At 37.4% G+C, this 68,251-nt stretch overlaps 11 protein-coding genes and 1 pseudogene across 12 annotated transcripts; 8 read left to right on the forward strand and 4 right to left on the reverse strand.

Moving 5' to 3' along the window:
• Positions 1-2,312: 2,312 nt before the first annotated feature.
• LOC117619683 (secreted RxLR effector protein 161-like) lies at positions 2,313-2,840 on the forward strand. The gene has a single exon (XM_034349692.1). It carries the CDS (start codon positions 2,313-2,315, stop codon positions 2,838-2,840), a length of 528 nt encoding a protein of 175 aa, XP_034205583.1.
• A 714-nt stretch (positions 2,841-3,554) lies between these two features.
• On the forward strand, positions 3,555-6,706 carry LOC117619694 (probable leucine-rich repeat receptor-like protein kinase At1g35710). Its single transcript, XM_034349702.1, has 3 exons — positions 3,555-5,365; positions 5,408-6,153; positions 6,288-6,706. Exons 1-3 carry the CDS (start codon positions 3,555-3,557, stop codon positions 6,704-6,706), a joined length of 2,976 nt encoding a protein of 991 aa, XP_034205593.1.
• A 713-nt stretch (positions 6,707-7,419) lies between these two features.
• Positions 7,420-9,134, forward strand: LOC117614195. The gene has a single exon (XM_034342920.1). The coding sequence runs from the start codon at positions 7,755-7,757 to the stop codon at positions 8,901-8,903; it is 1,149 nt and encodes a 382-aa protein (XP_034198811.1). The 5' UTR covers positions 7,420-7,754; the 3' UTR covers positions 8,904-9,134.
• A 3,366-nt stretch (positions 9,135-12,500) lies between these two features.
• LOC117613966 lies at positions 12,501-14,047 on the forward strand. Its single transcript, XM_034342604.1, has one exon. It carries the CDS (start codon positions 12,698-12,700, stop codon positions 13,796-13,798), a length of 1,101 nt encoding a protein of 366 aa, XP_034198495.1. The 5' UTR covers positions 12,501-12,697; the 3' UTR covers positions 13,799-14,047.
• A 1,727-nt stretch (positions 14,048-15,774) lies between these two features.
• LOC117615560 (TPR repeat-containing thioredoxin TTL1-like) lies at positions 15,775-19,606 on the reverse strand. 2 transcript variants are annotated; one of them, XM_034344662.1, is made up of 7 exons: positions 18,202-19,606; positions 17,880-18,075; positions 17,603-17,775; positions 17,048-17,381; positions 16,732-16,936; positions 16,519-16,594; positions 15,775-16,422 (listed from the first exon to the last, which is right to left on the reverse strand). In XM_034344662.1, the coding sequence occupies exons 1-7, from the start codon at positions 19,218-19,220 to the stop codon at positions 16,377-16,379; spliced, it is 2,049 nt and encodes a 682-aa protein (XP_034200553.1). In that variant the 5' UTR covers positions 19,221-19,606; the 3' UTR covers positions 15,775-16,376. The 2 variants fall into 2 exon arrangements, with proteins under 2 accessions (XP_034200553.1, XP_034200552.1); XM_034344661.1 differs by having other exon boundaries at positions 16,519-16,619; positions 18,202-19,593.
• A 9,748-nt stretch (positions 19,607-29,354) lies between these two features.
• Positions 29,355-31,531, forward strand: LOC117614612. Its single transcript, XM_034343481.1, has one exon. The coding sequence runs from the start codon at positions 30,141-30,143 to the stop codon at positions 31,380-31,382; it is 1,242 nt and encodes a 413-aa protein (XP_034199372.1). The 5' UTR covers positions 29,355-30,140; the 3' UTR covers positions 31,383-31,531.
• An 8,128-nt stretch (positions 31,532-39,659) lies between these two features.
• Positions 39,660-43,097, forward strand: LOC117616509. The gene is made up of 3 exons (XM_034345845.1): positions 39,660-40,084; positions 41,254-42,005; positions 42,123-43,097. The coding sequence occupies exons 1-3, from the start codon at positions 39,785-39,787 to the stop codon at positions 42,652-42,654; spliced, it is 1,584 nt and encodes a 527-aa protein (XP_034201736.1). The 5' UTR covers positions 39,660-39,784; the 3' UTR covers positions 42,655-43,097.
• A 76-nt stretch (positions 43,098-43,173) lies between these two features.
• Positions 43,174-44,635, reverse strand: LOC117619703 (annotated as a pseudogene).
• A 602-nt stretch (positions 44,636-45,237) lies between these two features.
• LOC117637689 (uncharacterized methyltransferase At1g78140, chloroplastic-like) lies at positions 45,238-48,452 on the reverse strand. The gene is made up of 8 exons (XM_034372663.1): positions 48,072-48,452; positions 47,688-47,800; positions 47,406-47,546; positions 46,723-46,807; positions 46,347-46,540; positions 46,101-46,212; positions 45,734-45,841; positions 45,238-45,587 (listed from the first exon to the last, which is right to left on the reverse strand). Exons 1-8 carry the CDS (start codon positions 48,240-48,242, stop codon positions 45,447-45,449), a joined length of 1,065 nt encoding a protein of 354 aa, XP_034228554.1. The 5' UTR covers positions 48,243-48,452; the 3' UTR covers positions 45,238-45,446.
• Positions 48,453-55,555: 7,103 nt separating this feature from the next.
• LOC117614665 lies at positions 55,556-58,200 on the forward strand. Its single transcript, XM_034343550.1, has 5 exons — positions 55,556-56,037; positions 56,143-56,216; positions 56,981-57,110; positions 57,232-57,552; positions 57,655-58,200. Exons 1-5 carry the CDS (start codon positions 55,909-55,911, stop codon positions 57,925-57,927), a joined length of 927 nt encoding a protein of 308 aa, XP_034199441.1. The 5' UTR covers positions 55,556-55,908; the 3' UTR covers positions 57,928-58,200.
• A 1,782-nt stretch (positions 58,201-59,982) lies between these two features.
• On the forward strand, positions 59,983-65,267 carry LOC117614062 (pumilio homolog 9-like). The gene is made up of 5 exons (XM_034342742.1): positions 59,983-61,906; positions 62,006-62,168; positions 63,929-64,092; positions 64,479-64,734; positions 64,838-65,267. The coding sequence occupies exons 1-5, from the start codon at positions 60,375-60,377 to the stop codon at positions 64,940-64,942; spliced, it is 2,220 nt and encodes a 739-aa protein (XP_034198633.1). The 5' UTR covers positions 59,983-60,374; the 3' UTR covers positions 64,943-65,267.
• Positions 65,268-65,618: 351 nt separating this feature from the next.
• On the reverse strand, positions 65,619-67,985 carry LOC117614264 (annexin D1-like). Its single transcript, XM_034343014.1, has 5 exons — positions 67,849-67,985; positions 67,227-67,372; positions 66,743-66,961; positions 66,226-66,438; positions 65,619-66,144 (listed from the first exon to the last, which is right to left on the reverse strand). Exons 1-5 carry the CDS (start codon positions 67,922-67,924, stop codon positions 65,848-65,850), a joined length of 951 nt encoding a protein of 316 aa, XP_034198905.1. The 5' UTR covers positions 67,925-67,985; the 3' UTR covers positions 65,619-65,847.
• Between the last annotated feature and the right edge of the window lie 266 nt (positions 67,986-68,251).

A 68,251-nucleotide genomic window follows, 5' to 3' on the forward strand; every position in this document is an offset into this window, starting at 1 on the left:
CATGAGTCCTTACTTGTAAATGTTGATAAAAGTGTGAAGAGTAAAGTCAAAATGGGGACTGGTGATCTAGTGCAGTCAATAGGCAAAGGGACTTTGGCTATAGAAATGAAGGGTGTGACTAGATATATCAAAGAAGTCATGATTGTACCTGGTTTAGATGAAAATTTGCTAAGTGTAGGTCAAATGATAGAACATGGGCATTGGCTTGTATTTGGTGATAATGCAGTTGATATTTATGGAGATAGGCAGCTGGAAGATTGCATTGCAAGAGTGCCAATGAAGGGAAACAGATGTTTTCCTTTAAATCTAGACTATGTCAATCCTCCTATGGCAAATAGAGCAACAGTTGGAGAAACATCCTGGCTGTGGCACAGAAGATTTGGGCACCTAAACTATATTAGTTTGAAGCTGTTACAAGAGAAAGATATGGTTCAGGGATTGCCTAATCTACAAGAATATGAGAAGGTCTGCTCTGGTTGTGCTGTAAGCAAGAATCACAGAAGTTCATTTGATAAGGAAAGAGCTTGGAGAGCCTCTCATCCACTAGAACTGATTCACTCAGATATATGTGGTCCAATGCAGACCATCACTCTTGGAGGGAACATATATTTCCTCACCTTCATTGATGACCACACCAGAATGTGTTGGGTGTTCTTCTTGCAGCATAAGTCTCAAGCATTCAACATATTCAAAAGGTTCAAAAGCATGGTTGAGCTACAAAGTGGTTATCAAATTAAGAAGCTAAGAAGTGATAGAGGTGGAGAATACACATCTTTGGATTTCTCAAAGTTCTGTGAAGAGGTGGGATTAGAAAGGCAACTGATAGTAGCCTACTCTCCACAACAGAATGGAGTTGCAGAGAGAAAGAATCGTACTGTGATGGAAATGGCAAGAGCCATGATGCATGAGAAGAAAATCCCTTTGAAGTTTTGGGCAGAAGCTGTCAATACAGCTGTATATCTACAAAACAGAAGCCCTACAAGTGCAGTGGACAATTCCACTCCATTTGAGAAGTTTAGTGGAAGAAAACCAGGTGTCAAGCATTTGAGAATATTTGGTTCTCTATGCTATATTCACATCCCCACACAGAAAAGGCACAAGCTGGAAGACACAGGTGAGAAGGGAGTATTTGTAGGATATGGTGTATGTGAAAAGGGGTATAGAGTACTCAACTTGAGAACTCAAAAGATTGAGCTGTCTAGGAGTGTTATTTTTGATGAAGAAGCAATGTGGAATTGGGAAACAAATGAGGCATTGCAAATTCCTATGTCTTGGGGTGATGGAGCAAGTTCAACAGTATCAGATTTGGATTCAGAACCAAATCTGTTACAGCAACAGATTGTGCAGTCTCCTATGGAAACACAAACAAGTAGTGATTTGCATGCTACTCAAGACTCTGCTCCATTGAAACTTATGATAACACCCCAAAGAAATGGAAGAGTTTGAGTGAAGTGTATGCTCAATGCAAGATGAGCATCATTGAACCTGAAAATTTTGAAGAAGCAGTCAAAGATGAAGCTTGGGGGAAGGCTATGACTGAGGAGATACTTATGATAGAGAAAAACTCCACTTGGGAATTGGTTGATAGGCCAAGTAGTAAACCAATTGTGGGAGTGAAGTGGATATTCAAAATTAAGCTTAATCTTGATGGCTCCATTCAAAAACATAAAGCAAGACTTGTTGCCAAGGGATACACACAAAAACCAGGGATTGATTTCAATGAAACCTTTGCTCCTGTGGCAAGGTTAGACACCATTAGAACTCTCATAGCTCTTGCTGCTCAGAAAGGCTGGAAACTATGGCAATTGGATGTCAAGTCAGCCTTCTTAAATGGTGTCCTTGAAGAAGAAGTTTATGTTGATCAACCGGATGGTTTTGTGGTTAAAGGTGATGAGGATAAGGTGTATAGGTTAAGAAAAGCTCTCTATGGGTTGAAGCAGGCTCCAAGGGCCTGGTATAGTGAAATCGACACCTACTTGAATCAGTGTGGTTTTCACAAAAGTCCAAGTGAAGCAACTCTCTATGTGAGAACAAAGGAAGGTGTGGGAACACTAATAGTGTCAATCTATGTAGATGACATAGCGTATACAGGAAGTAGTGATGAAATGGTGAAAGAATTCAAAGCTGAAATGATGTGTAAGTATGAGATGTCTGACTTCGGTTTACTCCACCATTTTCTTGGTATGGGAGTAACACAAACTGAAGGGATCATCAAAAGAAGTATGCTCTCACTCTCTTGGATAAGTTTGGACTCAAAGACTGCAAGTCAGTAAGCACTCCATTAGTGGCTACTGATAAATTGAAAAGAGAGGATGGAAGTGAAGCTGCAGAGTGAAGCTGCAGATGAAAGTTTGTTCAGAAAAATTGTAGGCGGCCTGTTGTATCTCACTGCAACCAGGCCAGATATAATGTTCTCTGCCTGCCTGCTTGCAAGATTCATGCACAACCCTTCTAAGATGCACTATGGGGCAGCTAAAAGGGTTCTAAGGTACATACAAGGCACGATTGATTATGGAATTGAGTATGTGACTGGAAAATCTGCACTCTTAGTATGTTACTGTGACAGTGACTGGAGTGGATCTGAGGAAGATATGAAAAGCACTTCTGGATATGCGTTTTCATTTGGAAGTGGTGCTTTTTCGTGGGCATCAGTCAAACAACACAGTGTGGCTCTTTCTACTGCAGAGGCAGAGTATGTGAGTGCAGCAGAAGCTACATCACAAGCGATTTGGCTCAGGTTTGTTCTTGAAGATTTTGGGGAAGAACAGACCACTGCAACAACTGTGTTTTGTGACAACACTTCAGCCATAGCAATGGCTAAAAACCCAGTTTTTCATTAACGGAGCAAGCACATTAAAAGGAAGTTTCATTTTATTAGAGAAGCAATACAAGAAGAAGTGATTGAACTGCTCTACTGCAAGGGAGAAGAGCAGATTACTGATATCTTCACCAAAGCACTTCCCAAAGACAGGTTCGACTATTTGAGGAGAATGCTTGGAGTGAAATCAGCTAGCTCTTTAGAAGGGAGTGTTAAAATGTAAACTGCCTAGCTAATTTCAGATTAGTTAGTAAGTTCGAAGTCAATTTATATTTAATCTGTTCTAATCTTTGTGTTAGCTGAGTACCTTGAGCTTATATGCCAGGTGCAATGCTTGAGTCTGTTTTCTATTCCCAGCTGTTAGGACAACTATGTATTGCCATGTGTCATATTCACATTGGCTTACTATTACAATCCGTTAGATTTGGAATCGACTGATGTAAGAGATCATGCTATTGTCATGAGGGAATATAAGCTCTGCTGCAATGTTCATGCAGAGTAAGCATTTTGTTATATCAATCTCAGTTTCTCTGCTCTCTCTCTCTCTCTCTCAGTACATTTCTTGCTCCCTTTGCAATCCAAATATTCAACAAGCCCATGCAAGAGGTGGACTGGTATTTCATGCAACGCTGCAGGCAGCATCATCAAGATAAACCTTACCACATCCGGTATACAAGGTATGTTGCATGAATTCTCATTCTTGTCCTTCCCGAATCTCGAATATCTCGACCTCAGCATGAATAAACTCTTTGATGTCATCCCACCTCAAATCAGTTACCTCTCTAAACTCGTTTATCTTGATCTACCTTGTAATGAGTTGTTTGGAAGAATTCTGCCAGAAATCGGTGGCCTAAGAAATCTTACCATCCTCTATCTCTTTGCAAATAAACTTTCTGGCAAAATTCCTAAAGAGAGAGGGAACTTAAAATCTCTTGTAGATCTAAAGTTGTCCGTCGATAGTTTAACAAGTTCCATCCCTCCAAGTTTTGGAAGCTTAAAAAAGCTAACAACCTTGTGCTTGTCCAAAAATGCACTTTCTGGTTCTATTCCTCAAGAGATGGGGAACCTGAAATCTCTCGTGGAGCTTTATTTGTATGAGAATCAGCTCAATGGTTCGATCCTGACATCACTAGGTAACTTGACAACCCTTACCCATCTATTGCTTTACACAAATAAATTTTCTGGCACTATTCCTGATGATATAGGGAAAATGGAATTTCTTGTGCATCTCTTCTTATCCAACAACAACTTCACTGGTTGTATCCCTAAAAACTTTGGAAACTTAGAAAAGCTACAGACGTTGTACTTGTACAAAAATCAACTCTCCAGTTCAATTCCAGAAGAATTAGGGAATCTGAAATCTCTTGTAGGTTTAGATTTGTCTTACAACAATTTAACAGGTGGCATCCCTCCAAAATTTGGAAACTTAAAAAGGTTACAGTTGTTGTACTTGCATAACAATCAACTCTCTGGTTCGATTTCAAAAGAGATAGGTAACTTAAAATCTATTGTGGATCTAGGGTTGAGCGAGAATCAACTCAATGGTTCAATTCCTGCTTCATTTGGTACCCTGACCAATTTGGAAATCTTACATCTACGGGATAACAAACTTTCCGACCCTATCCCCAAAGAGATAGAGAATCTTAAGAAGTTGACTAAACTGCACTTGGATACTAACCAATTTTCTGGTCATTTGCCCCAACATATTTGCCAAGGTGGACAACTCACAAACTTTTCAGTACACAACAACAATTTGACTGGTCCAATCCCCAGAAGCTTGAAAACCTGCACATCCTTATTCAGAGTCCATCTTGAAGGGAACCAATTGACAGGCAATGTATCTGAAGTTTTTGGCGTTTATCCGAATCTTGATTTTATAGATGTAAGCCACAATAACTTGTATGGTGAAATCTCACTCAACTGGGGACAATGCCCACAGTTAAAAACCCTACTAATGGCAGGAAACAAGCTTACCGGTAGCATACCACCTGAGATAGGCAATGCAAACAAAATTCATGTGCTCGACCTTTCTTCAAATCGTTTAGTTGGGGCGGTTCTGAAGGAATTCGGGAGACTGACTTCTTTGGTGAAGCTGATGTTGAATGGAAATCAACTTTCGGGTCGTATACCTTTCGAATTTGGATCATTGACTGATCTTGAATATCTTGACATGTCAAAAAACAGTTTCAATGAGTCTATTCCGAGCGTTCTAGGTGGTTTGGTTGAATTAAACTACTTGAATTTGAGCAACAACAAGTTCAGTCAAGCTATTCCATTTCAGTTAGGGAAGTTAGTTCAACTGTCCCAACTAGATATAAGTCATAACTCTCTTGAAGGACAGATGCCATCAAAAATTAGCAATATGGGGAGTTTGGAGACGCTTAATCTTTCCCACAACAATCTTTCTGGTTTCATTCCCACAAGTTTTGAAGGCATGCATGGCTTGTCCTTTGTGGACATCTTCTACAATGACTTAGAAGGCCCCCTTCCCAACAACACCGCATTTCGAGATGCAGCACCGGAAGATATACAAGGGAACAAAGGATTGTATGGCAATAATGGAGTTTTGCAGCCCTGAAATGAACGTAGCTCAAAAAAGGACCAGAAAAGGATATTGGTAATCACATTCTCTCTTCTAGCTGCGCTTTTACTTCTGTCTTCTTTCTTTACAGTTGTCTTTGTATTAGATAAAAGAAAGAAGCTTCAGCATTCAGATCCAGAACGAAATAACATGCATGAAGCAATTTCCTTTTTGATATTAAACTTTGACGGAAGAGCGATGTATGAGGAAATCAAAAAGGCAACACAAGATTTCGATTCGATGTATTGCATTGGAAAGGGAGGACATGGAAGCGTCTACAGAGCGAATTTGTCATTTGCCAACGTAGTAGTGGCCGTGAAGAAACTCCATCTGCAGCAGGACGGCGAGAAGAATGTTGAGAAGGAATTCCTAAATGAAGTAAGAACACTGACTGAGATACAACACCAAAATATTGTCAAGCTCTACGGTTACTGCGCACATAAACGACATTCGTTGTTGGTGTATGAGTATCTTGAAAGAGGTAGCTTGGCCGCAATGTTGAGCAAAAATGAAGAAGCTAAAGAGTTGGGGTGGAGTAAAAGAGTGAATATTGTTAAAGGTGTAGCTCATGCCTTGTCTTACATGCACCACGATTGCTTGCCTCCAATTGTACATGGGGACATATCAAGCAACAACATTTTGCTGGATTTTGAATTTGAGGCCTCTGTTGCAGATTTCGGCGCTGCCAAGTTTTTGAGCACAAACTCAACTCATTGGACTTCCCTTGCAGGCACATATGGATATGTAGCACCAGGTAATATTGATGGTCTCTCTTTTTTCTTTTTCTTTAAAAAAAAATGGTATTAACAAAAATATTTATCATTCATTTTTTGTTTCAAAGACAAATTAGTTTGAACACCACAATTTTTGTGAATGTTTTCTGAGCAGAGCTGGCGTATACAATGGAAGTGAATGAAAAATGCGATGTTTATAGCTTTAGGGTGGTCACATTGGAAATAGTTGTGGGTAGGCATCCAGGAGATCTTATTTCATCTCTATCAACGGGCTCCTCCTCCTCATCCTCCTCGTTGTCGTCATCATCATCTGCATTACTAGCCAATCAAATGCTGGTTGTGGATGTTTTGGACCAATGCATTTCGCCGCCGACACATCAAATGGCAGGGGAAGCGGTCGCTCTTGTGAAGATAGCATTTGCATGCTTGAATGCAAGTCCACAATCTCGTCCAACGATGAAGCAAGTTTCTCAACTCCTCTCATCAACTCAGACACAGAGGCTGCATTTGCCAAAGCCATTACCTATGATTACATGCGGTGAATTGCTTGCTTTCAATCCTTTGACTACCTGATCAGGATGTGGTTAATTCCTACTGCCAGCTTTCTGCTTTGAAACAATAAGTGTCCTAATTGTTGTTTTCTTATTGTTTTCTAATTTTATTTACTTCGGTCCTTTGTAGTGCTTTAAGTTTTTAGAACTTGTTTCATATATTTTTATATGTGTGGTGTTTTGTAATATGCTGCTAAGAGTACTTCTAAAATAGACATGAATTATAGTTTGAACACCAATTGGAGAGAAGTGTTGCCGTCAAGGCTCTAATTAAATTGATGCAAACTAATTCAAATTTCAACGATAACAAATCAACGAGACTATACAACGATAATATTGCACACGAAACTTAATATACTGCGGTTAAAAGAACCTCAAAATTAAAATAATAAAGCAAACCATAACATTTCGATACAACATGCTTATTGGAAATCAAATCAAATGACATATATTGATTAACGTGAACATACTTCTTCATATACGAGTATTTGGTTTGAAAATTTTCCAATGAATGTTTTACATAGATTGTGATTTATATGGTGTTAAGATCCCTCAATGATCTTCTCTGTAATCTTTGTTAATGTCTGTTTCTTGACTCAAAAAACACAAACCATGAAATCTTCAACTTAATTTTCGAGGGTAAAATGGTATACGTACAAATGCTGGGAAGCACCCTTATTTGATAAAATAATTTTTTTTGGTAATAAGACAAAATTTAAAAACAGAGAAAGAATATCAGAAAAGAAAGAAGAAAAAAGCAGCAGGGTTGAAAAACCCTAACGAGCGGGATTTGGGCGTCAAATTTCTTAACTTTGAAATGTTACATCCAAAAGCAAGCAGAGCATAGTGCTTGGCATGGTGCGTAATCTGGAGAATGAGCCTGAGGGCTACAGAGCATAGTGCTTGGCATCACCAGTTCTTTCCCGGAACTTGTTAATTCTGCATTCTGAGCCCCAGAATTCATAATCCCAGGCAAGTTCATATTTCAAAACCAATTTCTCTGTTTTCAATTTTGATGTTGAAATCACTGCAAAAAATTCACCAAAATCCTGAAAAATTTGATAACCCAAATGAACAAAAGGCTAATCTCACTCTCATTCTCTCTGAGAAGCTCGGTCCGGCTTCACAGGCCTCCTCTCTACCACTCAATCTCTATCTTGTTTTACTCTTCCTCCAAACCCAAAAGGTCAAAGTTTAACTTCGTCTCCAAAGACGGAAGGTCAAAATCAACGCCCAAAGTAGCAGTAGCTGAATATTTAATCAACCAGCACCAGTTTTCCCCAGAAACTGCTTTGAAAGCCTCATCATCCATCGCTTTTCTTAAAAATACCGCAGAGACGGATTCGGTGCTTTCATTCCTAAAAGAACGCGGGTTCTCCAAAACCCAGCTAGAGGAAGTGGTTAAAAGGATCCCGAGGATCCTTCGTGCCAATCTTGACACGACCATCAAACCCAAGATCAAGATTTTCCAAGACTCTGGCTTTTCAGACTCCGACATTGCGGATGTTATATCCTCTTACCCCTGGATTTTATGGAATAGTGCTGATAATCGGCTTGGTCCTGCTATTTTGGCATTGAAGAACATTCTGGGCTCCAATGCTGGTGTGCTTAAGGTTTTAAAGTTATGTGGTTGGTATCTCAAATATGACTTGAAGAAGACAATGATTCCCAATATTGAGATTTTGAAGAGTTTGGGTATAAGTTCGTCGCAGATTGTCAAATACATTTGTCAGTTTCCCAGATTTTATCTGCATACGCAGGAGAGCATTATGGATTTTGTTAGAAGGGTTGATGAAATGGGTTTCGATAGGAAGTCCAAGATGTTCCTATCAGCAATTCGGACCATTAGTTCGATGAGTTTGGAGACCTGGGAAATGAAGGTGAAGCTTTTCCAGAGTTTGGGGTTTTCAGAAAAGGGTGTCTTGGTGGCGTTTAGGAGGGCTCCCCAGGTGTTTTGTATATCTGAGAAGAAGATTAAGGAGGCAACAGAGATGCTGCTCAGCTCTGGCAAGGCTGATATCGCATTTATAGCTAGTCACCCAGAGTTGCTTATTTGTAGCGTTGAGCACAGGCTGAAACCACGACTACAAGTTATGGAGAACCTAGAAAAGAAAAATCTACTTAGGAAAATACCTAGTTTGACCACAATCTGCAGGTACACTGATCAGAAGTTTGCTGAAAGATTTGTTATTCCTTATGCAAATGAACTTGAGGTCTAACATGACCAGTGAAGAGCCAAGCTAATGCGATTTGAATATTTTTAGCTGGCACTGGCATTTGATGATGCTTGTAACTTGAAGGAAGAGTTTTTTTTTTTTTTTGGCGGGGGGGAGAGAGAAGAGCATGGAAAGGAAATAGAAAGGTCATGATTGTTTTTGAGGTATGTTCTTTTGAGCACTCGTGTTTCCTTCTAATAGTCTTTGAAAGTTGTAACACTCAGATTATTGTTATTGTGGATCTGGTTATACCTTCTCCATTTATTAATTTCTTTAAACTTTGAATGCCTTAAAAAAGAGTGATAGTTAGCTTATTTGCTACTCAAAGTTATACTTTGTAGTCTTTTAGGTTTCAAGTTACCAATATCATGAGCTGAGGGTATTAGTAACTGCTGTGTATTCGACTCTTACAAACATTTGTTCTTACTTTGATTGCTCTTCCTTGGCTTGTATTTTTGTAATTGTGGCTTATGTAAATTTGCTTTTCAGAGATGAGATTGAACTTTTTTTATTGCAGTCTGCAAATTTTTTTGTTTTTTTTTTAACGGAGTCTGCAAATTTTGTTAGACATTATGATCTCTAATCAGAATACAGGTAGTTTCATCGAGTTGATCTATCTGAAAGTGAACAGAAAATTTCACTATAGAGTTGCTTTTTACAATACCTGTGATATTGACACAGCAAATTCTCCCAAATCATATGTCATATCTACTAAATGTAGACAGCAGGCTTTGAAAGCTAGGCCTTCATTATACGTGTTGATGCATTGGGGATGGGAAGATTGGAGAAGATTTCTCATTCTCAATGAATGGCCAGCTGGGTCTGGCAACAGCAAGGGAAAGGATTAGAGGATTGTGGTTAGGGTAAATAATGCTTGTGTTCATCTGTTTGTTTGTTTTTTTAAATCTGCTCTACAGCTTATGGTAGTTGATGGAATTATAGAAAACCTATTATTTGGGTTTAACTGTATGTCTTCTATCTAAAACTGTTTTAGGTTTCTATACCTATTGACTAGAAAAGGCCGTTCTTCTAAAAGAGGAGAAAAACTTGCATGTCATGGGGATATCACTATTTTGCTATTCCCACGGCGAAAAATGATTGAATGGGATAGCAAAACATTGCTATTCCCGTGAAATGCAAATTCTTCTCTCGTTCCCATTTCCCAAATTTTTAGATCCCAATACAAGCCCTACAACTTACAAGGGCATGGGAATTCAACGTTTAGCTAGATTTAGACTAAACACCTACTAGCTCCTACTGGTTTTCTTTTGACCAATTTAGCCCACAGTATCCATCCCTTACTATTTCAAAGTCAATTTCCTCTTTCTAGGGTCATAGACCTCCATAATAATTCAAACTATTCAAATAACTTAAAACAAAAGCAAAAACATAGTTATTTTAAAACGTTTTGCTGTAAATTAAACTTCACGTGTGGTAGTTATCTAACACATCTTCATTTCTAACCTTCTTGCTCTCCCACCTTAATTATTTTCTCTTTTGCACTTCTCTTTGTTTGGATTTGGTTAAACTTTTTACCCATAGGGTTGATGCTACTCATTATAGGAGGAATCTTTGTTTTATGTTTATGAGTTTGTGACATCATCCGCCTATCACCTCCCACCTCCCACAATTGAAAAACACTTCCATTTGAAACTCAACTTACTACATCCATGTTCACTTCACCCTACATGTCTCAATGATGCACAAGATAAACAATAGGTCAACAACATAGATGTGGTGTGCTTTTTTTGCTTTCTCCAATATTTTTCTCCAACTTTAGACTTGGCTACCTTGCTTGGTCCGCATGCTTTCTCAACTTTTTTATTTTAAGGATCAAATGAACAGGAAATTGCCAATTACTCTTATGCCAAACTCATAAGGTGATTAATTTAAGGCAAATCTATTCCTGGTGCTTCACGCTTGGAGAATTTCGGCTTTAATCTTGTACGAAAGTGGTGTTATATCCTTATTTTAAAGCTTTTCCTAGTACTCCTGCCTTGCTCCTCTGAATATAATACGAACAAGTGATGTGGGATCGGCTGAGCCAAATACTATGTTCAGACTAGAGCATTCAATTCAAGATCAATTACCATTGAACATAGAGGGCCACGATGTTTATATTCTTGAAACGAGCTACCAACGTAAATAACCAATTAGCTCTCTCTCAATGTACAAGTATTAGAAGTCTCAAGTTTGAATTTCCCTATCCGTAAATTAAAACAAAAAAAGAAAGACTACCAACACAAATAGAGATGATGACCACATTCAAATATGAATCAAAAGGGGGGAAGAGAGTAGAATGTATGAGATGAGTGTGAGGCTTTTTTTGGGCTAGACATGCATCATGCATGGGATGGAAGGTCCCAAATAAAAGTAAAGTCTAATCCGAAGGCAACTAGTAGTGGTTAAAGGGGCCATCATCTTTTTCCATGCTCTCAAGTGCATTGCTCCCTTCATCATCACAACCTCACTTTGCTTAATCTCTCTTCCTCTTTTTTTATGATGAATTCTGCGGATCCCATCCTTTCTTTTCAACACTTTCAGTCTGCTTTCCATAAGCCTCTTGGTTTTCTAGTTTAAGAAAATTAGGGTTAGAAAATGTATTATTGCCTATATTCTTACAGCTCACCGGCCGCCACTACTATATAGAATTTTTTGTGTTTGGCTATGGAGAGAGAGAGAGAGAGAGAGAGTCGATAGAAAACAAAGAAAATAAAATGAAGTTTAAGAAGCAAATTATCTAGAGGATTTAATTCCCTTCTTATTTTAGAAGTGGAATTTAATTTGGGTTAATCTTTTCTTTCCTTTTCTATCACCCACCCACCTACTACATTTGTTGGAGTTTCTGTTGCCTCTACCATAATGTGTCAAGTAAACCAGTGATTTGCATATGGTAGACCAATCACTAAGCAATTATTTATACATCCCATCAAAATGAAAGGGTCGAAAATCACCAAGAATGACTTGAGAAGAAGAGCTCTCAAATTCTTGTGGGTTCCATTGAAGAGAAGTGGTTTGGTAGTTGTTCACTTGCTTGTGTGGGCACTAGCCATAGGGGTCATGAGTCATAACTGTCATGGGCTCACAAGTTGGTGGCATGATTGGATCATGAAACAAGGCTCGTGGGCTTTAACTTTCTCATGCACCTTTTTTCAATTAAAAAAAATATATTTGGGAACTATTGGAGAAAAGTAAAGGTTAAGAAAGAAGGCTATCCTGTGAGCCTGTGAGTCTGTGACCCCATTTCAAAGGGTTGCAGAAAGGGGTGTCACAAAAAGGATCAAATAGGGCCAGATTTTATTGTAATTAGGTGTATACTTCTTTTCCCTTATCGTTCGTCTTACATGACAATAAATGTCAGAAAAATTATCAACTAGGGCAAGATTTTATTTTAATGAGGCATATACTTTTCTCTCACTCTCTTAGGAGTGTCAGGAAAACAACTAAATAGTGCAATAACCTAAATTGAGAGATAAATTACATGACGAAAGAGACAGACACAAAAGGAAGTATGTCCCGGTTGCATGTAAGATAAACATATGTTAACCAATGTAGAAGGAGAAAAATGAGAGACAGAGACATGGAACAGATGTTAAAGGGAAAAAACACATAAGATAAAGGCAAAAGCAAAGGAAAGCTGTCAAGCCCTCCCTCCTTTCTTTTAAAAGCCACACCTCAAAAACCAAAAAACCAAACAGTTTCAGCAAGAAAGCAAGCAAGCACAAGATCTAAGAAAAAGAAACACAAAAACAGAGAAGAAAAAAAATTGAAGAAGCAACAAATTCTTTCTGCAGAACATGAAGTCAAGGGAAGCCAAAGGAGCTCTTTCTGCAGATCTATTAGTGTGTTTTCCTTCAAGAACCAGTCTAAAACTGATGCCCAAGCCAATTTGCAGCCCAGCGAGGCCCTCAGAGCCTAACAAGCGCCACCAGTACAACCAGAACCACCATCACCAACCTCACCACCACCAGCAGCTCGTCAAAAAATCAAGCATTGGCAAAAGCAGTCTTGGCCAAGCAAGCCCTCTGTTATGGGCCAAGACCAAGCCCATGGGCTCTGAGATCTCCGAGCCCACGTCCCCAAAAGTCACCTGCGCTGGCCAGATCAAAGTCAGGCACAAGTCCGGCTCGTGCAAAAGCTGGCAGTCAGTGATGGAGGAGATTGAGAGAATTCACAACAACAAGAAACAGAGGAAACAGAGACGACCCGGTTGGGCAGAGGCTCTCGGGTTCAAGAAAGAAGTCATGCAATTCTTGACTTGCTTGAGAAACATTCGGTTTGATTTGCGGTGCTTTGGTTCTTTTCCTCAACCGGATATTTCTAGCGACGAGGATGAAGAAGAAGAAGAGGAAGAAAACAGGGACTGTCGAGAAAACCATGTGGGTGGTGAGGGAATTAGCGACGGTGGTGATCAGAGTAGCTCGAGGGCTATGTTTTCAAAATGGTTTATGGTTTTACAGGAAAATCAGAGTAATGGGTTTTGCACAGAAGATAAAAAGGAGAGAAATGATAGGCAGAGTTTGGATGATGAGGTTGGATCAACTTCTGAAATTCCAGTAGCCTCTGTTCCGCCACCAAATGCTCTGTTGCTAATGAGGTGCAGGTCTGCTCCTGCAAAGACTTGGCTAGAAGAGAAAGAAGAAGAGGATGATGAGGATGAAGAAGAGGAAGAAAAAGAAGCAGAAAACAAAAATGGATTGGAAAAAGAAGAGAAAAAGGCCAAAGTTACTTTGAAGAGCTTAATGGAGGAAGATAAACAGAGAAAGAAGACAGAGAGCTTGGTGGTGATGGCATGTGATTCTGATTTCTACAAGATTTCTTCTGATGTTGCCAAGGAGACATGGGTTGTTGGTGGAATGAAAGATGCAATTTCCAGAAGTCGAAGTTGGAAGAGATGATGAAGAAGAAGATGATCTCTTTTTTTTCTTTTTTTTTTTGGTGTCAAAAGAAAAATATGGTTTTTTTTTTTCCTTATTAATTCTCTGCCTTGATTTGGTTTTGTGAGCTTTTTGTCCACTAAGTTATTCTGTGGGAACTGGTAAATCCAAAGCTCCTTTAGCTTACTTTTGCTTCATTCTTGTTGCTATAGATTTTAGTACTTGTACAGCTTTTCTGTTTCTTTCTCCTGGAAAAAGATTTTGCCAGCATTTACAGTTTTGTGATGTATATGTCCACCATCACCATGGTCGTCTTTTGTTTCAGAAATCATGAATGGTGCTTTTGTGACACAAGTGTTGATAATTTCTAATTAGATTGTTAAGCGGCAGAGATGTATATTTTCTGTGGTGGGTGTTCAAACCAACGAGAATGTTCCAACTAGAAAAAGAACTGAGATATCGTCAGAATTGTAGGACCTACTACAAGTATGCGCTATCATATCACATCATCACCCACTCTATGTAAGACTTCTCTAAGCCAGAAAAAAATATCTCATGTTTTATACACATTTCTCTCTCTTTCTTTCTCACGAAACAATTTACCTCAAAACAAGCTTCTTTCTCGTGAGTATGAATAATCTACCAAAACTACAAAACAGAGTCTAAACACACAAGTGAGTTATCTTTATAGAAATGGGTCTACAATGTAATTAATAAGTTCATATAAATTGTTACTTTTTGACCACTCTTCTTATGTGCATGTTTCCCATTTGTCCCAAATTTGTCTTTTGATTGACTGTAACTATTTAAGTCCAATATGTGTCCATGAACTCGTTAGAGCAAGCTCTACGTAACGGTGTGAAGAGAATTCTAAAAATGCTTTTCGAACAAAAATTGACCAACACGCCCCAAATCCCAAGGATAAAATTGTAATTCCATATTAAAATTTTGAAAGTTAAAATAAATTTCGGGATGGGATCTTACAAAGACTCGTTTTGAGCTTGAAAGGCCATAAGCAAAACTGTAGATCGTATGTTAGGTCCAGTTGTCCCATATGTTTGTCTAGACTGTTGGCACTCTTCCTAAAAGTTATGCTTTTGTTCTATCAATAGAAACGGTGTACAAATGTGATTGATTACTGTCTAGATTGATTGCCTTGCCTCTCGTTCCCTATATCATGTCCTAATTAATAATGCACATAATTCTATTGTCCATCATGCAGTTTATTAGTTATTGATAAATTATGCCCTGTACTTGGGGGGCATCATGTTTGCTCCTTTTAACCGAATTAGCTTTCGTGATAGCATAGCAGGATCAATGGCCATGCGTATGCCTGCAATTAGGTATTTATTTTCTTTTGAATGGGCTTTAAATGGGCTGAATAGGCAAAGCTGGTTGACTCTCTGCCTTGGAAAAACCCAGCCCTATATTCACGTTTTGGGCTCATTATAGAGAAGGGTGATTCTTTGGACGATTTTCTATTTGTCGAACTTTGTTACAAAATCGTTTTGGGGTCAAAGAGAATTTTAGGTGTCCATGAAATCACTGTATTATATTATCTTCTCTGATGGGCTTATCCAGAAATAACAGTAAAATTTACATGCAAAGCAATGGTGAGGAATTGGGATCGAAATTTTATGAAAGTGCACCCTTGCGGTTTTTAATCTAGGGTTTATTTGGATTTCGAGCGCTCTAATATTATGTTAAGAATTTAGAGAAACAGATCAGTGGACTCGCTACTAATTGGTCTAATACAGATAAGTATTTCAACTTTACCATCTACATAGTGTGAAATTTTGCACAAAGACCTCGAATGTTATTAGCAGGTGAACTGTTGGTTTAGTTTACATTCTTCAACAGAAGGAGCTATCAAGTTTGAATACCCCAGCGGGTTGGTATTTGTCCTCATGAGGACTTGGCAAGTGATAGACTAAATGCCTGCCATTTTGGAATTCATAGTGATCATGGAGTTTGTTAGACCTTGGAACAAAAAGACATTCCATAGAAAACACATTTCCTAGCTCTATATAATACCAGTCCTAATCAGTCAACCTTTTGATAACATAATTTCTAGGTTTTGAAAAGACGAAAACAGAGAACAAATATGAAACTTCCTCTGATCAACCCACAATTCATGTTTGCTTGCCAGGTTGGTGTGCAACATATGGGGTTGGGAGAACATAGGACCCCATAAAACTTTCAAAAGAAAAAAAATTTAAAAGAATCAGATGAAGAAATACAATAAAACTCCACTCAAATTTCTTTCTTCCGTGATTTTATCTTTTGCATTGATTCTCTTCCCACCCTTTTTGCTTTATGTGCAATGCAGGCAAAGTTATCAAGCACATATAATTGGCCCAATCAATTTCTATTTTTATTCTGTCATGTGGGCTTTCTTCTTTTGCAAGATGTGAAGTTTCTGCTGCCTGTCACCTTGCCTATGAACAATATATCAAGTGTAATATGTCATCTTTTGTTTTACTTAAGAATCCTCAACTGCTGTACAATTTGACTGAGCTTTCTAATAATTCATGGTTGCTGCCTGGAATTTCTTTGACCCTTGATCCATTTTTGTATATCTTGAAGGCTGGGATTGTGCTCACATCCTCCATTTTGGCCAAGTATGGATGGTCTTCCACCTCCACCTGAAATTATATAAAAACATAGAAAAAAAAAAGTAAATGGTAAAATAATATACTTAACAACAATTTTTGCACCAGAATTTATTATTTAGAACAAACCTTGAGAAAATGGACAGATGGAAATCTTGTGCAGACTTGATGCAGGGCTTGCAACACTTGCTTTTGTTTGGTTTTGCTACAAAACAGCACCACAGACATCCCTGTTATTGAGACAAGGTGTTAGTTTTGTTGAGTTGTAATCTAGTTATCTAACCAAGAGATCCAAAACCAAGTTAGTGCTTTGTGGCAAATGGACAAGGAAGAATGAGTTACCTGGAGAGGTCACAAAATGTCTGAAGCGCTCATTGCTGGAGATGAGGACCAAATTTGATCCAAATTTCATGTCCTTAATATCTTCGCCGCGTTGTGTTTTGAGCTGGATCTTGGCTTCAAACAAAGCCTTGCCAACTTCCTCATCTCCAGGAGTTTCTCTTATCAGAACTTCATAATCTTGAATTGAAGGCCCCCACCTTTCTAACTGTTGCACAAAACAAACAGAAAGTGTACTAATTAGTGATGGGTTTTCAACTTATTACTCATTAAATGTTGTGCAGAAAGTATGTTTAGCTTTCAAGTGAGAAAAATTCACCTTGGCATTGCAATCAGCCCGGCGCAGCCTAGCCTTGCTGTAAGAAGGCAGCACATTAAGTGCTGCATTGCAATCATCAATGGCCTTTTCAAATTGTCCCAGTTTAGTACGACAAGCTGCTCGGTTGCATAGTAAAACCGAGTTATGTGGATCATGCTGCAGTCCTTGACTATACACTACACATGCTTCCGAAAATTTCGATGCCTTAAAGAGAAGGTTACCACTCACTCGGGCTGATGCAACAGCGCGAGCCCTCTTCACCACCGCGGCGACATTCTTGTCACTTGGATTGAGTCGTGCTGCATTCTGAGCTGCAGCTATAGCATCCTCAAACCTGTCAACCCCATAACTCTAAGATGTTACCATCTTGACACGTCTTAATCTGATACTAAGATAAATTAGTACTTAATTACAAATGATCAGTGACCACGTGTAGCATGCCGAGTCTTTTTAAACGGCTGCAAATTAATTATAGGGAGCAACCTAACTTTTGATTTAATATAAGGCTTATATTTAAAAGTCCTATATCATATTAATTAGCACTAATAAACTAACCTGCCAACAGCCAAGTAAACCTGAGCCCCAATCATTAACAGAAAAGCACTAGTTGCCAAGCCAAAGAACTTGGTGCATATATCAATGCTGAAACTGGGTCGTTTTTGGTAGGTGGCATAGGCCTCTTGATGTCTGTGAAGCTTCAGCAAGGCCTCAGCTTGTAGAGCAAAGACCTAGGCATAAGTAAACAAACATAAACAAACATTAGATTGTTTTGATCAACAGATTATACTAATTAACCTTTGGCAAAACAAGGGGTTGACCAAGAAAATCTAACCTGTGGAGCTGAATTGGCACCTGAGGAAATTGCCAGCTGGGTCTCGTTCAGCAAAATATTCCACTCTTGTAATTTCTGAGCTTCAGTGCATCTGCTGAGGCATTTTTGAAGAGCCTGACATTGGTCAACGTCTTTCGAGTTAGCATATGGGCCCGAGTGTTTGTAGTGATCCAATGCTTTCTCTGCTTCTCCCAATCTAAATGACACAACTAATGTTCATGTTAGCAAATCTTTCAAAAGAATTAAAACAACCACAAACACATGAAAGTTTGTGTTCTGCAGGAATATATGTAGAACAGAATCTTGCTCTGTTTGAAATTACCTGAGATAAGTTGTTGCCAACCGATGATGAGCTTTGTGATAAGAAGGCTCAATCTGGATTGCTTCTTTGCATTCGAAAACCACCTCGATAAGACGGCCTAAACCAACCAAAGCTGCTCCTTTATTGCTGTGATAAGCAGCCTTATTTGAATCCAAAGCAATTGCTCGGTCATAAAAAGCCAAGGCCTCTTCAAATCTGCCCTGTTTGTATGCCTCATTTCCCATGGACTTCAACACCTCAGGGTCTAACTTGTTCCAGGCAAGACCTCCAAACTCATCACTGTTCTTCCTCACAATGTTACCCATCACAACATTGCCTCCTGGTTTTCCAAATCCATTTTTTCGGGTAGGTGTCGAATTCGAGTCTTCGAGATTTCTAGGATGATAAGTCAGAGTCTTGATTGTTGCAATGGGACTATTGCTAGCCGCCTGATTCGAAACTCCGGGCTGCCTCAAGTTCCCCAACTGTCCTGAAAGCACCATATTACTTGAAGTGGCTCGGACCAGAGGTTTGCTTTCATTGGCTTGCTGGTGATCAGTGATCTTCCTACTGAGCTCTGCAGATCTAGTAGTGGATGCCCTTTGTAGCTTCGTCTCTTTCGACAAGTCCTGGATTTGCAACACCTTGATTTGGCTTGAAGTACCATTGGATGAAGATGTTGACATTCTTCCAGCATCTGAATGCCTTCTCGGTTGAGCCTTCTGGTGACAAGCTGAAGGCCTTGGATGACCCAAGCTAGGCTTCCTGGAATGTTTCGAGTCTCGATTTGGAGAAGGTCTACCCGAATTGGAGGAGACTACAATAGCAGCCTCTGTGGATTTGGGTTGTTGGCTCTTGGATTCTTCAGACTTTGTAGAATAATCATCATTGATTGGTGCTTTCAAATCATTTTTGCTACTGTTTGAAGGTAGTGAATGAACAGAAGATTTTCTAGACCAGTAGCTTCTGCACTGGAAAATCCCACCCATAAAACCACAACCCAAATCCTTGTCCACCTTATACTTTGCCATGTCTGCCATTTTCTCTTTCCAGCTCTTGATGCCTCTTGCAGAAGATACTTATAGAACACAGATGAGTTAATGGTTTTGAGAACACAGAGAGGTATCAAAAATCATGTTTAAAACTATTGTAACATGTAGAATGTGTATACTCTCAGAAAACAATAAAATGAGGAGAAGAAGAAAAAAAAGACTCAAAGCATAAAATATATGAAAATAATCAAAGAGATGGCTTGCCCATGAAGGATTTCGTGTAGCAGAATATTATCCAAAAGGTGTATATATAAGCTCTCGCAGCCTCCTAGAGTGGCTTCCAAGAAACCAACTTTATCTTTTTGGGGTTCTGGTAGGGAGGTGAAGGTGTGTAGGGTCAAAAACCCATAAACTAAATTAGCGTATACAAGAAAAAGGCCAGTCCCAGTAGGGGCTTTTTGTTTTTTTGGTTTCCCAAAAAAACTTATAATAATTTACCAATTTGATATGAAAATACAAAAAGAAAGAGCACTACTATTCAAAATTTTAGAGCTTGATGATTGAGAAATTAAAATAAGCTTGTTGATAAAGAGACTTCTCAACCTCTTTCTGATGGCTCTTCTTCTTTACAATAAGACATGTCTACCACAGAGATGTCATCCTGTCAGTCAATTTAATTTAGCAGCAGATTATGGCAAGTGGCTTGTTAAATCTTTATCAAACACAGATTGCAAAGGCTGCAGAGTTCTCTGTTTTGGCGTCTTTGTTAAGTTTTATGGTGATGGGAACTGAGAAGTTGACCTATGTAGGACACCATTAGGGGAGTTAAAAGTCTTCTAATCTCAATTAAATTGCACCTTTGATCTCTTTCTTTTTTTTGCAGTGGATTTATCTTTGAAATATAATCAAATGATTTTATTTTTGCACATCTTATAAAGGCAAGAGGACAGTTTTTAATCCACACTTCATTATTAAAAATATCCCCTCACTATGGTTATTGGGTATAGTTCAATTGGTTAAGTTCTTCCATCTCCACCCATGTAGGTAGAGGTTCTAAAATCTCCAAACACCCATACATATTTTTGTAAACCGTACTCCCCCAATCGCTTATACTAAAAATAATAATAATAATCCTATTGTTATACTTGGTGGGTAGAAATAACATCAAGTGTTATACTTGCAGAAAACTGAATAGCTTATTACATACACAAACTTCTTGAAGAAGACGTATATGATAATGATTGCAATGGGGACGGACTTTCTGGATGATTGATAAATAATTAAATGAGACTATTTACTAACATAAAGCAGTGACAAGGATGATTGAGCTCAAATTTCAGAAATGGAAATTTGAATATTGATTTCAATTATATTATAAAGTATAGTAATCTTATTTGATATAGTCTTAATTTATCTCAATGAACAAGGTTGGTACATGTCATTTGTTGTCGGCTTGTGTAATGGTTGCTATTTATACATGAAGAAGAGATAGAATTATTGACCAGAGTTGTTGCATATGCAAAATGTGACCAAGTCCATGCAATTTATTGTCCATTTTGAATGTGGGTTTTGGTGGGATGAAATGTTGTAGGACCATTTATGCAAAACAAATTGAAGCTTTAAAAATCTTGAAGAATATTTGTCATGAGTTTGCCTACATCATGTCTAGTCGGTGCCGGCTTATAAACGCTCCTAATACCAACCTCACAAAAATTCTCAAACAATTTGGCTATGAGAGGACGGCATCACAGAATTCTATCAAATTATTATTAATAGTTAGAACTTGGAAGGAATTATGCTACCTACTCTGGTTTATCATCGATGTGCTCTTCCAACCAGCTAGCAGTGACTTTTCTTTGCAATGGGTTTCCTACATGAATCACACCATATATGAGGTCAAATGTTCAAGCCAATCAGAACTAACTTAGGGTTAGGCTAGAATTTGATATTTTCAATTGGTGAATTCGTAGAAAGAAAATATTCCTTTACTAAACAGTTTGACATGTTATGTTGTTAACTTAGATTATTTTAACTTTTTTGTTGGCATGATTGTTTGAATTTCCTGACTTGAACTTAGCTTCTTGGCTCGTTTGCATGTTTCTTTTCAGGAGTTTGCTTCAAGCCTCTCCGTAGCTAAGTATTATTTAAAAATCATTTTATCAAGATTATATTTTGCATAATGGTTGATTGCAACATAACATACTTAACATATCAAATTGTTTGATAATATTTCACAAAGGAGGTGATGACGAAGCAATTGCAACAATGTTTTTCATGTTCTTTTTACGAATCTAATAAGTGCATCGTACACTTTTTTTTTGGGTAAAACAGTACATGATACACTTTATTTGCCGACAGTAGACAACTTCTGTCATTCTCTTCAAGATGAACCCTAACACGACCGACTTAAAGTGTCAATAAATCCCTAGAGAATCACACACACTTTGTGAATTCTGACCCCGCTAAAAGCTAACAAATGTAGTCAAAGTTTACAACTACACAAAACCAAAAGACGACACGCACCACACACCCACCAATCTGATTCTCATCCTAATTCCCTCCGGCATTTGTCTTTATGCTCACCAAAAACTTTGAGCAAACGTACTTCCACAACTCAATTATTATACCAAGAATTTGTATATATGGGCTCAATTCATGCATGAAAGAGCACAAAAAATTTAAATCTGTCGGCTCATTATTATTGCTGGATGGATGGATGGATGAGGTTGAAAGCAAATATATACGTGTCATGTATACATGATTGTCTGCAAATAATATGCGTGTGCCTTCTCTGTCACACAATCTAAATATCGCACGTGACTATTGACTAGAGCCATGCACGTGTGACGTGCCCAAAATCACAAGCAACCCTAATGATTTTATGCGATGAAAATCTTCATAAATCATAAGCTTCCGTGACATTATTCATACAGAAAATGATGCACTCAAATTTTTTTTATTTTATATGACAGAAAAATGTGCTGCAGAATGGTGATCAAAGCTAAAGGCCCTAAGCCTAAGGGATCTAATTTAGTAATAGATTAGTAGGATTATTATTATACTAATCTAAAAGGTTCAAAAGTGAAATGAGGATAACATTTATAACTTAAAGCTAAGGTGGGTAGGCCTATAGGAGCTATATACTTTTATTGGGTGCAATCCAACTTTCCCCAGCTAGACTTTTCCAACAGAATTGAGCAGTAAGCATATGCAGACAAATCAAGACACAGCATTTCAATTTCTGCCGGCAGGGTCATGAGCTTCCATGTGTATTCTCTCGTCAAACTAATAAAAAATAGAGATGATTAATAACGGAAAATGTTCTTGAATGTGTGATTGAAAATTTCGTTCTGACATATCTATCGAAAAAAAGACCCCATCCATACGACATATATGAAAACATATCCTAAAATTATAGATCTAACTGATGTGGTATATGTTCACATCTAACAATTTTAAAAAATTGTCATGTCATTTGCCATGTCACGACTGAAATTTAGGGAAAGCTTTGGTTGCCCCATTGAATAAAGATATATTCTTGAACAAAAGAGAAGAAAGGAAAATTAGACAAGTAAAGACATGGTAAAAGTTAAAACAGAGGATAAATCTTTTTTCTTCTTTGAGGCATTGATAAATGCTATGGTAACAACTTCTTCTCCACGTTGGAATCTTAAAAAAGAAAAGAATGGAAAAAGAGGGAAGGCTTGGAATGCAAGGCTAAGGTGGATCAGGCAGATGCAGAACAGAGCAGAGGCCAGCTGCTGCTGCTTGGGGCTCAAGACTGAGGGGCTGCAGATCAGAGATAGGGTGTCCGGAAAGGGTGGCACGTGCACTTTAAGTAAAGACGACAATAGGTGGTCACGTGATCCAACGCCCCTCGAAAGCTGGCCATGCCAACAAAAAAAAGCCTTGAGTTTTAAGGCTCTCTGTGATTCACATGGCATTGGGATCAACCTCAACAAGACATTCTAATTAACAGTTAATCTCAGTTCCCCAATGCTCTTAGAATTTTGTAATTTTCATGGATAGTCTCAATAGAATAGATTTTGTGACATGACAAACAAACCAGTGGATATACATGTGTGCTTAACTCATCATGTGAGATTAATTTTTTTTTTTAATACTTTCTGTATATAATATATTGTTGAATAATATAAAGTTTTACGTCGAAATTTTAATAAAATAACATATAATATGTAACGAACGATTTTATTACTAATAGCATTGACGTATTTTGTATAAAATTCCACACTTAATTATGAAGGTGTTTAAGTTAAAGACCATATGTATATGGTTGAATTAAGTTTAGTCAAATACATACGCATGCATTGAACCTTAAACAGGCTATCATGCTTCTCTTCTTTTTCTCTCCTTCTCTCTGTCTCTCTCTATCTTTAATTTTAAAAAGTATTTGCATGTGTTTTTGTAAAACAATGCATGTAGTGATGTATTGTGTGGAATTTATTTTATGTGTAGTCACTACTAGAAAAAGGAGCAAAAGTTGCACATGTCAAGACCACAACAGTAGAACAATGACATTTTCTAGTCTATGGTCACAAGTACTATACATCTGTGTCTACAAAAGATTACCCATCCAGTGGAAAATCTGTGGAAGTATTGAATATAAAAGCATTTTTGCCATATAATTAGAGATCCATAATGCACGAATTGAATTTGGGTGCGGTCCAATGCTCAAGAAGCCAAATATTAGTTTTGCAGTTACCTAAGTTATATGGCAACACCCATTTTGATCACGGTTTTACTAGTAGTAGTCACAAATTCAACAGTCACAAATTTATAGTTTTCTAGTAATGTGTTCAATGAAATCATATTTTTTTTTTTCCTCGTCATGTCATATTCCTATGTATTCCTTTAAATTGATACGAACTAAATACAAGTATTGTAGCACATGTAGGAGTGTCACTTTGGAGTTAGATTAGCTCAATTTTCTTTGTCTGAGGTAATTTTACTTTGAATATGTTTAGGCTAATCTGAAGTTAAGCATAATTACTGTGATATAGACTCAACAGTCAACACAGATATACATAAAGAAGCACATGTACAAATACAATTGTGCCGCTGGACTATCAACCTCAACTGTATTTAATTTTAAAAGACGAGAAATTCAACAGCCTAATTGTGTATGTGCACATGGGATAATTGCCCTATTTTGTATACGTTATTGTATTGTGTGTGTGTGTGTTGGGTGGAGGTTTAAACTAATAAATTAATCACTTAGGCCTCGTTTGATTTTTTATTTTTTATTTTTTTTAGGGTCAAAAATCTGCTTCACTTTAAAATTAAGCAATTTAAGTTGTTTGGCAAAATAAAATATATGTATTATTTTAAAAGCAGTGGCCTTTTGACAACAACTTTTAAAAGCAGGCTATAGATTGCTTTTCAAAGTTACTTTCAAAATAAGCAGAGAAAAGCCTTTAATGAATTTTTTAAATTCACAAAATACAATCATTCATTTTTTAAAAATGACATCACCTCCGCCTCCCACCACCACCTCTACCTCCACAACTGTCATTCCCACCACCACCACTTCCACAACCACCACCTCCACCACCACCTATTTTCACCATCATCTTCACCTTCATCTCTTTCACCACTTCCACTACCACCACATAATTAACGCATAACACTTCAACATCATATCTATTTGAGTCATTATTCACAATTACAAAGTTTTATATAAAAATTTACCAAAAGATTTTGACACTGTTTTTTGTACTAACAACACTTTAAAAGAATTATTTATCAAACATAGAGTTACTTTATATTACAGCTAATTATTTTCAAAGCACAGCATAAGTAACTTTTTTTTTTAAGTGATAGCAATCTTAAACTGACCCATACATTAAAGTTGTTCGCATTGCTATTTGTTGGATCAAAACACACCCTCTTTCTGCTGGACTGATCCAATCCAAACTCAATTCAAAAACTAGCTATAATATAAATTTTATAATAAATAACAGGCCAGGCTCGGCTTCAAACTTTAGGCCCAAAACATTAGTCTAGGACCAAAATTTAAAAACAGAGAAATTTGTTTTCAATTTTTAGCAGTGGATTATGATAATTTGGAGGCTGCGGGTTACTCTTTTGTGCATACAACAAACCAAATTGGAAACCTCATTTGAACTTCGCCAAAAAATAAGAAACAAAAAAACACAAGAACATCAATGGAGCTGAGTGCAGTTCTGTTATACATAAACACAGCTATACGGGGTAGCCAATAAAAAAACCACATTCGTTTTAGTAGTTTTGGCCAAGTTCCTCGTAATAGTCTAAACTATAAGAAGATGAGGATTTCTCACACGCACTACAAGTTGCCGTATGGGCTTCGAACCTGAGATCACTAGTCTACAAATCAAAGCCATTTTCTATCGGACTAGACCTTGTTGACAGTTCCACAGAAGAACTTAGACCTATGTAAAGCAATTCATTCCAATTTACCCCTTGGAACATTTACTGGAACAACAAATCACCAGCTCATTTATATAAAACAAGTCAGAATATTGGAGAGAATGATGGATATCAATCTGGCTATGCAGCATGATCAAATGCCCTGGCTCTGCTGTACAAGGCCTCCTCGCTTTTTTTACATAGCCACAAATTGTTATAGAGGAATGCTAAGCCAAGACTAATATGGGCAAGTTCAAATGCATGACACGAATCGGGCAAATATGGAACTTCTGCCAAAGACTGATATGGCCTCTTCAGAATGGCTATGTGCGTAGTAAAGAGAGGCATCACCCTGCACTCGAGTAATTTGAGGTGAAAGTTTATTCTTGGATCCTCTCTGACAAACTATTTTCTTAGGCTTCCTTCATCTCCTCTGCACGGCCTGCATTATTTCCTACATGCTTTATCCACAAGTGCTATCCACTTTTTGCTAAGCTAGAGCCTCAAAACCTAGTGGCAGCAAAGTTTGGCTGAGCGCCCATTGCTTCATTCTCTTCATCTTCCCCTGAAACTGAAGGCAGAGCATTGGGATTAAAATTTGGGTTCCCGGGCCTCTGTCATAGCCTGCATACACAATTTCCCAACCAAAGCCCAAACAAACTTAGATAAAACAAATTTTGTGTGTGTGAATTAATGGCACTTTCTAAAGAAGAAAGTAGCGTGCAAGATGGTACATGTAGGGATGGGGTTGTGATAACAATAACACTTCATAGGCTGTATATCTAATCTAATCTTGAGAAGCCTGGAAATATAGTGTTGTAGAGTAGTTTCGTGGACATTAATAACGTAGGATAGTTACAGTTTCTAGTGGAACACATTACTGGTTACGAGTTAAGGACCATCCCTAAAGCTAACGGCTTGTCCAGTTCGAACTTCTTCATCTATAACTCTCATCAATATTTCAATGGGGCTACATTTTGGATTCTTGTGTTTGGGGTTCGTAATAATTCGGTCAACTCCATTTAAAATTTAAAAATTGACAAAGACAACTCTAAAAAGTTACAAATTCACATCATTAGCCTCATCACTATACGTCTAATTATCAAGTTAATCGTTTTTTTTTTATATGGCACTCGGTGAACTCATCTTTTTCTTACATGTCACATGCAGGTGCGGATCTACACAAAGGGCAGACTGGGCTGCTGCTCCGCCCAAAATTTTCCACACAAAAAAAAAGGTAAATATGTTAGCCCAGCCCAGACTTGCCAACTATAGAGGAGAGAGGGAGCTTAGATGGAGATCTCAAATCTTAGTTGGTGGTGGCAGTTGAGAAGAATTTAGGGGAGGGGAAGATAGGGTTTGATGAAGAAAATCAGGTGTAGGGAGGGCTATGGTAACAAAATGAGCGAGACCTTGAAGGAGCAACACGTCAAAATAATAATAATAATAATAATCAAAACGAGATTGGTTCGGTCTAGACCGATTGTTAGGTCTACATTGTAAGTAATACTCATTAGAGGTAAAAATGTAATTAGACGACCGAAAAAATTGGTAAAATGTAATTAATCCTATGGTTTTTGAAATGGACTGAAAGTTATATAGTACTTCTCCATTTGCTAATTATCATGATTTATATTCCACTATTGAACCTAACCTAACTTTCATATTGCTTTAAGGGTGAAAAGTGCAGAGAGTAAATTGACCAATTTAAATTGTGTCTTGTCAATCACTAGTATGTTATTATAAGACAGCATAACATGAATGGAGAAAGAGAAATGATTGTATACATTGCACTAAGTTCATTTTAGCCCACAAGAAAAACATGTAATTCCAGTAAGTGAAGAAGATTGAGCGGCGAGCAATCAGGGGAAATCCTTGTCTTCCCGACAAGCCATATATTCTGATCTGCTCGCATGTGCATTGTAATCTCTAATCTGTATGTGAACAAGAAGGAAAGGTATGAATGGATATGGCAGCAAGCAATTGGAAATGGAATGGAAAGCTACAAGATAACATGTAAAATACTTTCCGTGTGGGCATGGAAGACTGCAAGCTCAAGCTCAAGCTCTAGCTCTAGGATTTGATTTTGTAAATAGGGCAGGCCAATAGCCATAAATAAAAGAGAATAAATTAAAGTATGTATTCTGTACAATGAGACAAGGACGTCCTCTACTACATTATTGTATTTTGGTATATTATTTTAATCAGGTAAGCAGTTATGTCATATACTTAAGATAATTAAGTATTGGTTAAGATGTTATTATAAGAAGATATTACTTTAAAATATTAAAAATAGGCCAGGAGTTCAATTATGCATGGTCCTTAGCTTTCAAGGTTGAAGCGTCCTTCGATGGGATTGAATTGATATGATTTTCTAAGAACGAGAGATATTTAAAAGCACTAAGCACACTATTTAAAATTTTGCAAGTTACATAGGGTTTTATTCTCACATTTTTTTTAAAATAGTATCAATAAATATCCACTTATATTATAACACATGTATAAAATGTACTATATAACCACATTATCGTAGTATATAATCACTCGAGGATTAGTGGAAACGAAAGAGATTAAAAGATGCAGTAAGGGTGGGAGTTGTGCGCTCCTAAACTTGTTGACTTGAGTAGCTTACGTAATTTGAAGTGTTTTAGGTGTGGAAAATGGTTAAATACCCCAAAGGGAATCCCTAAAATCTTTTGAATATGATGTATAAATTAAATGAACAAATTGAAGAAGTTATTTTTTTGAATTATTAAATGAAGAGTCGAAGATTATAGGCTGATTGTTGCTAGCAATCTCTTAATCTTATGACAATTCCTCATTTATAGTGATAAAATTATATGCGAAGTTCGAAAATATTTAGAAATCTTCACAAGAGATGTTTCATGTGGATCTAGCAATGATGGTTGATGTGTCATCCCACAACAAATTATTTTTTAGTAATTTTTCGGTGTGACCGTCACATAGATACGTGGTGTTATTAACTCATTCATAATATAATATGTGCTACTATTTATTAATATTATACCCTAGTACATGACACATCAATCATGTGATTCATCCAAATTATAACACATGAATTAACAACAGCATGTGGCGGTGTAATTGTCATATTCAAGAATTTCTCATTTCTAATTAATTCATTTATCATATAAGGTTAAGTTAAGTTTTAATTTGATACCAGATGATTAAAATGGTAATTACATAAAGAATGAGAAGAATGACTTGCCTACCTATTGCATGACGAGTGTCTCACATCTCGTACATCATGTGAGTAGCACATGAACGCATATGTGAGGCATGCGTTACATGCAACTAATGTAGGCAAGTTTTTCTGACAAATAAAGTCTCATTTCCTGCTCTCATTATTTTTTAGTAAGGAAAAAATTTGAGTTCCTAAACATATTTTTCTTCTCTCTTTTTGGTTTGTCCTCTTTTTGGTTTTGCAACACAGGCAAAGATAGTAGTGTGTACTAGGGAGACATCAAAACAGTAAAACTGGTAGAGAGGGGCTAGAGGAAAGAGGAGGTGGTGGTTTCGTTCACTTCTAGCCTTTACCCAATTTAGTTGGTAGCCCACCTCTTTCCTATATGTACTTTTCTACTTTCTATTTTTTACTTTCTAGTTCTTTTATTTCATTTCATTTAGCTTTTAATTAATTTGATTTGATTATTTACGGTATATAGTTTAATTCATTTATCTATTTTTGTGGTATATTATTGTATTTCCAACCTTTAACTTTCAGATCGCTTTCTTCCTTTCACATTCATAACATCTTAGCCAACCCTCTCTCTCTCTCTCTCTCTCTCATAATCTCATTCACTTTGAGTTTGACCCGTTGCCAGCCACCGGCACCTTTTTTTTCCTACTCCAGTGGCGACCCCACCCTGCACCGCACCATCTCTCTAGAGAGGATCTTTCCAAGGCTTGAGAATTGAGCCCCTCTTTGTCTGAAGAGCAGAAAGCTTAAATAATCTTGCTTTCCTCTTTCATTTCTCTTTTGCTTCCCTGAAACCCTAGCTATAGCACCTCTCTCTCTCTCAAAATAAAGGGAAAAGAAGCACAAAAAAGAAAGTATCTTCTCATCAGAACCCAAGAAGAAAAACAAGAGGAAAAGAGATCCTCTTCTCTTCTCTCTCTCTCTCTCTGCTGCTATACATCTCATCTATTCAGGCTTTCACATACATATAGTCATCATATTATTAAGATCTGTGGTTAGCCATATTATTCTCTCTTCTTTTAATAGAAACTTTGGCTCTCCAAGTGAAAGACAAGGAAAAGATTTTGCTTCCATTTCAGATCTCAGGGCTTCAAAGTTAAAGATATGTTCCTCTCTCTCCAAAAGCTGTTGTAGGAGAAGGAGAGATGAGATATCCATCACTCTTCCTTCACTTCATCCCTTCTTTTCCACTACCCTCATAATTATTTGCTTCTCTCTCTCTCTCTCTCTCTCTCTCTCTCTCTCTCTCTCTCTCATATTTTGTGACCATCTCCAAATATATCTTCTTGTTCTAGAGTTTAATTTATCTTCAAGCTTTGCTTGGTAGCTAGAGGCTAGCCATGGATTCTGGTAATAGTGGAAGTATGTCTTCAAGTGGTGGTGAAGATCAAGACCATGAAACCTCACGACCCGAATCCCTCCCGGGTTACTTGAATTCTCCAACCCAATTCGGTTCTTCCGACCCAATATTACACCCTTCTCTCCTTTCTCATTACCAAAACCACAACCACCAACCCACCACTACCACTACACTTTTTGATCATCATAATTACAATTATGATCACCACAATCTCCACACAACATTGTCTCATCATATACCCCAATCCAACACTTCAAACCCCAATTTCATGCCCGACCCAAGATCCACCCGACCCAACTCCACCAACCCAATTCCCAACCCACCACCCTCATTCCACCACCAAGGACCTGGCCGAGCTTCATCCTCATCAGCGGCAGCGCAGACCCGAAACTCCAAGAAGAGGACCAGAGCATCTAGAAGAGCACCAACCACTGTGCTGACCACCGACACATCCAACTTCCGAGCAATGGTGCAGGAGTTCACTGGCATCCCAGCTCCCCCATTTGCAGCCTCCTCCTCCTCATCCTCGTCGTTTTCGCGACGGTTCGATATGTTTGGCTCTGGAATGAGATCTGCTCATCATTTGGACACGTTGGGGCCTCTCTACCCTCTGCGTCCCTCAGCTCAAAAGGTCCAGCAACCAACCCCATTTCTCTCTTCTAATAATTCTCCTCCTAATTCTGCATTGTTGATGATGAGCAATAGCGGCGGTTTGGTGGATGCCACTAATATTGCTACCACTAGTAACAATAGCAACAACAATTTCAACCCAACAACTTACCAATTGCTAAACCAAGGCCTCTTCCCCAGCATGCAAAACCCAATTCTCACATTTCAACATGAGCAGCAGCCACATCCTTTCCACTCTTCTTCAATGAATTTGGCCAGCTTTGGGGCAAGGCCTGCTCGGGGAGTGATTGGTAATTTAGCCATGCATTCATCTCTTGAGGACCCATTGGGGGGCATGAGCCATGGATCATACACAAGCCAACTTGGTGGTGGTGTTGGGGGATCATCACTGGACAGCAGCCACGTGGCAGCTTCAGATGGGCACAATGGCTGGAGGGATCATGGAGTTGGATCAAACGATGGGAGATTGTCAGCAGCACTGGATCAGCATTTGAGGCCTAATTTGGACAAGTGCTTGGAGATGAACAATGTTAATTCTAATACCAGAGGTGGAGGTACAGTTGAGTCTTGGATTTGTCCTAATTCTGAGTAGATTATATAATTAATGGAGGAGGTGGACAGAGGCCATGGTGGTGGTGGTGATAATGGAGAAGCTATACATAGCTGTAGCTGCTTCTGTTCTTTTTATTTCTCACCACTCAATCATTTTGCAGTATGAATATAATTAAATTTTTGGGTTAACCAATGAAATTATGAAAATAATGATAGATTTGTAGATAGGTAGCTAGCTAGGTATATACATAGCATATATCTTCTTAAATTATTATTTATAGCTCGAATTTGTAGAGTATTTATTTTCTTTTATTATTGTATTGCAGCTTACATATATATATAATTCTGTTTTTCTTAATTGGTTTACAGCAACAAAGAATATTATATATATATATATATGAAATAAAATACAGAAACGCAATGTAGGCAAATTCCTTTTCTAGTACAAGAATAAATACCAAAGTAGATGCTTTGTGAATAGGATATGACCTTGTATTTGTTTTTAATAAATTATATTTTCTGATTATTCAGAATCATATATGCGTAGGTGATGTTTAACTAATAGGAAAAGAAGTAGTGTTTAGAAGGATTTGTAGACCTTATGGCACTTGGATTGTGTAGGCCAAAAGGCCATTAGCGTTGTGCTCGCAGGCCTTAATTGGTAGCTTAATTACCTTAGTTTTATGCTATTGCAATTATAAAATTTCTTTTCGGCGATACGATATTTATAAACAATGCTAATGTATGGGGAAGGAAATCGAACTCGGATATAAGGGGACAGGCACAATACGTCAGCCAACTTACCTAACGGACATGTACTCAATTTCTACATAAACTCTAAGGATTATGGTTGCGTTATGATATGATCTCTTCCACTTTTGAAACATAGATGATATGATGGAGCTGGTGGTGGCAAGATTTGGGGAATCCTTACCTGCCGCAATCATAAAGTAGATCATCTAAGAGTCATCACAAGTCTTTATACTCATTACTCCAATTTCCCCCCCTTTTCTGGTAAAAGGCTTCCCATTACTATTACCTTAGCTTCACTAGGTTTAAGGATCATTAAAAAGCTAGATTCTTTAGTATGTGTAGTAATTTGTGTATAAGTGAGAGGGTAGAATTATCATATATGAACTAAATGAGAGAAAGAGAGTAGAGATAAATAGGGTAGGAAGAGTACGGTAAAGTCGATGAAATTAAAAGATTTCTATTCCTATTTGTCCGAGGGATTAGAGAAATTCGAATTTGTAATCACTTCCAAAATCATAGAGAAAATGCATAATTTTTTATTATTTTAAAAATTAAAGTATTCACACACATATATATATTCTCTATTTCTGGCCCCTCATCTCTCTATTCCTTCCATTGAAAAAATAATTAAAAAACAAAGACGCTAACCCTGAAATATAATTTTCAACAAATCTAATTGTCATATGCTTCTGTGAGACCTTCGTCATCAAAGCCTCCATTATAAATTCTATACAATTAATTCGAACAAGGCAGAATATGTTTGGGAGTTCACCTGCTTGCTGTTCATTTGAAACTCCAATAATTTAGCGTATCAAATATTTTTATTTATTTGTTTAACTTGTGCATGTTAAGTGTCTTTCTCGCATTATATAATAACACATGGATGTCGCTAAACGGAGAAATTAAAATATGATGGACTTGTGTGAAACGCACGCTTGTCAATTCTACAATTGAAAAGGACTCTTAATTCTGTGCAACACAATATTGGAATTCTTGCCTAAGCCTAATTAATTGATTAAATTGTCTAGAACGACGTTGACTTGCAGATTAATGGTCTTAATTTTGAACTCTCATGACATTTTAATAGTTTGTGAGTGAGAAAACTACACTCCTCCCAAACGCTTGTATTAAAAAAAAGTAACAATAAAGACAATACAAGGTAGTTTTTCTAGAGAAACTTAACTGATTGGAAAAATTACCACATAGATACCATATACCGTTTCACTGAATGTTGTATATATAATAAGCTAGAAGTCCCAAATTCAATCTCTCTTGTCTTTTAATATTGTTTGATAAATAAATAAATAAATAAAAGTATGTTGTGCAATTCGACTCAAATAATTGCAAATCAAATTGACATGCTGAAAAATAAAAAATTAGGGAGTTGTAAGAAAAAGAGGAGAAAGTAATAAGAAAATAAAAGAATAAATAATTGATGATGAGAGAGAGAGAGAGAGAGAGAGAGAGAGAGAGAGAGAATTAACCGAGGGGATATTTTGGATTTTTGGAATTATGAGAACATATAGAGGGGATGTGGTGACATGTGACTCGTCTTTTTTGGAATTATGGTGGCTCATGGCCCATGCCAGAGAATAATATGGTATTATAGCAATTAGCAATGATGTGCTTCACTTCACCATCTCTCTCTCTCTCTCTCTCTCTCTCTCTCTCTATATATATATATATATGCCTAATCATCACTTGTCCTGAGCCTCACGTGACACCCACATGCCCTCAATTCACACCTCAACCTCCAAATTCAATTTCTCCTTGTACTCCTCAAATTAAAAAATTTAGATAATGCATTTCTTCGTTTCTAAAAAAAAAAAAGAGTATGGTTTAAGCCAATTATAAGGTTGAATAATTAAGGTTTATAAGCTTATTGGGATTTGTGGTTTCTTCCTCTTTGCATGTAAAAAAAACATATGAATAGTGTCATTATATAGAACGAGAAAAGTAATGAATCGAATATCGCAAAAATAAAATACCACTTTAACCATCCTTATCATATAATATATGAATGAATGATCATATGTTTTTGTTTTGTTTCTATGGCTATTAAGAGCCAATCATACATAGGATAACTTTATTATAATTAAAGGGTTCTCCTTTTTGTTTTGGTAAACCTATTCTGTTAAGTTAACATCCTCTTTCTCTTTAATTATTTGTTAATTTCATTATTTAATCGTTGTGGTTGTGCATGATTCATTACACGCAATCCATGACGTACATGGGTCTTTTGAGGAACTCGTGGCTTGGACTAGATTGCTACATTACAGCCTGCAATTTTGGACCGTAGTTGGCCTAATTTGGTTGGTCCTTCAAACCAAAAGGGAGCACTTGTACTATTACAATTTCCCTTTGACAATTCTTTGGTCTTCAGCATGCAACTTAGAATAGGGTTTTGGGAACAATAATGATAATTTAGAGGCATCCTAGAGGACCTAATCTCAATAATGTAGATGTGTTATTGTCCTTTAAGTGATTGTTTAAATTACAAGAGAGAGGAGGTTTCTCGCACTCACCACTAACGTGTTATGAGTGTTCGAACATGAGACCATTAGTCTGCAAGTCAAGATCCCGTTAACAAATGCATTATTGTCTTAAACATATTATTTTAACCTAAGTTCCTAATGCGGATGTGTTTAATTATAAGAATTCTTGGTATCATATCCTAGTTACGTCTCTTTCGTCGTACAGTTAGGTAAAATGCTAAATAGGTAGCCCACTATAGAAAAGTCTGTCCTTGGAAACAACATCTAAACTAAGTTAAAGCCACATACTGGCTATTCCACAACTTTCCATTAATTTAGTTGCCTACTCAGAGAAAAGTATATGTTTAAAAATTCAAAAGTCCAAGTATAAGAATAATTCTTGCACCATATTTTTTGTGGAAGGTTTCAACAACTTGAAAACTAGCTGCCAACACAATTTCTAGTCCAATGCCAGCAAGAGACAATTTGTGTGGGTCCTCACAATTGTGGGTGTGAAAGTGGGGCCTAGAGAAATTTTTGAATCCCATTTTATTTACAGTGAGAGGTGGATGGATGCAATGTGTTTGTCCCGTGGAGGTTTTACTTATGGTGTCGGAAAAAGAGGAAGTTGAATTCTGAATGCTTATTAAAAGGGGACAGAACGGAAGAACCCTTCATACTAATCTCTAGTTGCTTAAGCATATTACAGAAATTGTAAAAAGCTTTGAGGTTTTCATCATGACAAAGGAAGGACTGTAAATACTGCACAAATCAATAGGGCGAGAACAAAAGTTATTTCCCTATTATATTATGAATCATTCATCCCTATGTTTCGAAATACATATGTATAGAAATGACATCAATAAACTCATTCCGTGAAACTAATGCAAAATGTATAACATTGTTTTAGAAAAGTTCATGACCTTTCAAGAAATAGTCCGCATACATCTTTTTTATCAAACAATATTGCGTAGGAGTGCAAGTTGGATTAGAAATTTTGAGTAATTTCTTGTTGGACAAAATATGATTTAATGATCAAATAGATATAAACAAGTTGTTTTTTAAAGGATAACATCTAAGTACTAGCATTTAAAATTTTTTTTCAAGTTTTCAGTATGAGTCAATTTTAACCTTTCAAATGGTTGGGCATGTTTACAAGTTTGAACTACTTTCCGAAAAATTCCGAAGTATGTATGTTCTGAAATTTTCCAAAAAAATAAGAAAATTCTGAATTTTCAGAAATTGGAATGGATGTTGAAATTCTAAACTTTTTTGGAACATGATTGAAAAAGAATTTTCATTCCAAATTTTTTTGGATTGGAATCCCTTGATTCTAATATGTTCCATCCAAAAATAAGGTCTAATATTTCGAGATGGGATCAAAGGTGAATTCGAGACTTCTAGTGTACATAGAATAAATACTCTTAGTCATTATAGACTATCTTTTATCGCGAGTCATTATATACTCCATAAAAAGAGAACTTTTGAGGATCTAGCTAGTGTGCGAGTGAGAGAGGGAGGTGGAGAAAGCGAGAGATGTCACAGTAGATCTTTGAATTTTGAATGCTTAATGAATTAATGTGTGCTTCACAAAAACATATGGGGGTTTCATTCAGTTTCACTGCAGACACGAAGGAGACATTATCCATGTCTGCCTCAACAAGTCTCAGGTAGTTTTCATGAACCCCACATGCCCCCCACTACATACATAAATATATATATACTTCTCTTCTGGATTATAGAAGATGCAGGGTCATTGGCAACCAGCCACAGCCACAGCCACAGCCACAGCCAGCCACTCATCAATTTAGTCTTTAGATGTTATGTCTCCTCCTACCTGCAAACCTAGAAATTAAATATGTACCAACATTTTTGTGCTTTCCCTTCCATCTCCTGCCTTATCTTATCTGGATTCTGGAGCACATAATTTTCGACAGGGCCACAAATTGTTATAAAAAAAACATCATTTTGGTGAGTGGATTTTGCACTATTGTATAATTCGCACGTGTTCTTTTTAATTTCTTAATTTTTAGGTCATTTGCATGTATTAATGCTTCTATTAATTATTATTTTTTTAAAATCTACGATAACAATTTAAATTTTGAAACTTTTCTCTCAACTTTTAGTGGATTCCAGAATCTTTACTTTAGGTTTTCAGGATTTCATTAGCTAGATTGATATCTATATCTAGTCTTATCATGCTTTCTTTCTTTCTTATTTGCTGGCTTCACTGATTTGATCAATTAATAAAAATGAAACAAAATAGTACACAAGAAATTATTTGGCTCATCAAAAGAATATCTTGTCAATTCATACAATATTCTTGTTGTTCTGGTTGCATGACTAGTTTCGAGAATTGATTCAATCAGATTTTTTTACCAAATTTATAAAAGTAGTATACAAGTTACAACGAAATATATGAAAAGTGTTATTCGCTTTAAACACTCAACTTCTTACACTTTTAATCAATGTCAGCCAGTCTTAAAGTGGTGCGAGTAGTGTCACTTATATATTGTTTAGCAGCAATATAAATATGTTTATATGCGGTGATCTTATTCTCAGTAAGTTGGAATCCCATTCCCATTGCCCCAAAATATTCATACCAACAGTAATATTCAACTTAGGTTTTACAATGTTGTGGTAAAAAAGTTTATTTTTATAATTTTACCTCTTTTAATAGAATTAGCTCTGTGACGCACAAAACGACGTCAGAGCGACTTCATCTTTTGTTCATCACATTTTCACGCTGGCAAACGCCAAAATTGGAGGCGTAGTACGCGGGTGGAAAGAGACACCAACAAGGAGGCGGGAATCAAGGAAAGGCCGTACACGTGTGTGGTGGGGATGTAGCTCATCCACGTGGGAAGTAGGCTAGCTATGATGAAGGGTGTGGGCCCCTCCCAAAGCTTGTGCTGAGCTTGATATGCATTGGCGCCGTGGGGGCGGTGGGCTTGGACCTCTCTCATCTCTGTTATTCTTCTCTCCCCAGTCAGTGAGAGAGAGAGTGAGAGTGAGAAGGCAAGTTGTACAAAAGGCAATCATTTGATGTGGGGGGTGATGCTTTTCAGTGGTTTTGCTAGTCCCCATGGAGATTATGTCTGATGCTGACACCTTTGGCCCCCTTCCATCCATCACCACCAAGCAACCATAAAAAGCTATAATGTACTGTAATTCTCTCTTATCTAACAGCCTTTTGAGCCAGAAAAACTTATTGCAACGGAGACAACAAAAGATAGCAATATTTTGTTATTCCTGATTAATAATGCTATGTCATATAAAAGTGTTATTATATATGTCATAGTGCTATTGATTGAGGATAGTAAAATAATGTTATATTCGTTTTGTGAAAGTCTTTTTCCTTTGAGTCACTTCAACTCAATCGTTAATAATAGGGAGTAGAGCTTAATATGAATCAATTTGTTCATGATTCAAATTCACTGTCTAACACCGCAAAATGTATTCTCAGACAATTTAGTAAGAGAGTATTTTATCTAAAGTATATTTTCACAAATATAAAGGCATTTGAATTTTGCATGCATGACACATAATTTAGGTATGACTAGGTGTGACAGTGCCGATATTCAGAATGTACTTTAAGTCCCTTGTATTCGATGAGATGATGGTGTGAGGTTCCCTTGATATTCAAGAAAAATACACAATCATTTTGATATCAATCATTTGTTATTTGTGGGAGGATGGACCCTAAGAGTTATTTTCGTTATGAAAAAACAAGTCCAATTTAACGTTGAATTTTGTCAAATGTGGAATATTTGTTTGAATGAATGCTTAGTTTAACATTATCAAAATGTAGTTTGCGAAAAAGGATACTACCCAATATGAACGTTTTTCTTGATACAATAATTTGTGAGTTTTACATGGAACTTTGAAGAGTACATAGTATTTTTCAATGAATTTTGAATTTGGAGATCCTAAAGATTGGACTAAGTCCGCGGTCGAACGCAAGAGTCGACTGTCAGGGTTCAAGTCAGGAGATCCCAACTATCGAGTTTTGGTAACTGGAGCACAATACATGTGTGGCGTAAAATTGGTGAATGACAAAGGAGTGCACACAAAATGAAAAATGAAATCACTTTCAAGTTGTTTAAAAAAAAATAAAGGTATTTGAGAACTTGATTTCACCGTTTTTAAAACTACAAACAAAATTTGTTACCAAACATGTTTTCAATTTTCCAAAAAAATAAAAGTGAAAATGAAATGTTATCAAATAACCCTAAAGTGCACAAATCAGAATTCACAAATCTTCAATGCTAGGGAAATGCTAATATAGGATTAGGATTAGACACATGGTGGGCTTGGAATTAAATGGGTCAGATGATATAGAGCTGGCGGCTTGTGCAATTTTGAAAACAACCCTTTGGATGCTTTCATCATGGATACGTGGATAGTAGATACCCATAAAATCGCTATAGACATCCAAATTGCCTAATGGACAAGTAAGAATTGTCTTTGTAGTTGGGTATGAAAGAGATAATTTGGCTTCGAAAAGAAATTTCAGGGAAATTAATTCAATTACCATTTTTCACAGATAAGAAATAGAAGATTGATATCATGTGTTTGGCCATACTTGGAAATTAACTATGAAATATCATTCTATTTTATTTTTTATGTTTGTTTTCAGCAAAAAATTAATTAATTTAGTTTTCCAATTATGCCCACCACAAGTTAGATGGAAGGTTTCATTTTCCGTAAGGAAAAAAACTTTTCTCAAGTTTGAACTTAACATAGAAAATGAACCAATTTCCCATTCCGAAGCTCATTTTCATGCGAACCAAATCGCCTTTGAGTATTGACCAAAAAAACAAAAGGCCTTCAAGTGTCTAGAGAATAATCCTGAGCTCTTTTAGCCCAAGCCCATTGCGAGACCTACCAAGGAGATAAGTTTCACAAATTCAAAAGAGTACCCGGAAACGTTGAGAGCCTGAAGCCCGCCAAAGAGCGCCAGAAACCGGTCCCCCCCCTTCCTACCTGCCTAGCTGGCAAGGCCCAAAGCCTCAAACCCTGCCACGTGTCACCAACCCCCTTCCACAAAGTCACGCAAACCAGTCACCCCTCCCACAGACAAAGCCTCAGACAACGAAACCATTCCGAAAGCAACGCCAATTTCAATTTCATTTCAAATTTCACCCTAAACTCTTCGACTCTCTCTCTGTCTTCATCTCCAAAACCCAAAAAACCAGAGTCCAAAAATTCATCAATGAAAATGAAAATGAAGGCAGAGGCTTTGACGTTGCTGCTGGTCAACTTGGCCGGAATCATGGAGAGAGCCGACGAGTCGTTGTTGCCTGGCGTCTACAAGGAGGTTGGCGCAGCTCTGCACACTGACCCTACTGGGCTCGGCTCGCTCACTCTCTTCAGGTCCATTGTGCAGTCGGCTTGCTACCCAGTAGCGGCCTACCTGGCGATGCGCCACAACCGGGCCCACGTCATCGCCCTCGGTGCCTTTCTCTGGGCCGCCGCTACTTTCCTCGTCGCATTTTCCTCCACTTTTTTTGAGGTAATTTTGACTTTTTCTCGGTTGCCAAACAGAAAGATTGTGCCTTTATTGGGTTGTGATTTTCAGTTTGTGAAGTTGTCAATTGGGTTTGCTGAAAACGGTGATTTTGATGCGACTGTTGAGCGGGAGATTTAGATTACTATTTATAGTAATTATGGGTTCTCTTTTGAATTTAGTAGTGGATCAGTCTTTAGCAAGGTAATTGTGATATAAGTTATAATTGCCGATTAGGCTTAAAAATGAGTTGGTGCAAGAACTGCTGAGACTCAATGAGGTTGTGCTTCAAATTCTGGCCTGAGAAAATAATAATCTAACTTGAAAGGGAAAGGTTTGGGGATGTTTATTTCCATTTCTAGTATATTCTATGTGTGTCACAAGCGGAGAACTTCTTGAGATGCTTAGGGGAGGAAAAGAAAAGAAAAGTACTAAATTTACTTGTTGCTTTGGTTGCTAGCAAAATGGACGGTTTACATTACCTATGCAAGTAGTTGTTGTAAAAGCTTGATTTGAGCACAGTTGAGTAGTTGTAGGGAATGCATTTCTGTTTCTCTTGTTTTTGGATATGTTTGACCATTTCAAATAGACACCCCAGAAACCAGAAGACACAGTTAAATTTATTGCTCAATAAATCATGGTATTTTACTACTTGAAGTGTAGCTGGAATTACCACTCTATTGGCAGGTCAGAAGCAATAGAGTGTGTTCTGTGAGTAGCCTTATAAATATTTATTATTATTATTTTAAAAAGAGCTCACAGAAGCTTAAAATTTGGTGTGAGTTGTTTCAAATTGGAATATTTTGATACAACAAGTGGATTCATCACCAAAGTTTCTGAGAAGTGAACAAAAAAGATGTTTTCCACTTTTTTCCTTTGTTTTTCTTTAAATGATACCCAAAGTCTTACTTGCCTACAGTCTCTAATGCCTTCCTCATAAAATAAAATAAAACGAAAACCCAAGGACCATGCGTGAGCATAATTGTTTGTTATGAAATACAGCTGTGACAAGTTAATTTATTATAGTCAGTCGTTCCCCAAAGCATTCATTTGAACCAATTGATTAGAAAGGGTGAATAACTGAAGTCATCAAAACGGAATGAGGGAAGTATCATTATTTTTAGTATTCCAGCTTGTTTTGTTCACTTTGAAGTCATTCAGCTTTTACTGATCAGGTGGCTATATCCAGAGCTTTGAATGGGATTGGCCTTGCTCTAGTTGCTCCTGCTATGCAGTCCCTTGTGGCCGACTCAACTGATGACAGGAACCGAGGTATGGCTTTTGGATGGCTTCAACTAACTGGAAACCTTGGTTCGATAATTGGTGGGCTTTGTTCCATATTGATAGCTCCAATAACTTTCATGGGAATTCCTGGCTGGAGGATTTCCTTTCACCTTGTTGGACTAATTAGTGTTCTAGTCGGCATTTTAGTCCGTCTGTATGCCACTGACCCGCACTTTCCAGATGGTGAAACAAAAGATAGCAGTCAGAGTTCTGGTAATTCCTTGTGGTCACAAGTCAAGGAGCTAGCTCAAGAAGCCAAGTCAGTTATTAAAATTCCTTCTTTCCAGATTGTTGTGGCACAAGGTGTTACTGGTTCATTTCCCTGGTCAGCATTGTCATTTGCGCCCATGTGGCTGGAACTTACTGGCTTCTCTCATGGGATATCTGCTTTCCTTATTGCCTTGTTTGTAATTGGTAGTTCGCTTGGGGGCCTGTTTGGAGGTAAAATGGGGGATATCCTTTCCATCCGTCTACCAAATGCAGGAAGGATAATACTAGCCCAGATAAGCTCTGCATCTGCCATCCCTCTTGCAGCAATTCTTCTGCTTGTATTACCTGATAATCCATCTACAGTTGTCATCCATGGTTTGGTCTTGTTCATTATGGGATTCTTAATATCTTGGAATGGCCCAGCTACAAACAAGTAAGTCTCTAAAACTTTATTCTCGGGTTTCTGGTATTTAATGTCTGCTAATTATTATGGAAAGTAAAACAAAGGAAATAGATTAAAGCTTTAATTCCAATGCCTTGGTCCATGCAGTCCAATTTTTGCGGAGATAGTTCCTGAGAGGTCCAGAACAAATGTATATGCTTTGGACAGATCTTTCGAGTCCATACTCTCATCATTCGCTCCTCCAGTAGTTGGGATATTGGCTCAGCATGTTTATGGTTATATACCAGTTGCTAAAGGGTCCAGTGCATCTGAAGAGATTGCCACAGATAGAGGGAATGCTTCATCGTTGGCAAAAGCACTCTACACAGCAATAGGAATTCCAATGGCTCTCTGTTGTGTTATCTACTCATTCCTATATTGCACCTACCCGAGAGACAGGGAGCGGGCTCAGATGGACGCTTTAATAGAATCAGAGATGCAACAAATAGAATTAGAGAATTCACCTACAGGAGAATATTCACGTGTTCGGTTTCCTGAGTCGGAAGAGCCATATGTGAACGATAGAACTGTCATTGAAGTGGACTATGAGGGCGAGGATGCTCTGGATGCTGATGCTGATGATGACGAGCAGACATTGCTGTACCGTCAGTTAACATTCTCCAATTTGAGCCCAGAGTAATCTAACCCAGATTATACCATACATTGTACAGAAGAATTATATCCGTCCAGTTTTGACCTTCAACTAGAAATGACATGTGCATGCACCGGAGAAAGCATCCTCAATACTAACCAACTGCAGAGTTCCACTACTGTCTACAGGTTCATGGTTTCTTTGCAACCTTTCTTGTCATTCTGTTTACTGTTTAGAGCCTCCTTTCTTGAGGGAAGGTTGGGTACAATGGCTGTACCACGTCAACAATGGTTAGATGATATAACAACCAATAATGAGATGACACATAATCATATGGTGAGAATCATATTGTTTGTGGATCCATATGAATCTCACTTAGAAATGATATGGATTCTACCATAAACTGTGTGTGTAATTTTATTAATGTTTTACATTGTCACCATAAGACGTTCAAAATACCGGAATGTAAATAGCAAGTAATATTACTGACACTTATGTTTCTATCCATAAACTCGGTATACAATCCCATACAAGCTTAGGAGATCCTTATGGCAAAAGAAAGCTTAATCAATTGGGTTTTGTAGCAGAGATCATCACAAAAGCCCTGTTCCTAACGCTTGTAAAACTGACTAGACCACATTCATTGCAGAGATCTTCCAATTTACCGTCAGATACAAACTGTTGGCTGCCCGTCATATGACTTATGTTCTAGAAAAGAAAAGAAAACCATCCATATTATAACATGTTGATTAGTAACACCACGTGACGGTGTGACAATCACATCCAACCTAAGAAATTTTCTAGAACTAGAGCCATGCGGCAGGTTCTTAATAGAAGATGCATACCAGGCTTACATCCCTTAGAAATAGGACAAAAGCAAAAGGGCCATCAAATATGTGAGTAGTTGTAACAAATACCCCACCAGGTCGCAAAACTCGACTAATATCAGCAACCTTCAAAACCATAGCTGCCAAATTACTCACAGAATATACTGGTGAAACCAAAATTCAAAAATAAGAGATATACTTACAGCTGTTGATGGTGAAGGTCAACAACGTAGGGCAGTACCAGCATGCACAGCATCAGCAGAACTTGTAGCAAAGGGAGGCCTAGAAATATCAGCTCTGACCAAAACTATGTTCCTAAAATAAAAAACTTAATAAGACATAAAATTTTCAAAATTGATTGCAGACATTTTGGGAAAGTTCCCTCAGATCAGAGGAACTAAAAGCATTGAAATTTAGTAGTTTTATCGTCTATATTATCCTCCTGTTAAATGAATTCATAGCACTGCTGCAACATGTTTTCTGAGTAGTCCAGAGCAACAACGAGAGAAAACAATCCGCTCCTGGCGAAAAGTCTAGAAAATAATCCACTGCCACAGCTAGTATCAATGATACTTCCACCGTAGACCGGCTTTAAGAAATCCTTAGCCAACTCAAACTGCAGTTATAACAATTAGCAACACAACAGCTTCCTTTCAACATGTCAAACAACCACATTGCATGTTTGGCAGCAACACAATGAGTCTATCTGTTTGTTTTTTCATGGAGTGATCAACGGTTCCTAATAATGGGTTTTTTTTTTTTGGGGGGGTTCGAAACAGTCCCTAATAATGGACTAAAGCATACCGGAATGTTGTTTCTTGTGGTGGCCTCATTTTGAACCACAGTTGGATCTCATTTCAAGATTAAATTTATCCGTACAACTTTATTTCATTAATTATCATTCAAGGCAAATGGAGCAAGAATAGAAAAGCTCTTAATCTTTTTTTCTTTTTTTTCCTTTCTTTTCCAGCCGTTTTCTCTGCAACCAAACAGAGAACCTGAAAGAAGAAGCTAGAACAACGTACTGTTGGTGTGGTGTCGACCAAGGAGGTGGAAGAAGAAGCTCTAACGTTTGTTGCCGTGAAGGAGCGTTTTAGGATCGGTGGAGTGCAAGGCTTGAGCTTGAACTTGTGAGGCCTCGAGTTACCAAGTTGACTCGGAAGAAACGGGGAGGAGAAGAGGTTGCCAATAAGCGTCGCCATTATTTTGAGCCCAGTTGTGGTTGTGTACGTGGTTGTGAGTCTCTTGTGGTCTCTAACTTGGGAGCCCAGTTGTGGTTGTGTTGTTTAGTTTGTCTCAAGACAAGGAAGATACTATACTATCCTACTTTTACAATTGACCTTCGGATTGCATGGGATCCACCAGCTCAAAAGATCCACTTGCTAGGAAAATAGTATTCGCTTTGCAAATGATTAAGGAAATAGTATGGATGTTGACACTCACACCTACAATTATCCAGGAATATTCATCCTTGAGAAAATCTTATAAATAATTTGGGTTTGTTTGGGAGTGTTTTTGTAATAGCTAAAAGGTTTTTTTGTCGATAAAAAATGGTTCTAATAGAATTTGGCAAAAAAAACTTATAAGTGATTCTAGGTCACAACCACCTTTTCTCTTTATGAATCACTTCATAGTGCTTTCTCAAAAAGTGCTTTGATTTTTAATAAAAATTGCAACGTTCTAATAGGAGCGCGTATAAAAAAGCGTTTATGAACAAAAGTGCTTTCTAAAGAAGCAGTCCCAAACGGGTATCTTACTTTAAACAGTACTGAAACAATTATTTCATTTTTTTGGCACAATAACGTGAGGCTAGCAAACTGCAAATTATTTCCCAAAAGAATACAGAATACCTTTTCTTTATGAGTATGTTGTAGAACTACAAGCACCAGATAAATTTCCAATTGTTGAATACCATCTGATGTAGTATTTATGTTTCTTTATAACGACCAACTTCCATAGGAACAAATTCAAATGCCTATACAATTCTATACAAGCAAGGGAGATGCTTGTGGCTTAACTGGGTTTTGTAGCAGAAATCATCACAAAGAGCCCATTCCTCACGCAGGTATAACCAACTAGCCCACATGCTTTGCAGAGATCCTCTAATTCACGTTCAGATGTGAAGATTTGGCTGCCTGATATTTGCTTTGTCCTCTGCAAACAAAAGAGATAAAATCAAAAGATTTAAAACCCAGTGAGATAAGTTGGAATTATAACCCAAAACCATCCACTACATGAGGCACATTCAGCAGAATGACAGAACTGTAGGCATGCAGGTTCTGAGTTAGGGAAAGATGTACCTGAGTTATATTCCTCAAAAATGGGATATAAGATAAAGGCCCATCAAGTATGTAAGTAGTTGCAACAAACACACCACCGGGTCGCAGAACTCGACTGATTTCAGCAACCTTCAAAACCACAGCTACCAAATTACTCAAAGCAAGTACTGGTTAAACTAAAAGCCAGAAGAAAAACAGAAGAAAAAAGACGCATTCATGCTGATAATAGTAATTTTCCTGGCCCGGCCAGAAAATATCAGTACTTTCAAATCAAAATGAATACTTCATCACTGCCTGATGCGTCCTGATATGTTAAGATTTAAGCCTTATAGGTAGCTGGAGCAAGCAGAACAGGTAGCTTTAACACCATATGTAAATAAGTACTTACAGCTGTTGATGGTGAAGGCCAACAGTGCAGGGCAGCACCAGCATGCACAGCATCAACAGAACTTGTAGCAAAGGGAAGCCTAGAAATATCAGCTCTGACCAAAATTATGTTCCTAATAAAAGACAAACTTAATCAGGAATAAATTTTCAAAATTGATAACAAAATTTTGGAGAGATCCACTAATAGCATTTCAAACTTTCAGCAGCTGTATCATCTAAATTTGAATGAAAGCATCAAGTTCTGTACTCTTCGGGGAAATTCTCCTCCTTCTTAATGAATTCATAGGTCTGTTTCAACATGTTCTCCGAGTAGTCCAAAGCAACAACAAGAGAAAATAATCCACTCTTTGCAAAAAGTCTAGAAAATAGCCCACTCCCACAACTTGCATCAATGATATTTCCACCCAAGACTGGCTTTAAGAAATCCTTAGTCAACTCAAACTGCAGTCAAAATATGTTGCGGTTAGCAACTCGACAACCTCGTTTTGCAAGATAAATCAAGCACAGAATAGTAAAATTTGATTTCTATTTTCAGCATTCAAACAACCACATTGCATATTTGGCAGCAACACAATGGATCTATCTGTTTTTCCATGCAGTGATAAAGAAATTGATCATCTCACCTCTTTCTCTGGGCCAGGAAAACCACCCCAGACAGAAAAGCTTTGACGCCAGCCCCTCTCATAGAGGAATGATACCAACGGAGTCCTGATCCAAGAAAAAGTCAGTAGACATTATAAAGAGATGCAAATCAACATATTCATGAGGTATTAGAAACTAGTCTTAATAATGCTTCAAAGAGTTTAATGTGGTTGCTACAATCAATTGGACTAGGTTCATGCCATAAAAGGTAAAAGTAATAAAGTTGAACACAACTTGTCTATGCGCACAGTTTTTTGGTTCAGAGTATTGAATATCATGTATAAAATCATACATGGGAAGTAAGTACATCAACTTCCTTATCTCCCTTGTATGACAGATGTATAGTTCCGAGAAACACTAAATCTGGAAAAGGAATACTAAACTTCAAAGAAGATACATGATCTCGGAACAACTGTACCAAATCAGGCCACTAAAGATCAATATAGTAACCATCATATGTTATTCTGGCATTATAAGCCCTTAAAAATAGAGCCAAATGTTCTCATTCTTGTGCAATATATACTCCCAGATACGAATAAGCTTAAAGGACTCACGTGTGACTCTACTTCAACTCTATTGATCAGATCACCATCCTCAATTTAAATTCATTGTGAAGATGTACCACAAAATTGTTGTAAAACTGATAGCTATACAATTTCAATACCTGAAAAGCTCTGTGGAAACCGGCATTGATTCACCATAGTTCTTGGAGCCACTGGCTGTTGTCAGGTCAATATGTGTTTGATTGCCAAAGTAAGTCTTCTTACAAGTGCTACATTGAAAACTAGACCCGGAAGCAGAGTTGCTGTAAATCCAAACAACAAAGCATACCACTCCCCAAATTAACAAAAAAAGAAAAGAGGGAAATAGCAAAAAGCAAGTCAAAATAAAACAATGCAACCAAAAGTAATTCAAAATAGAATAAGCAGTGATTGGAATCACTTACACACATAAGCCCGGATCACCGGAACTTGAAAATTGGTCGAAGCATATAGGACAAGCTAAAATGTTATTGCTGCTGGTGGTGACCTCATTTTGAACCACAATTGGATTTGTATCCTATTGTTTATGATGAAAGCAAATAAATTTTAAATGTAATGTCAAATATAAACAGTACCCCATTTAAAATTAAATTAATCCAAACACGTTTGACTCTTATTGATGACAATAGAAAAGTAGAAAAGAAAAAGCTCTGAAATTTTGTTTTTTCCGGCTGTTTTCCGGCAACCAAACAGACAAAATACAATTGGGTTTTCTATTTTCTATTCTGCGAATTGATTGGAGGAATTCATTGAAGAAACAAGCAAGAAAAGAAGCTAACACAACGTACCGTTGGCTCGACTTCAATGAAGGCGGTGGAAGCAGCACGGGCAGTAATTGCAGAGAAAGAGCGTCTGAAAACCGGTGTAGTGCAAGGCCGGAGCTTAACAACACAGGGCCTCGAGTTACCGAGTCGACTCAGAAGAAACGCGGGGGTGAGGTTGCCAATCACCGTCGCCATAAGAGCTCTCTGTTTTGGTTTGTGGTGGGTTCTGAGTGTGCGTACTTGTTTTGAGTGCGAGTGTTTTTATAGAATAAGATTGCATTATTAACATGAGATTAGTTTTAGTTTGTTTTAAGAACATACTTAGCATGTCCCGACAAATCTCCGAATATTTTTCATAACGGCCTGCAATTCATAGTGACACTTCGTTCTGTGTTCTTTCCTCTCGGACTGTCCTACTTGCAACATTTACAATCGACCGTCGGATGGCATGGGGTCCAGCCGTGTTGATGATCAATTTCACTTGGCTCCGTTTGGTCCGGTGAGAGGCGATCGATTCATCGTCACTCACGTCTTGCCACAATATGCTTAATTTGAGAAACTTTTACAAGTATTTGCAAACTTATTAGATTGTAAATTTAAACCATTAGTCACATGAAACGTTGTTTGAATGTGTTGCTCAAACTAATTTGAGAAATTATGGGTATAATTATTAATTAAAATGTTGGATATTAAGAGAGATTTCAAATTTAAGACAATCTAGACAGTATGATTGATAATCAAGAAAAAAAAAAATACATCGGGAGATGTAGAGTCTCACTTCATTCAACACAATCCTCAAATAAGACATTCTAAATAATCACAAGGTGTGGTGCGGTTGGCAAACTACCACATCCAACTGGTGAGTTACCTAGTGCCTCAATGGCAGGGATTCGAAACCCTTTAGAAGCACTTTATGGCCAGATGCAAGCCAAACCCCAAGCAGGGATTAATTCCATCCTTCGAGGGTGGGGACACCTCGTGGTATTTACCCAAAAAAAAAAAAAAAAAAGACATTCTTAATAAAATCTCAAGATACCCCAAAAGAAAACAAAACAAAACTCCCTAATTTATGCGCCGTGGAATTTATCTCACGAGGGGTGATTCAAATAGACTAGCTAAACTGACAGGACCCGACCCAATTTTTCACTTTGGAATTCAAGCCAAGTCCTGTGCGTGTCCGACACCTGGCGAATGTCGGGCACAAATGACCTTTTTACCTTTCTTGTTTCAATTCTTTTTAAATTTTCCCTTAGACTTCTGCCGAAAATTCGGCAGAGTCTCCCCTGTATTTTGACCAAACCCAAATTTTTCCACATGTTAAACAATCGAATAAATCCACACCAACTGCCAGAATAGAATAACCAAGTATTCACCAGCTCTAGTTTTCCACTGAAACTAGATATCAGAGCATTTTCTAAAGTTCACAGAGTTTCAAGAACTTTTCCACAAAACTCTACCTTACTTGGTGGCGCGGAAGCTAGGGATGGCCCGGTGGTGGATCCTGCGCACTTCTACGGCCTGGGGGCGAAAAACAAGTTTAAAGTTGTGAGTGGACAAAAATAATGTTCTTGAAAACAATTCTATAAACATAATAACCCCCATTTAAAATTAAGTAAGGATCAAAATCGAGGGTTTGTCTATATTTCAATACAAGGTATTCAAATAAGCATGTAAAGACCTACTGATGAATGTGCTCGTATAACTGAACAAATATGTAAAGATATAAATGTGCGAATATCAAGAAACTGATATAAAATAATTGAAAGTCATAATTGAATAAAAGAAAACGCAAAATCCTTTGAAAATACCACATATTTGTACCCCTGTCATATCCGTCAATTCCCCTGGCAGGTCTCGGGCGCCACGCAGTCTACCCGAGCCGCAAACTGGCGAAATCAGGGGACTATGATCAGCCTGATCTGCCGGCAGATTCCTCGATGACACCAAGTCAGCTCGAGTCGCTCTGGCAGGATGCAGGGGACCGTAGTCAGCCTGATCCGCAATCCTGGCAGGTCTCGGGGACACAGAGTCAGCCGAACCGCAATCCTGGCAGGTCTCGGGACACCAAGTCTGCCGAGCCGCAAATCTTGGCACTCATGGTCCGAGCGTCCCCATAACTCGTGAGGCAAAGTCAAGTGCACTGACGTAAACTGAAATCGGACTGGATGTCTGTAGACATCGGTCCAACTCTGGGTAATCACCAAATAAAGGGTGGGTACATGGTGGTTCTAAAATAAACTATTTTTAGAAAAATCTAGTAACTCACTGCCTTTTTGTGACACTGAAATGTTGCTGCTATCTCCTCTGATAGAGTTCTCAAACTCTGCTTTTTATATTACTGAGCTTCAGTAACTAAACAACACGTAAATAAAAGTATTGTACAGCACAAATCACGTTCGAAATGAATAGTTCATAAACCTTCTTCAAGATCTAAAAAATGACATTAACCCATATAAACTGATTTGTAAAAGCTTATTTGTATAAAATCATTATAAAAATCACTTAAATAATCTCATTTATATAAATCATTTATATAACTTATGCATATAAAATCGTTTAAGATATAACTCATGCATATAAAATCGTTTATGAAAGAAAGTCCACTCACTGATGGTCCGAGCTAATTGGACCCTTCGAAGGTCCCTCCTGCGGGTCGACTGGACCTCTGGTGCCTTACTCGATCGATTTCGTGGAGAATTGAAGGAGAAAATCGAGCTCAAAGTTCAAACTGGAAATCTGGCGAAAATGGAGTTTTCCGGCGAGCTCCGGCCACGGCAACTCCGGCGAAGGGTCAAGAAACGTCGGCGGTCGAGTGGTGGTTCGTTTGGTACCAACGGTGGAGATCGGTTCCAAGTGTGGCGGCCGTGGCGTCAAGGAGAAGGAGAAAAGGTCGGGCGGCTGGAGCAAAAAAATCGGGAGGAGAGAGAAATGAAGAGAGAGAGAGAAGGAAAAAGGTTAAAAATCTGACTTTTTGGCCAAATTATCATTTTGCCCTTCGCGGTATTTAGACCATATCTTCTTCGTTACAGCTCCGATTCGGGTCTACTCCATGTCTACGAACTCGTTTCGCCGTGCTCTACGCAACTGCATAAGCGGAATTACCAAATTCTTTCTCGATCAAAAAGTCAATTTTCCCCCTATTAAATAATGCGAGGGCAAAATAGTCTTTTTGCTAGAAGATATTATCCTTACTTTTTAGATATTTTTATTTCTTTTTAGATATTTTGTTTTGGGTTATTATATAAACCCCTCCTCCACTGATTTACACCTTATGTGACCGTTGAATGATAATACTAATTACAATATTGTTCTTGCTTTATCAGTTTAATACTCTGTCCTAGGCTTCAAATAGGTCATGGTCAATTATGAATAAGTCGGTATAATGAGGATGAAGAAGAGTATCAAAAAGAAGTGACTTATATTCTAGCATTGGATTTGAACACATTACAAATCATCAATGACCCAATATTTATAGGAGTGTCACCAAACCAAATGCATAAAGGTAAAAACAAACACACCTTGACATTAAAATAGAACTACACAAAAATCTGGTTAACATCCCTTAATCCAGATTTAGTTATCTTTTCCATTCTCATCATTCTCTTTAGCAACTTCATCTCTTTTTATTCAATCGATCGACACTGACTTTGCCTTTCCCAAAGCAATAGCTAAAATGTTTGAGAATAGAAGTTTATGTTGGCCAATAAACTTCAACATGAATGCACATATATTTTGCACCAAATTTATTGGCAAAAGCACTTGAAAATATGCAACCAATACTCTGCTTCACAAGTACAACCAAGAAAATGTGATTGAGCCAAAATAAAAAATATATCCTTTATGTGCTTTACAAAACGTCTGCAAGCACCCATGTGTTATTTCTGCATTGCCTTTATCCCTTTTCATATAGCTTACCCCCTTGTCACTTTGAGTCACTTTCAAATGTAATCATGCAAGGATTTAGCATATGGTGAGGTGGGTTGTAGCCCACCCCATTTCAGCAAGGCCAAGAAAAAATGCCATGTTATTCGTATAGGCCCTAATATATATGATGTTATCTTTATATGTAAGTTGAGGATGTGGAAATGAATAATATAACCTTTAACACTATAAATTTGGAAAATGTCATAAAATAAAGGAGATTTTATCAAAATTTAAAAAGAATTGTTCATTGATGACGTTTTAAAATCCTGAATTCGTGCCTGAATATAATAAAATTACAATAGATTTACTCTTCCCAAGCTTATAGGCATTGAGTGGAAGCTATTGACAGTAGGGCTCTGTTTTGAAACTCTTGAGTTTCATTTTGATCAAGATCAATTTAGGATGGTGAATTGACTTGTTCTGTGATGATGTGGTTGATAAAGTATGATTGAATTTTGAATTATATTGAAAAGTCTGAACTTAATATGATTCAAAATTGGTGATTGAACAACTAATTTATCCATTAATTTACTATTTTAAGTGCCCCTGCCGACATAGTTACCTTTGGCCCCGAGTCCCTATCCACAAATTAATTAGAAGCCAGTCTTAATTAATTAGTTGACTGAAAAATGATGTTTCGTTATCATATTATTCTCATCAAATGAAATTCCCTCCTTCCCTTTGAATGATCGACCGTGTAAGTGTTGCTTCCCTTGCATATCAATGAACCGTATTTCTTTGATCTTTTTGATAATCTACATCGATAACACAAATTAACCTTTAGGGGTTATACGTTGAGGATCGTTTCGAATAAATTTTAATGAATTATTTTGATATATATGTCAAATTGTGATTCGAAGAATGTAGAAATAATGACTCTCTTCAAAAATAGGAGTCGAGAAATGTTCAAAGCTAGATATACTTTGCACGCAACATGACCAAATTAGAACTGTTTAGGTGATTATTGTGGTTGGAATCATAATTAGATTAATGGAACCACACCAATTGTAGTTTCTCCTAACCCCATGATCTTAACATTAATTCATCAATTAAATTGCACGAGGGGGTCACTAATCATGCAATAGCTATATCAAACAAAATCAAATTCACAATTTCAAAATAAAGAAAGTAGATAAAATCATGATTAGTATATGGCATGGTCTTTTTGGTGGGATATTAATGTAATTCGAACTTGGATTAGCAAACCAAATAGTATTTTACTTGACACTGAGGGACAGCTGTGCTGCTAATTATGATCAATGTATGTTATACTTGTCAACTAATGACCATGATGATATTTATAGTTAAACTTAAATAGCAACACATAATATTATTTAATGGGGGAAGATGGAAGAAACTGTATAAAATCTTATAAACCTAGGAAACACTAACCTTGTAGCATCTTTAAGGAAACCCTTAACCTCAAATTCTTGTTTCTTGGGTATGTTCCAAGCTAGGTTGCATTCCGTTGTGGGACATATCATTATTTTTCACACTTGGTCGGGTCCATATCTTTCTTCCCCCCATTTTTAAAATTCCTCTTCACCTGCACCTCTAACTTGGTAATGATGAATGCAATACATGGGTCCCCAACCCCAGGGGAGTAGCAAGCAAAATTGGCAACATACATTGTCCTTGTTTTTTCTTTTTCTTTTTTGTGTGTTGGGGGAAAAAATCAAATATAATTTATTTATTTGTCTGGTGGAGCTAAATAATCTAACAGTGTCAATTATTTATGTGTATACGTTTTAGCGATTTATATTTGTTGATTGATGTGAATTTTACAATGAACTTCAAAGTGATCAACGATTACGAATCGTCCATACATAATCCTAAGATTGAGGACGGTAAAGCTTAAGGAGAAAAAACACACGAGAGAGATATGATGAAAAAATTGGAAGTCAAGTTGCTTGGGCATGTTTCATGACTACAAAGAGCATATGCCCTAATGGCCCTAATCATGAGCACTTTCTCCTTTTTGGTCTTCCAACCGGGAAGTAGCAGAAAACAAGGAGATTCTAGTAATTTAACTGCATCTGAATTTAAAATGACTATCCACGTAACGTAATTAGTGCCTTCGAAAATTATTCGGCTTTTATTGTCCAACGGATAACTTTATCATAGGCCCTCAAACTTGATATGACGAAAATACCCCTATTCTCATGTCCTTTTTTTTGAAGGAAAAAGTAAAAAAGAAAAGGAATTTCTCAGAGAAGGTAGAATGAGAGGGCTTTTAGGCTTTACGCAAAGATTTAGGGCATTTTTGAGTGCACGTGAAATTGTGGCTGACATGACCCACGAAGGAAGAAGATGAGATTTGCACTTTGTGGCTGGGTCACAAGTCACATGGAGAGCTGAAAATGATGCATTTCTTCTTGGTCTTGGAAAAGTAGTGGCAAAAAAGATAGAAGCAAGCATATCCTTAAAGAACAAAGCAAGAAAAAAAGTATATGAAAAATCAGATGTCCCTCTAAATATTCTAATCTCAAAGTCACAACAACTCAATTTTGCTCAACAAGCTTTTTGACTTTGTTACATTGCATAGAGCTAGCTCACAAGAATCCCTCTTTGAGAGGGAATGTACAAGTAGAATCGACTAGTTGCCAACATGATCACCAACCCCAAGTAATCCAATTTATAATGATGTTTGAGTGAAAATCAACATGAATTTCATTAATGAAAAACGTGTACGTTTAAAATAGAAGAGTCGGTCCATTAATATTAACACGAACAAATAGGAGATATGGTTTGATGCTTCAATTAGAGGTGGGAAATTGGATTAGGTATAGAATACTCACAAGTTGAGGTTAATTAAGGTGAATCTTCTAGTGTGAATGTGACAAACCCCTAATATTTATAGGTTAAACAATGCACTATGTTGTAGTATAAAATTTTAATTTGAATGCTAATGTCTTTTCTATCGTTTAATCTATGTGGATCGTATTGATTTTAAATTTTGTATAAGAGATTTATGAGTTTAAATTGTCGAACTCTAGATTTTACAATGTCCGTTAATCCATCTCTCTACTAGCTTTTCACATAATTCTCTAATTGGAGTACTATTTATAAAATTATTTTTAAAGCATTTTAATTTGAGAGATATTATTCAAATCACTATTTACAAAGTAATAACAAATCTAACAACACATACAAGATACAATACTTATATATTCCTTATTTACATATAATATTATATGATCTCGGTCATGTTTAAAATTCATTCAAGAATCATTATTGTAAAAAAATCAACATAATAAAAATATATTTTATAGAATAAATACGATTAGTTTCTTGATCCAGACCGTTGAAAACATAATCTCCTGAAATTCGTTCGCCGAATCCATGCGCAATTAAGGGTCGGATTTCAAAATTTTAAACCACGTCCAATCCTTTCCCTGAGCCCGCTGAATCGTCGTCGTCGATACAAAAACGAAAACAAACAATCAACAAAAACAGCAAAATAGAAAGGGCAATATGGTAAATCCAGCTCCAACGGATGGATCAAATCAAACTCAACCGGCACGTGGCTGTACATCCGGCGTCACATGCTTGCCACATATATCTCGTACGCGGTACAAGATTTCAAATTTATGTATAAATATAACCCGACCCGTTTTTCTCGCTCCTTGCTCTCTCTCTCTCTCTCTCTCTCTCTCTCTCTTTCTGTTTTTAAATTAAAACGCAAGAAAAGAAAAGAAAAGAAAGAAGAAAAGAGTAGCTCACTCCAAGTCATCTCCTGCTCTCCTTTTATCTCCCTTCAACTCCACCCTTTCCAAAACAGCCATTAAAATTCCCACAAACCCCACAGCTCCAGCCCCCAAAACAGTCGGAAGAACGTTCCAGAACTCAGGGTCATTATCGTCATTTCGCAACCACACTCCTCCGCCCTCCGCCACTCGGTTTGGACGGTCCGAGAGTCCGACAGACCCGACCCGAAATGGAGAGGAGCACGCCGGTGAGGAAGCCCCACACGTCCACCGCGGATCTGCTCACCTGGTCAGAGACTCCCCCTACTGACTCTCCTCTGCCCTCCTCCGCCTCTCGCTCTGCTACTCGCTCTCACCAGGTACAATTAAAAAATTCAATCTTTTTTCTATTTTGTTTGTTTTGATTGGTTTGGTGATTATGGGGTTGTTTGATTTGTTGTTATTGTTTTGGGGTTTGATCGTAGCCGTCGGATGGGATCAGAAAGGTGGTGTTTGGAGGTCAGGTGACGGACGAGGAGGTCGAGAGCTTGAACAAACGGTCAGATCTGCTTCTTCCTGCTTCTGCTTTATGCTTCTTCTTCACATTTTCTTTTCTGGGTGTTTATTTTTCGAAATTTGGTTCTTTGTTTTCGTTTTTTTGGTCATTATAAGTGGACTCATTTGTCGACCTGCAACGGATTTTTCTTCTCAAATTCTTATGATTTTGAAAAACAAAAATGAGGTTGCTTTTTTGTTTTTGTTGGTCCCAAGTTGGTTCTAGAACCCTCTTGGTCTTAAAATATATTGCTTTTATTTATTTCTTATATTTGGATATTCCATTGGAATTTTATTTCCAGTAAATTCTCCATTTGTTTTATAAAGGAAATGGATTGTTGAATTGAAGATTGATTAAGTCAATGATCTGTGATCGATTTACCTTTATTTGGCCTATGAATCCTCAGCAATAATTCGGTCCAGAAAAAAAGTCCTCTTCAGAAATAATTCAATTTTTTTTTTGTATTATAAATTTTGCAAATTTGACCCGTGCTTTAATAAATGAGTTAACATTTTGAGATATATTTATAAATTGAAGAGTTGGGTATTTGTTAGTTGGCAGGTTTTGTTATTTAGGTAAAACGTTAGAGTTGTTTTTCTTGTGTGTGTGTGAAATTAGTCATGTGGACAAGTTTAATATGTTGTGGTAAAGGCTTGGATATTTGTAGTGAAAATAAACATGATGTGGTCATATGTAAAGGGCTGTAGTTGTATTAATTGTGCCGTTTATCTAAGACCTCTAACATTGTTCACTTTCAAAATTTCCAGCAAACCTTGTTCAGGGTATAAGATGAAGGAGATGACTGGGAGTGGCATTTTTGCACCGAAGGCAGAAAATGATGCCTCAGAATCTGATGGTGCCAACCTTACCCCAAAACCCGCAATTCGTATGTACCAGGTACCAATCAATATGTGGTTAATTTTTAGATTGATTACTTAAACACATATCATAGTGTGGTATGTTAGTTTGGCGCAAAACCCATTTCCTGAATTTTTCTTCTGTTGGTATGAAATGGCAGCAAGCGGTTGCTGGAATCAGTCATATCTCATTTGGTGATGAAGAGGGTGTTTCTCCCAAAAAGCCTACAACCATTCCCGAAGTTGCAAAGCAGCGTGAGCTAAGTGGGACCTTGGAAAGTGAAGCAGAGAAAGAGGCAAGGCTGAAGAAGCAGCTCTCTGACTCTAAATTCAAGGAGCTTAGTGGGCATGACATATTTGCACCCCCTCCTGAAATTTTGCCCAGGACAACTACTGCTCCACGTGCATTGGCCTTGAAAGGAAGCATAGAGATAGGAGAACCTGCTTCCCCCAATGGTCACACATCTGTTAAGGTTTCTAATGTGAGTGAACTGTGTGGTTACTTGCGCATAATACATATAATTATCTGTTCTCATTATGGAAGTGAAGTATCTAACTGTTGTGAATTGGTTTTTATGTAATAGCCTGGTGGGGGTCAGAGCAATATAGCATCCAGTGAGGAACCTGCGTCCAAGACAGCTAAGAAGATTTATGAGAAGAAATTTTCTGAGCTCTCAGGAAATGATATATTCAAGGGTGATGTTCCTCCGTCGTCAGCTGAAAAACCACTGAGTAATGCAAAACTACGAGAGATGAGTGGCAGCAACATCTTTGCTGATGGGAAGGCAGAGGCTCGAGACTACTTAGGTGGTGTACGCAAACCCCCAGGTGGAGAGAGTAGCATTGCCTTGGTTTAACATGTTAGGTCTAACTGGGTTATTTTATTTCATCACATGGTGTCTGGTTTTGTTCGTTATTCTCCTAGTGCCGGAGGATGTGCTATTATATTATTTGACCTTTTTATTGTGGGTTTTGGGAATTATGTTTTAGGTTATAACGGGATCGGCCAGAGCTGTGGACTATCTGCTAATTGGGTTGTGTATGTCCATATTTTTGTGTTCTTTCAGTGTTTGTCTTAATGAAGTGCTTGGCTGTTTCAATGGGTTTAATTTATGAATTAGCTTTACATTGATTATGTTTTCTTTGGTGACACCAAAGGCACCTTTGTTGAGCTCTTGATCATGAACTTTGAGCTATTTTGTGTTGTTTGTGTTCCAACTTCCATTTGCTTTCAGATGCTGGTGCAAAGGGAAATTGAGAAGCAAATGTTTTTTTGATTGAAACCTGGTTCCTTAAAATTCAAGCTCTGCAGGCTTGGAAATTCCTTTACTCAAAGTTAGGTGAGCTCTGAGCTATTCATGGGCTTAAAACTAGCTTGGAGCCTCGAAAGAAAGGAATTTCTGCTGCGGTTGTGGAAAATGACTTTGCAGCTGTAATGGCAGTAATTCGGCGGCAAGAAGAATATCCTCCTCTTCCCAACATCATGGCCTGGTAGAAGGTTTCATTAAATAGACCCGGACTGCCGGATTGGGCACATAATATTCATAGAAAAAGAAACAATGTAGCAGAGAATAAGTTCTTGGGGTTAGCAAATGTAATGAACCATGATTAGCAAAGTGAATCAGAAATAGGATACGTAAAGAGTTTGATCCCTTTCAATTATTCTGAAAGAACTATGGCCGATTTCTTGGCCGATCTCCTATAATAATACCCTACTTTATATCCTAAAACATGGTTATTTTACCAATTCAATGATGTAGCATGCACATTAAATTTTATATCTCTTCGTTTATTATCAATTGATTTTGGATCATATATCGTAACTTTAACATGATATTAAAATATACTGTTGAATACGATATCAAATATCGTAACTTTAACACGATATTAAAACATACTGGTAAACCGTGAAAATACAATATATATACATAATGACAAATCACTCCAATAACACAATCAAATTATAACTTTTATTGTAGTTATATAGATTAGAAGTTTTGAATCCCTTCCAACTTGAAAATAGGAAATTCCAATTTGGAGGTGCCGTGGTGCCAAAGTCTCACCAGTCGAAGCTTTGATCTCCTCTAGGCTTCTAGCCCTCTAGCTTTTGACTTGAGTTGTGACCGTCTTCTTCCCCATTAATTTTATTTCCATTAAAGCTCAGCTCTGTACGTACCCTATGGCAAAGCTAGCCTCACACACAGGAAGGAAATCGATTTGTTGGGCTACAACAAATTTTTGGCCCAATCACCTGCAATCTGATGCTCACTTTATTTTAAAAATATGGGCCCCACTTACATGTGGCTCTTTATTCATAATCTTTGAATATTTTTTCTGAATATATAATATATATTTTTGCAGCAGCCAATAAGAAGAGGCTATAACTTGCTTATATTAAGCTACAATCCAATTGGCAACATTGGCCTGAGCTGAAAGTTACTTTTATCTAATTTTGGTAAAAGACTTAACCAGAACGGAAGCACAGTAGGAAACAACTGTAAAAAGAATATGATGATTACTGTAATAAAAGTAAAAATTAATTTAAATTTGGGAAACAAAATCAAATTAGATTAAGAAGATAAACACATTAAGAAACAGAACAAACCGAACTTGAAGGCGAGAAAATCAAGCTGAGTTTGTTATGTAGGTTAGAACCTGTTTACGAAGTAGATACGGTTAACTAAAACAGATCAGAAGATTAAAAACAAAGATTAATTAAGAAATAGAGATTAATTATTGATTTAAAAATGCAAAAAGAGTTAAAAAAATGAATATTCTTTTGGCCTGAAAATAAAAAAATGATTGAAAATAGCCTTTCCTAGTTCCTAGTCAGCCTCAGAGCCCTCTCTCTCTCTCTCTCTCTCTCTCTCTCTCTCTGCTTTTTGCTGTGCTGTTGGGTAGTGCTGTAGTGCGACTCTTCATTTTAATGGCGTGAGTGTGAGCGGTGGCAGAGCGTACTATCAAATACTGAGAGAAAAACAACAAGAAGAAGAGAGGATCAAAACCCTCTCTCTCCCTCTCTTCATTATCTTCCTCTCTCCCATTGCCAAATCCACAATCCCAAAATGACATTGACATTTGCATCACTGCTTGAACAAACACTATCACTGCTTGTTTTCTGTGCTTGATGGAACGATACCCTTCTTTTATTCTTCTCTGAATCGTTTTCTCACGTGGGTTTTGGGATTCTGAATCTGGGTTCTCTCTGTTTTTCTCTGAAAAAAAGTATTTTTTCTTTCTGTGCGTGTGTGCTTTTACGTGTATTGTATATTAGACATATATATTGTGTGTTGTATGTTGTATAATGTTTAAAATAGCTGAGGAAGACGAGAGGGTTTTACAGAACATGAAGAGGGAAACAGGAGAGCTTGAGAAGTTTTGGAATGAGAACCCCAAGAATCAACCATATTCCAATCTCATTCATCTTCTTCATCCTCCTCATCATCATCACCTTGTGAGTGGTTCACCTGTTAGCAGAGCCTCTCTGCAATCAGAGTTCTCTCCTTCAAGCTCTTTCTCAAATGGGTTTTATTCCTCTGAGGATGGCTCTCCATATTCCACCCCATTTGAGGAGGCCAAATATCAAACACCTTACATGAATGGATTGTGGTTGGACTCTAAGCCTCCTGATTCTCATTTCAATGAGAAGATGGGGGATGATCTGCGTTTGGCTGAAAGTTTCTACAGAATGCGTATTGGGGATGAACAGGAGGGTGGTGCTAAAAGGATGGGATTTGAGAGAGGCCCAGATGGGTTTGGGCTTGGTGTTGGTTTTTCAGCTGGTACTAGTTCTTGGAATGTTGAAAACTATGGCCTACTTGAAAGTTCTAAGAATAATATATCTGATTTTGAAGCTCTTAAATCCTCTGGTTTTGGAGTTAGAGGCAGGTTTGATGGTACTATTAATGAGTCAGCATTGCTTGGATTGCAGAAAAGATGTACTGTTGGTGATTCAATGGGGTCTTTTCTTAATCATATGCAGCCCAATGCTTTGTATTCTGGCCCTAGTGGTGTAAAAAATCAAATGAGTTGTATATCAGGGCAAAGAAAAGAGGAACAGGGAGATGGTTGGTATCAGAGGAAACCATCTCTTGCTAGGCCTTACCTTGATGAAGAATTTTTTTGCTTACAGCTACATGGAACGGATTGTAATGGTGGAAAGGGCCTTATGTATCCAATGGGTTCCCCTCAGTTGTCCTCAGTTGCTCAGTTGAATGTGGACAATCTTTCACATAATCATTCAATGATAAAACAAAGGACTAAAGTAAACCCAAATAGTGGGGTTCCTGAATCTTTCAAGTCTATGAAATGTGCAGGGGAACCTGAGTGTTTTTGTTGTGAGGATAGTTTCATTATACAAGGAAAACATTTGAATCATACCATCAGCAAGGGTAGCAAGTCTTCAAAGGGTTACAAGAAGAACTCTTGCAATAAGGCAATGCAGACAGAAGGAGAGAAAAGCTTTAGACTGGATTCCAATTTATGTAATGGAGGAATTAGTGGGAGTGAATGGAGTCAGAGTAATAATAGCTCAATGCGGTCACTACTAACTTTAGGTTCATTGGCTGAGGTCCAGGGATATGTATACTTCATAGCAAAGGATCAGTATGGTTGTCGATTCTTACAGAGGATGCTTGATGATGGGACCTGTCAAGATGTGCAATTAATATTTGATAAAATAATCAATCATGTTTTTGAACTGATGACGAACCCGTTTGGCAATTACCTTATGCAGAAGTTGTTGGACGTGTGCAATGAACAACAAAGAATGCAATTTGTACTCAAGGTGACCAAAGAACCAGGACAGCTTGTCAGAATTTCCTTAGACACACATGGGTATGTCCTTCCTTCTGTTCATATTTGTGGTTACTTCATTTGTAGTATTTGTTCTTTACTAATTTCTTGCTTCTAAACATATTGGTGCTATGGTTTCAGCACTCGCGTGGTACAGAAGTTGATTGAGACTGTTAGAACTGGGAAACAGATCTCATTAGTTAAATCATCCCTTGAATGTGGTTTTCTTGATCTTATCAAGGATCCAAATGGTAATCATGTGGTACAACGTTGCTTGGACTGCTTTAGCAATGAAGATAATAGGGTATGCTGTTTTTATTTACTTAATTTTCTTGTTAGCTTCATTGTTTATATAAGCCTCTTAAGATTGAATATCTCTGTATTGAATATCTTCTAATTCATGTTTCTTCTTCCTTTTCTGTTATTGTGTTCTGTCTTACACGTTTCATGTGATAACCTAGAATAGACACAGACATACATATTGGTTGAGGCTGGTCAAGCAAAATTCTTTTAATGACAACTATTGTGAACATGCAATATTCTTGTCAAGTCATTTATTTGCTATAGGCAATGCACTGGTTTGGTGCAATATTTCTATAAAACTTGGCATGCATGTTTATTGAAGGTGTGAACTGTTTCATCTGATGTGTGCAGTGTGCTTATAATAGGGCAACCAAATGATAAATCAAGTACTAGGTGATCTTTAATTCCAATCCCCTGTCATTTGGGGCCAGCCACTCTAGTTTTCTTTTGTATCTCCCTTGAACTAGACCTATCCTTGATCGTTCTGTGGGAGGAGTCTAATCTTACATTAATTTACCAGTCTCACCAACTCTTTCCCAGTTAATGCTTCAAGTTCTCAACCCCAAAACTTTCGAAAGTATGATACCTTTCTGTTGTTTATGCTGATGCCTAAAATAGTCCCAACTAATCATATGATTGTATAAGTGAAGGTTTCAAGTCCAGTTATGATCCCTGGGCACCAACCTCTGGACTAGGATCATTATATTGATTGTCATGCCTCAGCCTATTAATTTCTATCTAATTTCTTTTCCTTCTGATTCATCTAGTCCTCGGTAAGTTTCTTGGTCACTTCTGTTGGTAAAGTCAAATGCCCTTGACTGTTGATCTAGACATCAGATGGAAAGGTATCTTACTGTTTTGACAAATTGTCATCTGATCTTGAAGATTTTTATCGCTAATATTGATAGAAATTTTTTCTTTGGGCTCTGAATGTCGATTTATAGACTTGGTTTAGGAAAGGCTAATAGTTAAATCTATTAACAAACCCTAAACTAGAATACTTTGCAATAATGCCCGTCCTTGTTTTCCTTAAAACCTTGGTGTGAGTTTGTACTCTAGAAAGTCAGGGGGCTGGGTCAGATATATGCAAGTGAGCAATTATGATATACTACTCTACATAGGAGTGAAGATGATAAGGTCTGGATTCAAAAAACCACATACCAATACGTAATTGCGTTGCCAAAATCAAAGACTGACGTTTTCAGTCACAACGCTAATAATATATAAATCAACATGTCACATAGTCTCTGTATGAATAGCAAAATTGAGATGTTGTTTCCAACATGATTGGCGCAAACTTAGCATCTCAGACATTTTCATTGAGCAAAAAAGGATAGAACCTTTTATTGGCGTAGAACAGAAAGAACAGAGCTCGACTAACACCTACAATTGTTAAACATTGCAGAGCAATGAGGCACTTACAAAGAATGCTTCATCAGTTTCAATAGACTATCTTTGTTGTGTTTGTTTGAGTTTAGAATGGGAAAGTGGAAAGGAGGTGATTTTAAGTCTGGTTTAAGATTCTATTTGTCAGGCCTCCAGCAGAAGGTTGATGGAATGAACTGGACTTACTATTTTATATGTTTAAAGTATTATACAGTGACATGAAATATAAACAGGGATGATTGGACAAAATGACTGAAATCCAAAACAAAGTTCTTGAGAGGGATGGTTATGTGCTTTCTGTAGGACCTACTTAAATTTTGTTGAAAAGACACTGAACTTCTTCTGTTGATTTTTCTGTTAATCTATCTCTTGCAGTTTATTTTTGATGCTGCTGCAAGATTTTGTGTTGAGATTGCAACTCAACGCCATGGCTGTTGTGTACTACAAAAATGCATTGCACATGCCAGTGGGAGACATCGAGATAAGCTGATCAATGAAATTGCCAGGAATGGGCTTCTCCTTTCCCAAGATCCTTATGGGTAATCATTTACAAGCGTCTTTGAACTTTCTTAATTTCTTGTCTTTTCTAGCCGTAAACTCACTAATATGATGTGGTAATCCGAACTAGCTAGAGTGATGTTTATTTTGTTTCTTGAGGAGTCAAAAGTTTTTCCCACTTGAATTTGTTTGATCCACTTCAGATGCAAACATAAGGCTGATCACTTCTATATTTATATTTCATGCTTACAAGGACACAACTGCTAAAGTTGATAAGAATCTACATATTATGCTACACAACTGTTGTGTTGCTTTCTTTTTTCTGTCTTTCCAAGCCAAATATTCAATTTGTTATTTTACAGCTCACTATTTTATTTGGCTTTCTGACTGAAGTAGGGTTTTTATTTTTGTTCCATTTGATACACAGGAATTATGTTATTCAATATGTCATGGAGCTAAAGATCCCATCTGCAATGGCCAAACTGATTAATCAATTAAAAGGACACTTTGTACGCCTCTCAACGCAGAAATGTAGTAGTCACGTGGTTGAAAAATGCCTCAAGTATTTTGAAGAAAGCCGACCAAGAATCATCCATGAATTGCTCTCAGTTCCTTGCTTTGAACAGTTGTTGCAAGACCCTTATGCTAACTATGTCGTTCAATCTGCTCTTACAGTTACCAAGGTTTAGGAACCAACATCTCTCCAAGTGATTTATAATGGACTCTCTCTCTCTCTCTCTCACACACACACACACATATGTCCTAATATTTTTGCTTCATTGGCAGGGCCCTCTTCGTGCTTCTCTGGTTGAAGCAGTTAAGCCTCATACAATCTTACGAACCAGCCCATACTGCAAGAGGATTTTCTCACGGGAGCTCCTGAAGAAGTGATGTGTTTTAGCCTACATAGAAAAGTGTTGTTGTTCTCTATGTTGATTAGTAATAACTGCTCTCTTTTGGGCACCTAGCTAAGATATGAGATGTTTGTCTAAATTCCTTGCTGGTCCTCAGATGAAGTGTGCAATTTTGGATGGCATTAAGAAGTCTGAAGGAGTTCGACCAGAGTTTTGCTTCCAATTTCTTATGAAGCAGTTGCTTCTTGTAATACTCTGTTGTTTTGTGTCTTTATCTGAACTTAATGTATGATATTCCACAGTCAGAACAGTGGATTTCTGATTCAATGTTGTGTAAATGTGATGCAGCATTTCTTTCTTGAGGCTGAGATAGTTCAATGGCCAACCATCTCTTTTTTGTTATACAATTACATAGCGCTGTTGGTAGCATGTGACAGGTCTTGTAAGATGTACGTTCTACACACCGGCTTTACACAGGAATATTTTTCCTTTAAGAAACTCTTCTCCAGACGCACTCATCTACCCACAGAGAGTGAAGCAAGAGATGAAATTTCAGAGCACATCATAATGAATACAACGAGGGTTTGGTGTTATGAACAAGAATGTATAACTTGAATCGCAAGTAAGATACATTGCCCTTCACACTTGCCTTTAATCTCAAGTATGTAAATGGCTTGCAATTATTTAAATTTTTTTTCCAATGACTTAACTGATGGATCGCTATCAAAGAATGCAGAAGCCAACCAGGGGCTGCTGTCTAATATAGTAGAAAGTTGTGAAAACTCTCAACTCTAACTTCAAGTTTACTGAAGGCAACTATGTATTTGATAATTTGAAGACGTTATATCAGATTGCCGCAGATAGTTTTATTCGAACAGACATAAAAAAGCAAACATAGTCAGGAAACCACCACAAAGAGTACAACTCTTAGACTAGAACAGCTCAAGCATCCTCATGTCCAACCAGGGCCAGAAGCATTTTTTCATAATCTCCAGTAGTGTCTTTTTTAATGGCCTGGTCCAGAGTGACACTATTTCTTTTGTGGTACTGTTCCTTTATAAGCTTCATGTCAACCTCAGCTCTTGTAGTGACAACTCTACTGAGAGCTCCTTCATCTGTTCCTCGTTTGTTGATTGCCAGACGAAGAGACTTCTCAAAATACTTCTCAGGGCGGACCAAGCACTTAATTGTGGCCCTTAGTATTGCTAGGCACTCATCCTTGGGGTCAGCTTTCAAATCCTGTGAATAGAAACACTCATCAAATCCAATCCTCTGTGGATACCTAGCAAAAATATGTTTATGCAAAGCTCACTTGTGTACCTTATTTATGTCATTCCCAAATTCATTTTTGTAGTGATTGAGAGTTGCATTGATCTGTGCTTTGCTCCGTGTGGCCAAAATCCTAATGATATCCTCATCATTGTAGGCCTTGTCTGAGATCTTCTCATGGAGTAGCTTAGCCTCTGATTTTGCCAGTGTCAGGTTCACCTCATCTCCCTCATATCTATATGAGCTAACAAGAGGGGCCAAAAGCTGGGAGGAGCAAAGTTAGATAGTAATTCTCTTTTTTGGTACAAATACAGTGAAATTCTCAAATGAGATAAAACTTGGTATGGTAAGTTCATACCAAAATTTACGTTGGCCAACAAAAATAAACTTTTTAACATTGACATTTTGGAAATAAAAAAAAGAAACTAAAGGCATATCAATGGATAAATTTAGTCAATTCTTTGCTAGGAAGTTTAGTTATTGCTCTTGGTTGGGACTGGGAGAATTCTCTTAGAAAATAAACTATATCCCTTCTAGGCTGAAAGAACTTATACTCTAGCAGCTATACCTTGCGAAAGTCCCCCGTTGTGTGATGTGCAACATCCTCTTCGAGGGACTTCTTATAGCGAGAGTGATAAGCCTGCCTTGCCATGAGTAGTTCATGTGAAGACCTACTGCAGGCTATTTCAGCAAGAACCTGATTGCTTTTAGTCCACTTCTTTGTTGCTTCATTGGCCAAAAATGCATCACGTTCAGCTGGATCAAGTGTCCAAAGCAGTATACTCCTCTGGTTAAGAGAAATTCAGAAACCCAAATATGTCAGCACTTTCAACGATCCGCTTGCTTCCTCCCAAAAGTTAATCAGCCAAACATTAAAATTGTGAAAACTAGTATCATGGATTCTTATCCAATCATGAAAAAAGATAGCTGAAAACAATGAGCTAAATCTCTGCCTTGTCTTGGCAAAAATCAATCATGGTAACAATTTATGTAAAACACACAGTCAAATTATCTCAACTGATGCAAAAACTAGAGTGCATTCTTAATTTGACCTCAAAATCACTTGTAAGTTCTTTTTCCAGCTCCTTGAGGAGATCTTCTCCATAAGCTTCAGCATAAGTTTGTCGGATCACCTTTCTTTGAGCGGCATTTCTATGCCCCAAGATGGATATGATCAAGTCCTCATTGGTTCCCCATCCTGCAATTGTATTGATAAAAATTCAAGATTATATGAAACCAAACACCCCAATCATGAAAAGTCACATAAAAGATAGAAAGAAGATAAACTCTGGTCTAAACTATTTTAGCTGTTTTCTATAATTATTTATTCATGTCAAAATACCATTTTCATGTCAAATCAGGTCCTTTACAAACCTCTATAAATCTATACGTACCGATCATTGTTTTTTTTATTTTTAGATAAATTATCCCAAATGCATTATTTTCTTCTGATACAAACAGAGCTTTGGCGCAGAGTGATAGCATCACCGTTTTACAAAAGTAAACAATCACATTCATTTACGCTGTATCTAACACTAACAATCGGATCGGTGAAATGGATTGGATTGATCAATCATCAATCATAAAGCCAATTACAAAATATGGGGTGGTTTATGATCAGAACAAGAAATGATGCGAGGGAGTAAAAGATCAGAAAAATAATAAAGAAGGAACCTTTGAAGGCCTTTTTGAGCTGCTCACAGTCTTCGGATGCAGGAGGAACTTGTTGAGGAACTCTAAGCGTCGACATCGTCACTATAGCTCTCTCTCTCTCTCTCTCTCTCTCTGTAAGAAATCGAAAACGAAAATGGCTCTGGTCTATGAACCTCTGTTTCTATATTATATATATATATATATATATATATATATGGTGTCTGGTAGCTATCCATATATAGTAATATAGCATGGCCCTTGCAATTATCGCCACGTCAAATACTATATTTGTTCCTGTTATATTGGTCTTGGTCATTTAATTTTCACAATTGAATTGTTTATTAATGATTTTGGGGTGGTTTACAATTTCAAATTCTTGTCTGTATTTGCTGCTACACAGTGTACATAAAATTACTAAACAAAA

The sequence above is a fragment of the Prunus dulcis genome, chromosome 1 (genome assembly GCF_902201215.1).
Source record: "Prunus dulcis chromosome 1, ALMONDv2, whole genome shotgun sequence".
Classification (NCBI taxonomy): domain Eukaryota; kingdom Viridiplantae; phylum Streptophyta; class Magnoliopsida; order Rosales; family Rosaceae; genus Prunus; species Prunus dulcis.

Coding starts and splice junctions, on each gene's coding strand:
- LOC117619683 (XM_034349692.1), top strand. CDS start 2,313: ATGGAAGTGAAGCTGCAGAGTGAAGCTGCAGATGAAAGTTTGTTCAGA.
- LOC117619694 (XM_034349702.1), top strand. CDS start 3,555: ATGAATAAACTCTTTGATGTCATCCCACCTCAAATCAGTTACCTCTCT. Junction 5,366..5,407: donor ATACAAGGGAACAAAGGATT/GTATGGCAATAA, acceptor AAATGAACGTAG/CTCAAAAAAGGACCAGAAAA. Junction 6,154..6,287: donor ATATGGATATGTAGCACCAG/GTAATATTGATG, acceptor TTTTCTGAGCAG/AGCTGGCGTATACAATGGAA.
- LOC117614195 (XM_034342920.1), top strand. CDS start 7,755: ATGAACAAAAGGCTAATCTCACTCTCATTCTCTCTGAGAAGCTCGGTC.
- LOC117613966 (XM_034342604.1), top strand. CDS start 12,698: ATGAAGTCAAGGGAAGCCAAAGGAGCTCTTTCTGCAGATCTATTAGTG.
- LOC117615560 (XM_034344661.1), bottom strand. CDS start 19,220: ATGGCAGACATGGCAAAGTATAAGGTGGACAAGGATTTGGGTTGTGGT. Junction 16,937..17,047: donor GGGCTGATTGCAATGCCAAG/GTGAATTTTTCT, acceptor TTTGTGCAACAG/TTAGAAAGGTGGGGGCCTTC. Junction 16,620..16,731: donor ACATTTTGTGACCTCTCCAG/GTAACTCATTCT, acceptor TCTCAATAACAG/GGATGTCTGTGGTGCTGTTT.
- LOC117614612 (XM_034343481.1), top strand. CDS start 30,141: ATGGATTCTGGTAATAGTGGAAGTATGTCTTCAAGTGGTGGTGAAGAT.
- LOC117616509 (XM_034345845.1), top strand. CDS start 39,785: ATGAAAATGAAAATGAAGGCAGAGGCTTTGACGTTGCTGCTGGTCAAC. Junction 40,085..41,253: donor TTTCCTCCACTTTTTTTGAG/GTAATTTTGACT, acceptor TTTACTGATCAG/GTGGCTATATCCAGAGCTTT. Junction 42,006..42,122: donor AATGGCCCAGCTACAAACAA/GTAAGTCTCTAA, acceptor TGGTCCATGCAG/TCCAATTTTTGCGGAGATAG.
- LOC117637689 (XM_034372663.1), bottom strand. CDS start 48,242: ATGGCGACGGTGATTGGCAACCTCACCCCCGCGTTTCTTCTGAGTCGA. Junction 46,213..46,346: donor GAGGAGAATTTCCCCGAAGA/GTACAGAACTTG, acceptor GTCTTTTATTAG/GAACATAATTTTGGTCAGAG. Junction 45,842..46,100: donor GGCCTTCACCATCAACAGCT/GTAAGTACTTAT, acceptor GTGGTTTTGAAG/GTTGCTGAAATCAGTCGAGT.
- LOC117614665 (XM_034343550.1), top strand. CDS start 55,909: ATGGAGAGGAGCACGCCGGTGAGGAAGCCCCACACGTCCACCGCGGAT. Junction 56,038..56,142: donor CTGCTACTCGCTCTCACCAG/GTACAATTAAAA, acceptor GTTTGATCGTAG/CCGTCGGATGGGATCAGAAA. Junction 57,553..57,654: donor CATCTGTTAAGGTTTCTAAT/GTGAGTGAACTG, acceptor TTTATGTAATAG/CCTGGTGGGGGTCAGAGCAA.
- LOC117614062 (XM_034342742.1), top strand. CDS start 60,375: ATGTTTAAAATAGCTGAGGAAGACGAGAGGGTTTTACAGAACATGAAG. Junction 64,093..64,478: donor CTTTCCCAAGATCCTTATGG/GTAATCATTTAC, acceptor TTTGATACACAG/GAATTATGTTATTCAATATG. Junction 64,735..64,837: donor CTGCTCTTACAGTTACCAAG/GTTTAGGAACCA, acceptor CTTCATTGGCAG/GGCCCTCTTCGTGCTTCTCT.
- LOC117614264 (XM_034343014.1), bottom strand. CDS start 67,924: ATGTCGACGCTTAGAGTTCCTCAACAAGTTCCTCCTGCATCCGAAGAC. Junction 67,373..67,848: donor GCTCAAAAAGGCCTTCAAAG/GTTCCTTCTTTA, acceptor ATACAATTGCAG/GATGGGGAACCAATGAGGAC. Junction 66,145..66,225: donor TTGGGAATGACATAAATAAG/GTACACAAGTGA, acceptor TTCTATTCACAG/GATTTGAAAGCTGACCCCAA.